The 72,089-nt window shown below is 47.4% G+C and overlaps 3 protein-coding genes across 3 annotated transcripts; 1 reads left to right on the top strand and 2 right to left on the bottom strand.

The window, feature by feature from the left end:
• The first annotated feature begins 16,579 nt into the window (after positions 1 to 16,579).
• Positions 16,580 to 17,326, top strand: LOC123041278 (zinc finger A20 and AN1 domain-containing stress-associated protein 7-like). The gene has a single exon (XM_044463923.1). The coding sequence runs from the start codon at positions 16,720 to 16,722 to the stop codon at positions 17,134 to 17,136; it is 417 nt and encodes a 138-aa protein (XP_044319858.1). The 5' UTR covers positions 16,580 to 16,719; the 3' UTR covers positions 17,137 to 17,326.
• Positions 17,327 to 24,409: 7,083 nt separating this feature from the next.
• On the bottom strand, positions 24,410 to 32,095 carry LOC123045079 (protein NRT1/ PTR FAMILY 4.5). The gene is made up of 5 exons (XM_044468011.1): positions 31,788 to 32,095; positions 31,152 to 31,369; positions 25,716 to 26,153; positions 25,487 to 25,608; positions 24,410 to 25,414 (listed from the first exon to the last, which is right to left on the bottom strand). The coding sequence occupies exons 1-5, from the start codon at positions 31,876 to 31,878 to the stop codon at positions 24,550 to 24,552; spliced, it is 1,734 nt and encodes a 577-aa protein (XP_044323946.1). The 5' UTR covers positions 31,879 to 32,095; the 3' UTR covers positions 24,410 to 24,549.
• A 1,586-nt stretch (positions 32,096 to 33,681) lies between these two features.
• Positions 33,682 to 39,804, bottom strand: LOC123045080 (putative F-box/FBD/LRR-repeat protein At4g03220). The gene is made up of 3 exons (XM_044468012.1): positions 38,655 to 39,804; positions 38,024 to 38,188; positions 33,682 to 34,396 (listed from the first exon to the last, which is right to left on the bottom strand). The coding sequence occupies exons 1-3, from the start codon at positions 39,627 to 39,629 to the stop codon at positions 34,076 to 34,078; spliced, it is 1,461 nt and encodes a 486-aa protein (XP_044323947.1). The 5' UTR covers positions 39,630 to 39,804; the 3' UTR covers positions 33,682 to 34,075.
• Positions 39,805 to 72,089: the final 32,285 nt, after the last annotated feature.

The raw sequence follows: 72,089 nt of genomic DNA on the forward strand, positions 1-72,089 counted from the left end.
TTTGGATTGCAATACAATGTTCTCCCCCTCTCTTGTGGAGATCTATTCGATGTAAACTCTTTTTGCGGTGTGTTTGTCGAGATCCGATGAATTGTGGGTTTATGATCAAGTTTATCTATGAATAATATTTGAATCTTCTCTGAATATTTTTATGTATGATTGAGTTATCTTTGCAAGTCTCTTCGAATTATCAGTTTCGTTTGGCCTACTAGATTGGTCTTTCTTGCCATGGGAGAAGTGCTTCGTTTTGGGTTCAATCTTGCGGTGTCCTTACCCAGTGACAGAAAGGGTTGCAAGGCACGTATTGTATTGTTGCCATGGAGGATAACAAGATGGGGTTTACATTATATTGCATGAGTTTATCTCTCTACATCATGTCATCTTGCTTAATGCGTTACTCTATTCTTATGAACTTAATACTCTAGATGCAGGCAGGAGTCGGTCGATGTGTGGAGTAATAGTAGTAGATGCAGGCAGGAGTCGGTCTACTTATTATGGACGTGATGCCTATATGCATGATCATGCCTAGATAATCTCATAACTATGCGCTTTTCTATCAATTGCTCGACAGTAATTTGTTCACCCACCGTAATACTTATGTTGTCTTGAGAGAAGCCACTAGTGAAACCTATGGCCCCCGGGTCTATCTCTTATCATATTTGCTTTCAATCTACTTTTATTTGCATCTTACTTTTTGCATCTATATCATAAAATACCAAAAATATATTTATCTTCTCATACTATCTTTATTAGATCTCACTTTTGCAAGTGGCCGTGAAGGGATTGACAACCCCTTTATTGCATTGGTTGCGAGTTCTCAGTTTGTTTGTGTAGGTGTGTGGGACTTTTGAGGAGCCTCCTACTGGATTGATACCTTGGTTCTCAAAACTGAGGGAAATACTTACGCTACACTTGCTGCATCACCCTCTCCTGTTCGAGGAAAACCAATGCAAGCTCAAGGCGTAGCACTGTGTACCAGACCTATTGTGTACCTTGCCATGAGTTTGGCAAGGGGGTACAATAGTGATCTAGAAGTAGATCACTAGACAGCGGTCAAAATTATCCTTAGTGAGGACTAATGAAATATTTCTCGGTTATGGGGGTGATAAAGAGTTCGTCGTAAAGAGTTACGTTGATGCAAGCTTATACACTGATCCAGATGACTCTAAGTCTCAATCTGGATACATATTAAAAGTGGGAGCAATTAGCTGGAGTAGCTCGTGCAGAGCATTGTAGACATAGAATATTTGCAAAATACATACGGCTCTGAATGTGACAGGCCCGTTGACTAAACTTCTCTCACAAGCAAAACATGATCACACCTTAGTATTTTTTGGGTGTTAATCACATAGCAATGTGAACTAGCTTATTGACTCTAGTAAACCCTTTGGTTGTTGGTCACATGTCGATGTGAACTATGGGTGTTAATCACATACACATGTGAACTATTGGTGTTAAATCACATGGCGATGTGATCTACATTACTGACTCTAGTGCAAGTGGGAGACTGAAGGAAATATGCCCTAGAGGCAATAATAAAGCTATTATTTATTTCCTTAATTCATGATAAATGTTTATTATTCATGCTAGAATTGTATTAACCAGAAACTTAGTGCATGTGTGAATACATAGACAAAACATATAGTCCCTAGTATGCCTCTACTAGACTAGCTCATTAATCAAAGATGGTTATGTTTCCTAACCATTGACATGTGTTGTCATTTGATTAACAATATCACATCATTAGGAGAATGATGTGCTGGACATGACCCATCCGTTAGCTTAGCATTATGATCATGTCAGTTTCATTGCTACTGCTTTCTTCATGACTTATACAAGTTCCTCAGACTATGAGATTATGCAACTTCCGAATACCAAAGGGACACTTTGTGTGCTACCAAACGTCACAACGTAAATGGATGATTATAAAGGTGCTCTACAGGTGTCTCCGAAGGTGTTTGTTGGGTTGTCATAGATCGAGATTAGGATTTGTCACTCCGTGTTCCGAAGAGGTATCTTTGAGCCCTCTCGATAATACTCATCACTATAAGCCTTGCAAGCATTGTGACTAATGAGTTAGTTGCGGTATGGAGTATTACGGAACGAGTAAAGAGACTTGTCGGTAACGAGATTGAACTAGGTATTGAGATACCGACGATCGAATCTCGGGCAAGTAACATACCGATGACAAAGGGAACAATGTATGTTGTTATGCGGTTTGACCGATAAAGATCTTCATAGAATATGTAGGAACCACTATGAGCATCTAGGTTCCGCTATGGGTTATTGACCGGAGACGTGTCTCTGTCATGTATACATAGTTCTCGAACCCGTAGGGTCCGCACACTTAACATTCGATGACGATTGGTATTATGAGTTTATGTGATATGATGTACTGAAGATTGTTCGGAGTCCCGGATGTGATCATAGACATGATGAGGAGTCTCGAAATGGTCGAGACACAAAGATTGATATATTGGACTACTATATTCGGACACCGGAAGTGTTCCGGAGAAGTTTCGGATAAAACCAGAGTGCCGGAGGGTTACCGGAACCCCCCGGGGGAACTAGTGGGCCTTGATGGGCCTTAGGGGAGAGAGAGGAGGGCCGCATGAGGGCTGGCCGCGCGCCACCCCCTTGAGTCCGAATAGGACAAGGGAAGGGGGCGGCATCCCCCCTCCCCTTCTCCCTTTCTCCTCTCCTTCCTTCCCCCTCTCTTCCCTTGTTGGAAACCTACTAGGAATAGGATTCCTAGTAGGAATCCTACTTGGGGCACGCCCCATGAGGGCCGGCCGGCCTCCCCCCTTGATCCTTTATATACGGGGGCAGGGGGCACCCTAGAACACACAAGTTGACAATTGTTTTAGCCGTGTGTGGTGCCCCCTCCATAGTTACACACCTCGGTCATATTGTCGTAGTGCTTAGGCAAAGCACTACGCCGGTAACTTCATCATCACCGTCACCACGCTGTCGTGCTGACGAAACTCTCCCTCGGCCTCAACTAGATCAAGAGTACGAGGAACGTCATCGAGCTGAACGTGTGCTGAACATGGAGGTGTCGTACGTTCGGTGCTTGGATTGGTTGGATCGCGAAGACGTTCGACTACATCAACCGCGTTAATTAAATGCTTTTGCTTTCGGTCTGCGAGGGTACGTGGACACACTCTCCCCTCTCGTTGCTATGCATCACCTAGATAGATCTTGCGTGACCGTAGGATTTTTTTTGAAATTACTGCGTTCCCCAACACGAAGTGCTTGGTGAAGTCCAGGGGCATGGGGATGCACTCAAGCTTCGGTGCAAGGATGACCTTGCAGAAGTGAGTTGGGCCATCCTCCTCATGGTAGTGGCCGTAGTTGCGACGTTTGTTGCCAGGGGGCTCCTCCATGCGCTCGTCGTCGCCAACCTCAGGCGTCTTCGGTTGTTCCTCGGCGGTGGGCGGCAACACAACCTCGTCGGGCATTGGATGAAGGGGCTGCTTGCCCTTGTTGTCAATGGCCAGGAGCACCTCCGTGCCCATCTCATTGCTCTCCCCGATCTGCACACAATTCATGGAGTCAGGCACAACACAGAGTTCATGGCTTATTGAAGAGCATGTAGTTAAAATGACATGACTGTCACCCTTCCTCCTCTCCATCGCGCCTATATTTACTCACCCTGCCCACCACTACTTACCCACCCCCTCTCTTCTCTCACTATCAACCTTCCTCCTCTCCATCGCCATGAGCTCCAGCTCCAGCTCCAACGCCAACCCCTTCCTTTGGGGTATTGGCTGGAGGGCCTTCTTCCTCGGGTGGCTGGCTGGTGACCGCACCAAGTTCGAGAACACCATGGAGGTGTGCTTGAACTTCGGCTCCATGCCTGAGATGCATAAGGAATCTGATGCAGTGCTCATGAGGGCCACTGCACAAGAGTTGAAGATGGTGATTCCTGACCTAGCGAAGGGCGCGATGGCAGTCGACATCATTCGCTAGGCCATGAATCAGGCTGTCTCCAACAACGCTAAACAGAGGAAGAAGTGGTGCAAGTACAAGAACTACTGGGATCCTAATGACCGCCGTGCTGCAGTGTACTGGGAGAGGGCAATCGTGCCACCGGCGGTCATCGATGGGGAGCCTAAGGAGGAGGAAGAACCGGTGCAGATGCCAGTGAGGGCGCCCTAGCCAGGCCGTCATACCTGGCAGATCGACCTCGATTCCGCCGAGGATGATGACGACGACCCACCGCCCCGCATGACAATGAACAAGAAGATGAAGGCCAGCCACTCGACCTGCCACTCCGTACGCCGGTGACGGCGGCCGCTGTTAGCTAGTGTATGTTTTGTACCCCCAATCCCCCTTCTACTCCATCCGCATCTACCTCTATTCTGATCTTGCATGAACTACTATGAACTCGTATGTACTCGTATGAACTACTATGAACTTCCATGCTTATCTACCTCTATTCCCCATTTCCCTCTCCACCATGGATCAAATCTACCGCCAGATCGAACGCGAAAAAGTAGTGCATGACGAACAGAGAAGTGCTTACCGCCATTGTCACGGGCCAGGTGATGATCCGCTCGCCGTTGATGGAGTCCGGTGGTCTTCTTGCTCTCCTCCTATCCGCCGCCACTGGTGCAGAGTTGGGAGAGTGGGGAAGAGTGGGGAGAGGGAGCGGTGAGGGGCGGTGAGGCTAATAACTGCCGGCGCTTCGGGAAGCAACATGGCTTCTCGAGCGTGGCTGCGCGCGTGTAGCCGCCGCCGCCCACGTGCACCGCTTGGGGCTGGCCCTGGAGAAACTGCCGATTCGGGTGTTCCTAGGGAGCCAGGCCCAGGAGTGCTTTAAGGTTCGTGCCATGCAGGCCGAACAGTAAAAGCACACAACCAATCCGTCCGTTTGCGTCCCGCGCGAGCCAGGCCGGGCCTCATGCGAGCAATCAAACATGCCCCTAGTGGTTGCCCATTTTAGATAAGTTCACATATACAAACCACCCCTTCTGTTGAAAAAGAAAGTTTCATCTCACCCCGTGTTGCCACGTTCTGCAAAAGAAAAGCAAAAATCTTACCTAGCTGATGTTTGCTGGGAGAGTGATGGCAAATTAACCCATTTTGATGATTCTTTTAGTTTTGAGACGAGATCAAACTATGCAGTTTTAAACAAAAAAATTGCCTTCTGTGAGAAAAACTACCATGTCGCTCTGAAGAAACTGTCATCCTTCACAACTAAAACTGTCAGCAAAATCATTCGCAAATGCCACCCCTACGGACGAACATTCGCCAGCTAAGGGGGTAAAAAAAGGGACTCTATTAGAACATTAAATTGTTTGTGTATGAGATGCAGCCATCGGTTTATATTATTTCTTCCTTCCGGATTTATTATTGGACCAGCTAGCGGAATTGCTACGATTTGGGGCATCTACAGTCGGGCGCCTCAAACTGGTCTTAAACGCCCGGGCGGGCGGCCCAGTCACAGACCGATCGAAAAAAATGACCGGCCGGGCTGACCGGCACACGTCATATCCATCCCAAATCTGGCGTAGATATGGGGCGGTCCGGACGCGTCCGCCACGTTGGACTGACGTTCGAGACCCACATGAAATAACTCGGAAATCTAACGGTCCGACGGTCATCTCCTTTGTGAGTGATTAAACGTCATGTGGCGCCACTCTAGCTCGCCTTCCGAGGGTCAAAATTCGGCTATTTAAGTCGGACGACGACCCCTAGCCCTACCACATTCGCTTCCTCCCTTCCCATGCCGCTAGCCCAAGACGCATCCACTTTTCTCCCTCCCGGACTCTCTCTTCGCTCGCCGCCACGACAGCCATGGCCCGGTAGAGGGTGACCACCTATGTTGTGTTGATACCAGAGCGACGCCTCCAGCTGCTCGAGCAGATCCGGGCTAGGCGCGTCACCCGGATCGAACTGGCCTGCCTCCGGGTTCACCGGAGCCAAATGAGGAGGAGGACGGGGAGCAGAAGCTGGAGGCGGACCAGGACCCCCAGCCCATGAAGGGGGTTGATCTGTAGGAGGAGGCAGAGCCAGCTGCAGCCTTCGCCATGGACGACGCCATGGCGGAGTGTGAAGTCGCCAAATAGAGGAGATGGTGGAGCAGTATGTCATTCTGGAGTCCATCCTGGATGAGGCCGCGGTGGAGGCCAACTGGCGCTTCATCCTCCAGCAAAGGCCGGATTGACGAAATCTTCGCCTCTAGTGAGTTCAGCGACGAGCTTGAGTTGTCGCAGGTGCCCATCTACCCGGAGCCCAACGCGGAGATCGTGATGATGAGTAGTCTAGGTAGATAGGATATCTATGTACTACGTTGCCTTTTATTCTACATGGTTTGTATGGATTTGAGTATCAAGTTTGAGGTCCTTGATGCGGCACATGAATTTTAAGGTGTGTCTGGTCGGTGTCCACGCATGCCGCCCGTCTGAGAGCCTGGATTCGATGTCCGTGGCTATAGTCTGCACATGCTCTTAGGCAGAGCACTAATTGTGGCCCTATTTATTGCCGCTAACTGAGACACTAACATGTTTTCATTAAGAAATATGGCATGCATATTTGTTTTTGCAGGAATTTTATATCTATCCATCAAACACCATATAGCATTACAAAGAAGATCGAAGGTCCCTATTCGTTGTCGAAACCTTAACCTTGACGCCATCCTTCATGGGCTCCCCGCAAAGAGAGCTTCTGATGTAGGGTGGAACCCTATAGCGTCGATCTTTCATGTTTGGAGTGGATCCTACGGGGAGACACGAAGAACGAGCGGAAGAACACAAGGAAATCACGGGGAGGAACGAGGGAAAACACTCAACCAACAAGGAATCGGTCACACAAGTGCTAGATCGAAGAACACAAAGAGATACACGAGATCCAAAGTCAACAAAGGTAAGGATACAAAGGTAACCGATCTTCTCCATGAGGAGGCCTTGAATCCACAAAGGGATCTTCCCACGAGGGGGTCTTGAATCCGATAGGATCTACTCCGAAGAGGCCGCGGTCTCTCACGAGGAGGAGATCCGATGGATGAGCGAGGCTCTATCTCTAACTTGAGCTAAATCAACGCTAACCCTCAAAGTGGGGAGTGGGAGGTCTATTTATAGTGCTAAGCCATGAAGGGGTAAGTGAGGGGCGAAGGGGTACACGGGCTTCGGCCCAAGTCACGCACACAGGCGGGGTCCGGATGATCCGGATGGTGGCCCGGATGATCGGGGTGTCGGGGGTCCGGATGATCCGGGTGACTGTCCGGATGATCCGGCTTCATCGAGCAGCTTCGGGTGTCTTCGGGCACGTTAGCCGGATCGTCCGGGTGGTCGTCCGGATCGTCCGGGCTCGGTCCGGATCGTCCGGCTGGGTGTCCGGATGATCCGGGCAAGTCCTGTCTTGCTCCATTTTTCTTCTTCCTTCTACTCTTCCATGCTTCTGCGCACGCTCGGCCTTGGTCCTTGGGTTCTCCATGGTCTCCTCGGGTGTACCTGAGTATGCACAAGGTCCGCGCTTGAAGTAGCAACCATGTCTCATGTGAGGAAAGTGAAGGTTTAGAGAGGATTGAGTTCACCTTGTGTCCAATGGCGTATGCTCGAGGTCTCGTCATATGTCCTCTTGGGGCTCGGAGAGTAGTCGGAGTGTACATGGGGATGAACGTGGGATGCTCCGCATCATCTCCCCCCCCCCCCCTTGTGAAAGATCCGACCTCGGATCGTGATCCTCATCACCATGGAAACGGTTGTCGTGAACGGACTTGTAGTTGGGCGAGGTGGTAGGCATGGCGCAATCCAAGTAGTCCAAGGTGTAGCTGGAGTGGTATACATGCAAAAGAAACAAACACAAACAACACTCGGAAATACCATGGTTAGCGCACACAAAGTGTCCATCATGCAAGAATGAGTCCGTGTGGCAAGATTGGCCGTGACAAAGCGCATGAAGCTTATCAAGATGATCTAGAATGAGATGCAAACCATTCATGGGAGGAAATGCAATCATTGTGCACACAAATGTGTTGTAAATATGATCAATGCAACCACGGTGCAAAATGATGTCATAGTGAGACGGTTTATCAAATGCATGAACATGGCAACGGATGCTCAATATGTGAATATTATCATGCGATTGATGGTGGGCAATATGATCATGATGTATGAATATGCCATCAAGGAAGATCACAACAAATTTGCTAAGGAAGTGAACAAGCTCATATATCATGGATGACATGGTAATACAAGATGCAACAAGGCAATCATAATGTGAGTCAATCCATGCATAGTGTGCAAACTTGTGGTGAGTATGATATGTCCATCGAGCATGACATGTATGAGCACAATCAACAAATATGGAGGTGTTGGTGTACCAAAGCTCGATGTCGAGGCATGGGTGGAAGACCGAAGGTGCATCCAATAAGTGCGAGCGCTCCTCAATGTGAAGGTCCATGTAGCCAATCTCCAATGTCGTTCCTCCGTTCACGAGATGTATCATGTAGACAACAAGAAGGAAACAACAATGAAAGAGTGACCCATCCAATATGCGTAATTGAGGATGGCTCAAAGAGAAGGAGTTCACCTTTAGTAGATTCTCGCAAATGTTGGTGTTGCACATCGTGTATGCCTTCGCATGACCAAGTTGTCGCATAACGGCATCGCCTTGTGAAACCTCCAAAATGAAAGAACATGAGAAACACTCGGAAAAACAAATGAGGTTAGCGGAAATGCAAAACCTATCATTCGAGTGGTAAGATACCCAACAAGTGTATGCATCATGCTCATCATAAGAAAGTACAAGGGAGCGTGTCATAGTATGGAGGCATATGATGCAAGAACATCCAAATACAAGAGGCTCAATCAAACAAGTATGCATCACAAGTAAAGTGTCCAAGTCTCCAAGATCAATAAGCATAGCTAGTTGGCACTCAATACAAGGTGATATGAGAGATGCAACTAATGGAGACAAGAGACAATGATCATGATTTATCATGTGAGAGGCATGAGCATATATGTCATCAACCCAAGAAAGCAAGTAATAGTGGAACATGGGTGATGCAACATAGCAAGCAATCATAGTGATCAAGTCAAGCAAGCTAGTAGTGCGAAGATGCAACATACTAGAAGGAATCATGGCAAGCATGTCATGTGTGCAAATGGTGGGCATGAATAATTCACATGTCATAGCACAAGCATGAAAGCAAGATATGAGTAAAATGTCATCAATGTATTGGCGAGAGACCATATGTAAATAGCAATGGGGCATCATGACTCTCCCAACACAACAATCAACAATAGCATGGGGCACATGATAAACATGGCAAAAGCAACAAGGATCTCCACCAAGCATGCAAATACACATAGAAGTATCATAATGGTGAATCATGGGTAGATGCAAGCAAGGGTCACAATTGCATGGCAAATGCATAGAAGCAAGTATAACATGCAAAGTGAACACGGGAAAATGAGCATAAGGTGACAAGTGGTAAATAGCCCATAGCCGTGTGAGAGCCAAGTAAAAGAGATGCGCATAGTCTATGCGCGAAGGGAACGGTGGTAAGGATTGTCCACGGGATCCCAAGTCATCGTTGCTCTCAAGAGCTCGTTTCGTCAACTCTTGGGATTGAGAGGTTGACGAGTATACATGAGTACCTACACAAAACAAAGACAAAGAGAAAATTGTGTGTGCATGGTATATGTACACATCATCCATCATGATGCGCACATGCTTGTGTCGGTTAGCACAAAATAGCCAATGCTCAAATAAATGAGATGCGTGATATAGAAACATGTCATCCATCATGAGAGGTTTGTTATTATGTATGGCATAATGGAGACTCAAATTGTGTAATGCATCACGAGAAATATCTAGAGCATTGTGATTCATGGAATGCATATGGTGCAAGCAATCATGGAAATCATGCAAAGGATGGGATGAATCAAAATCTCCTAATATGCATGAGGAAGCTATGGGGGTCTCCTCATGAGCATTAATGGAAACATCACATGGAGAATATTGACAGCTTCCAAAACAATGCATATTTGGTTCAATGTGATCATGGCATGGCATAGTAGATGAATTGCACAAATCATGTAAAGGAAGCATGGCAATATCATCACAAGAGAAGCAAAAGCCAATGACCATCATCTCGTCATCTATGCCATAAGTGCAAATGGGATTGATCTTAATGGGGCATGCATAGTTACTATGTTGAGATTGAAATGAAGCAATATGGGAGATCTCACTCATAGCATATGACAAGTTCAATGGATTGTCAAGTATAATGTGACCAACAGAATTTTCACAAGTTATCCTATGGAGCATAGCATCACAACTAGGCAACTCAACATGCTCATCATCATATTCATCATAAATAGGTAAGTCAAGGCATGAAGAAGTTTCACTAGCATGAAGCACGGGAATAGGTGGGTCAACATCATGGGGGTAATCATTGTCAAGAGCGTCCACTAGTGGGACAAGAGAAGCACCATCACCTATGTTACCTTTGGAGCGTCGCTCATGTGTTGTAGGTGAGGTGTTGAAGATCAAGTCATGGTCATCGTCATCTTGATGGAACCATGTGGGGGGTGCATCATCATCCACCATGGCCATCGTCGTGTCCAAAGGGAGGACGTAGTCATCGCAAATCGGCGCGTCATCATATATGGGTCCTAGCACCAAAGAAGAAAACACAAGAGAGGTAGAGATTAAGTTGTTAGAAAGCGAAATGGCCTCATATGCCGTGTCAACTACCTCACTCTCTAAGTGTTGTGGCTCACTCACTCCCTCAAGGATGCTCTCACTCATATGGTTGGTGGAGTCACTCAAATGGCGCTCAACCTCACATAGGATGTGTGGCATGCTCTCATGTGTGGGGCTAGTGGTGGTCACACTCATCCTCTCATAGTAAATGCTCTCAATGTCACGTATGGTGGAGTCACTCATGTCACTCATGGGGTGGTGGCTCTCCTCACATGGCACTTGGGGCATTTCTTCATATGTGGGTGTCGGAGAGATGTTGGTGCAAATGTCTCCATGCGCGGTCGCGTAGCTTGACTCGGAGGAGGAGTCCAATGTGGGCACCGTCTTCATGTTTTTGAAGAGGTTCGCGCTCATAGTCGTGGTCGAAGGGGATGGCCCTTGCTCGACCTTCTTGTCGCCGTCTTGGTGTTGGAGGTCCATATGATGTGGCACCTCATAACTCGTCTCCATGACCGAAGGGAATTTCCCATGCTCGGCCATCTTCCTTGGGGGGCTTCCGAAGATGGAAGTGTCACCCTCACTTGTATGTGGTCGCCTTGGACTTGATGAAGTCGTTGTAGGCGTACTTGTGGGAAGTAGGTGAAGATGTCGTACGTCCATAGGCGAAGATGCCTTGAGAACACTTGGCGAAGATGCCGAAGTGGTTGATGTAGCCGTAGCGCCGTCTTGGTGGTGGTCGTCTCGCGGTCTTCTTTTATGCTCATGAAGCTTCGACTTGGCGTGTTGGGACTTGTGCATTTGTGCTTGTGGAGCATCTTCATGATGATGGTGTCGTTGTCGCGCTTGAGCTCGAAGGCGTTCGTCGTCGTCGTGCACATGATGCTTGGAGGTGACTTGCCCTTCATGACGATGTTGATCACGAACGTGATGGTGGTCGCCATGTAGATGTGGACGAGGACGATTTGCACTTGCATCTTTTTCGCGCTCCGAAGACTTGTGGCTTGAACGTCGTCGTCTTGAGGATGATGAAGTGGAAGAAGACTTGATCAAGGCCCTAATCTCCTCCATCCTTGCATCTTGCTCCTCTTTATGTGCGGCAAGCTTCTTGCCGAAGTAGTCCCTTCTCCTTGCTTCGGAGTGATGAATGTCGATGGAGATGTTCTCGATGCGCTCTCGCAATCTTGATTGTGTGCCTTGCACTTGTCGTTGTAGATCGAAGATAGACAATTTGGTTATGTAGTTGTTCACGCCGTCGTTGTTGTCGAGGACCGGAGAGGAAATGCCTTGCCTATCCATCACAAGACTCGAGCAAATATGAGTGGGAGAAAGAGAAGAACTTATACCAATGTACCTTGACCGATGTTGACAATGAATCAAGTTCACTCAAATGCGGACAATGAAATAGCACTATTGGTACCAATCCTTGTCGGTTCTACACCTACACAAGTAAAGCTTATAGTGGAGCTCGGTGAGGATAGTGGCACAAAAATTTAATGCAAAATGTTAGCAAGAGTCAATAATGTTGAAAGAGATTCACAAATTCGCAAGTGAAACAAGTAGACCAATAGCAATATGGAAGGCACACGGAAACGCACACACGGATAGATAAATGGGGTCATGCAACCAAGGAATGAGCACAAAATGTGGAATCCACGGAAAACGCTCGTGTTGCACAACTCAAGAGAGACGCTAGCACGATTGCTCAATAGGCGGATATGACACTTGTGCAGAACCTATAAGATGCAAAATGGATAAACTTCTATCCCAAGTATGCTATGTATGTATGGTTCCCAGTGTTTCTCTCAAGATGATCCAAGATGATCGGATATGACAATCTTATATGCAATGTGGTATGATGCTATGGCACTTGCTTACAAGCTTCTTTGCTCTCTTTCTCTTTTGCTTAAAAGCTTTACTTCTTTTTTTTCTATGGCCACTTTGCACAATGCACAAACCAAGATAGCAATTGTCTATATGCGGGAACAAACTTGTGACACAAGATATGATAGCAATATATGCACCACGATGATATGGTATGTATGCTATGGGAAGTATGATCACTAATGTGCACAAGTAACGTTGCCGGCAATACTCAAATGGCTAGTCTCGATAGGCAAGCGACGCAAAAGTAAGGCTAGGGGTTAACAATGCAATAGCAAGGGAATATACAATGGAGGGATACCATGATACCAAGATGATATGGAGGTTACCGTCCGACGATGATGAGTAGCGGTGTTCTTGATGTAGATACCAGGATGATGGAGACTCGTCCCTAAGTAGCCGAAACACCTTAGGAAACGGAAAAACCGCGAACTCAAAATCTCACACGTCAAATGTCAAAATGGAGGTAGCGGAAAGCGGTAGTGGTGTTGCACTAGGCAATGCGGAAGTGGAATGATGGGATATACACGAGTCGGAGTTGAAGTTGCCGTCCCTAAGTAGCCGAAACACCTTAGGAGACACAAGCCACAACTCAAACAAGCTCAAATAAAATTGGGTTAGGTTGGGTTGGTGGAAGTGTATGATGGGCAAGGTTATGTGGAAGTGGTGGTGGTGGTTGATGAAGAAGTAATCGTCCCTAAGTAGCCGAAACACCTTAGGAGACTCTAATCACAACTCATACAACCACATATGCAATGGGGAACAAAATGGGTTAGGTTGTGGAAGTCGGTGGTGGCTATGCGGATGATATGGTGGAAGCCCTAGGCAAAGATGCCAAAATCCCGAAATTTTGATGGTGTCAAATGGTGTTGGTGGTATTTTTTTGGGATGGGGGATGTCAATAGCTTCAAAACGAGCTAAAGAACGTCAAAAACGGACTCCGGATGAATTAGTTCTGACCAAAACAAAATTTTAGCCGTGTCAGTTTCAGGGTTAACCGGACATCCGGGAGGAGGTCCGGATGATCCGGGCTAGGTCCGGATGATCCGGGTGTACAGCCGGATGATCCGGGTTCGTCAGCTCCGGTTCTGTTTTCTGGGTGCGTGGGGTATCCGGACGTCCGGGAGAGGGTCCAGCTGATCTGGGAGATGTCCGGATGATCCGGGAGAAGGTCCGGATGATCCGGGCAGGTCAAACTGCTCGGGATTTCCTCTCGGGGACGAATTTTTGGGCGGAAATGGATGATTTTCGGGGCAAAATTTGAGGGATTTCGTGGATGGAAGGTGGGGAAACTTGGGAAAATGCTAGATCCACTTGAAACCAAGCAAATCCATGGATCAAAATCAACAAAACATCATCAAACCAACAAATCACAAAAAAAATTGGGGCTATTTTTGGTGGGGATTTTCGGATTTAGGACGAAAACAATAAAATCAAGCTAGAAAAAGAGGGGTAGGGGCTCCAAAACGTGATCAACGTGGCTCATGATACCATGATGATGTAGGGTGGAACCCTATAGCGTCGATCTTTCACGTTTGGAGTGGATCCTACGGGGAGACACGAAGAACGAGCGGAAGAACACGAGGAAATCACGGGGAGGAACGAGGGAAAACACTCAACCAACAAGGAATCGGTCACACAAGTGCTAGATCGAAGAACACAAAGAGATACACGAGATCCAAAGTCAACAAAGGTAAGGATACAAAGGTAACCGACCTTCTCCGTGAGGAGGCCTTGAATCCACAAAGGGATCTTCCCACGAGGGGGTCTTGAATCCGATAGGATCTACTCCGAAGAGGCCGCGGTCTCTCACGAGGAGGAGATCCGATGGATGAGCGAGGCTCTATCTCTAACTTGAGCTAAATCAACGCTAACCCTCAAAGTGGGGAGTGGGAGGTCTATTTATAGTGCTAAGCCACGAAGGGGTAAGTGAGGGGCGAAGGGGTACACGGGCTTCGGCCCAAGTCACGCACGCAGGCGGGGTCCGGATGATCCGGATGGTGGCCCGAATGATCCGGGTGTCGGGGGTCCGGATGATCCGGGTGACTGTCCGGATGATCCGGCTTCGTCGAGCAGCTTCGGGTGTCTTCGGGCACGTTAGCCGGATCGTCCGGGTGGTCGTCCGGATCGTCCGGGCTCGGTCCGGATCGTCCGGCTGGGTGTCCGGATGATCCGGGCAAGTCCTGTCTTGCTCCATTTTTCTTCTTCCTTCTCCTCTTCCATGCTTCTACGCACGCTCGGCCTTGGTCCTTGGGTTCTCCATGGTCTCCTCGGGTGTACCTGAGTATGCACAAGGTCCGCGCTTGAAGTAGCAACCATGTCTCACGTGAGGAAAGTGAAGGTTTAGAGAGGATCGAGTTCACCTTGTGTTCAATGGCATATGCTCGAGGTCTCGTCATATGTCCTCTTGGGGCTCGGAGAGTAGTCGGAGTGTACATGGGGATGAACGTGGGATGCTCCGCATCAGCTTCCTTCCTGCTGAAATACTTGGGGCTGCCCTTGTCGGTGTGGCAGCTCAGACGTGCCGACTTTCAGCACCTAGAGGATCAGGTTGCAGGAAGGCTTCTACCTTGGGAAGGGAGATACATTGCAACTCCGGGCCAAGTAGTTTTGGTCAAATCGGTCCTGACCTCGCAGGTTGTCTTCACTACTACTGCACTTCCCATCCCTAGGGGCAGCCTGAACAACATCAGCAAGATTGAGCGAGCATTCCTTTGGTCGGCCTCGCACAAGACGACTGGGGCCAAGTGTAAAGTCAATTGGGAGCGCGTCTGTAGACCCAAGGACCTTGGGGGGCTTGGGGGGCTACACCGGGAGAAGTTCCGCCGAGCGCTTCGTTTACGCTGGCTCTGGCTTGAATGGACCGCGCCGACGAGATTGTGGGTTGGCCTGGGTAACATATGTGATGAGGAGGATAAACTCTTTTTTATGCATGCACGACCATCACCATCGGCAATGGCGCCCGTGCCCCCTTCCGGGAGTCCCCTTGGCTAAACGGGTGCAACCCCAAGGACATCGCCCCCTAATCTTTGAGGCATCGTCTCGAAAGCAATGGAAGGTCAGGGAAGCTTTGCATAGTGAAGCATGGATTAGCAAAATCAACCCTACGTCTGCGTTCTCTTTTGACCACCTGAGACAATTCCTGGAGTTGTGGACTTCCATCCACGGCATTAGTCTGGATGAGCATGTCGAGGAGTCCATCATTTGGAAGCATACGGTCTCAGGAGAATACATTGCTTCCTCTGCATACAATGCGCAATTTCTATCCATCATTCGCACAGACATGTGCAAGGTCGTTTGGAAGACTTGGGCGCCCCCAAACGTCAAATTCCTCGCGTGTGCTTTACAAAACAAAATTTGGACAGCTGACCGGTTGGCCAAAAGGGGGTGGCCAAACTGTGGCCCTTGTCCTCTTTGCCACATGGACCTAGAAACTGCCGAGCACCTCTTCTTTGGCCGCCGCTACACGCTGAGACTATGGGGCTTGGTGAAGGGCTGGATTCAACTTGCCAGCTTGGACGTTGCAGTTTTTGGGCGAACTATAGGAGTATCAAGGACCGGTGGTTCGACATGGTCGCCACCTAGAGGATCCATGGAAGGGCGATGTCTTCCCTCACTATGCTAGTGTGCAAGTCGATTTGGGACGAAAGGAACGCAATGGTTTTTCGACGCAACTATGCTCCTCCAACCATCCTTCTTCGCACCATCCAGAAAGCGGCGATTCTTTGGGCGACCGTAGGGGCGAAACATTTGGGTCACATTCTATCGGAAAAGTAGTGCGGGTGTGTTATGCACCCCATGCTTGAGGCTTTTACTTTCTTGTCCTCTGTAACTTTGAAAGACATTTCCCTTTCTTAATTAATGAAACGTGGGTGGCGCTGCCGTCTAGTAGTAGCTCCCTCGCACTCGTCGGATTCCGCGGGCAGCGAATACGAGAGTGAGAAGGTCTGCCCGATCCCAAACATCATCGTCGATGGGCTCGGTAGTATAAAAGGCCACCGATAGACACACGCCCTGTAATCCAAGAGCCAATCCCGGCTTCGCTGCTGGACGATATCTCCAACACACAGAGGCCGTGTTCGGCGAGCAGTTAATCGTCTCGGCGAGAGTGGGTACGTACGTGCGTGAGCGCTAGGCCTGATCGTAAATCGACCGACCTCTTGCTCGACGACCAGGAACATGGACGCGAGGCAGCAGGCCGGCGGTGCGGCCCTGTGCGCCAACGGCTGCGGCTTCTTCGGCGGCGCCGCGACCAGCGATCTCTGCTCCAGATGCTACAAGGAGCAGCAGCTGCTCGACGTCGTGGCCTTTGATGACGCCGTCATGTCCGGCCTCCGATCGCTGGCCATCACGCTGACGAAAGCCGGAGGCGAGGAGGAGGGGACGCCGTCGTCGACGACGAAGAAGAAGCGATGCAGTGCGTGCCAGAGGAAGGTGGGGCTGCTGGGGTTCGTGTGCCGGTGCGGGGCCACCTACTGCGGCGCGCACCGCCACGCCGACGCGCACGGCTGCTTCTTCGACTACAGGGCAGCCGGCCGCGAGCAGATCGCGCGCCAGAACCCGCTCGTCGTCGCGCCCAAGATGGCAAGGGTTTGAATGCTTCCAGTTCCACCCTCCGCATTGTACGCGAGAAGGCTCTACAGATGAGCTGTGAAATTAGTGCTAGTATGTGCTTGCGTGCGTCTCCGTCTGTCCACCCTTGTGATGGAGGGTCTGTGTGTAACAACTAGTAAAACGATGCGCCTGTTTTTTCCTCATTCATTCGAGTTAAATTCGTTCGTCAAGTTATTCGCATGTTGCCATGGTGGTATGCGCCATGCATTTGGATGATAAATTGCAAACTTTGGCTGGTGAATCGGTCCACCACATCTAGATCCAATCAGTTAATCTTGTTCTTTTCCTATCACTAGTTACCACCGCACGGTACATCATACACGTGATTATAAAAAATATATTCAGTAAACATAGTTTAATATCACAAGATTTGGGTCACCTTAACAATAGAATTTTCAAAGAATTCAACTTATATTCAAAAGAACTTTTCCTTGGTCCAGGCGATTATCGCCTATATTTTCGGTATTTTTGTTGTAGTCCAGCAGATTATAGAAGAATTATGAGGCCTAATTATCGACGACTATTTATTTCTGAGCCGGGACATCCGCTCCCGGTAAATGGTAAATTAAAAAAATAATTCTTTTTTGCATACAAGATGTTCAAGTGCGTGATGTCCGTGCTAAATTTCAGCTTGTTCAGACATCTGAGGAGCTCGTGGCAAAAAAATAAATTCAGTCCAAACAATGCGTAAACAGTAAACTTCTCTCACAGACCCTAATTTGTGTTTTTTCGCTGAGAGCTGCTGAAATGTCCAAACTCCACGAAATTTGGCATGGACTTCACAAAAATGAGTATATAGCATCACATAAAAATTAAGATATTTTTGAATAGTTTTGCTAATTAAAACAGTTTTAGTGTTCACCGGAGAGTCAAAACACCGCTTTTCATTATAGACACCTATTAAGAGGTAACTACTTCCATGTTAAACACTAATAAGGCAGCCTACGTCTTTGGATCAACATACTTTGACGGTCAAGATTAGATGGAGACTTTAGCGCTAGATATGTTTGCTGCTAAACATTGAAACCACGTGAGCATCGTAGGATTAGAGATATGTACAAGTAAGATTGATTTGGTTCTTCGCACTTCGTGCTTTTACGAGGATAGTAGATAGAACCCATGTATTTTATAAGGTAGTAGATGCACTTGTCTATGCATCTACAATCAGACAAATCTTTGATTCCGTTTTATATGAGACTAGAGAAAACCTTCATTCCATTTTATTTGGGATTAGGGTACAGCTAAACCTCTGTTAGTGGAGGGCTGTTGCAAAAACACGCCTCCTTTTCCTCGAGTATGCGCAAGGGATAACTTAATATAGCAATTGAACAAATGTTCCAAGATCAAACAATAAGATAGCTATCAACAACATATGAATTTAATAAGTGTAAAAAAGAGCGGTATAAGGTGAGACGGGTCACATCTAGTTAACTTGTTTTCAGAACCTACATAACAAATTGTGACCCCGACTATTTTATTATATACAAAAAAGCCTAATACATGTTAAAAGTAGAGCCTGAAAATTCCCGTAAAAATTTAAAACATTGAACATTTCTTTTGGTGGTCTCATCTTAATCGGACAAAAGATAGCCATTAGATTTATGTAACCGTGTCCTACTGTCAAATGGACCTTACAATCATGCACATACATGACTTTAAAAATTCACGCACACAACATCCGTCACATATATGACTTCAAAATGCATGTAACAACATTCGTCCGATGGACCCTCCCAAAGCAACAAGTGTATCTCCATCTCAATTAGTATTTGCTCAGTTTACAAATATAAGATGTTTTAGATATTTTAATATAAAGTACATGCGGACTTAAATCAATGAGCAAACACACTAAAACATATCTATATATAGAATGGAAAAATTAGGGGATCTTATATTTGTGAACAGAGGAGCACATACTAAACGTGAACAAGAATACCAAGATCCTCTCATACAAGAATATAATACAATTTAATATGTTTCCAAATTTTGTCACCAAGACAGAAACATGTGCTTGGGACAACCTTTTCCTAATCCTATCCGCCACCAAGTCTCCTCCACGTCCTTGGTCCCGCTCCACTCTCCCGTTTGGCGATTCGTCGGCGCCAAAGGAATGGGGACTCGTCCCTTTTAAAAGAAATCTTATTTATACAAAATGAGCTCATAACCATGTTAGAGTTTAAGGTGGTCTCAGATTCTTGGCCAAACCCTACGGTTGCTCGTGTGCTCCAAGCGGATTGGACAATTCCCGCAAGGAATAAACATAAAAAAATCAAAAGAAATGTAACAAATAAATAAAGTTTTGGACAGTATGCTCAAGGCGTGACAGGTGGTAGCATCAAAGTGTTCCCCTCTTGTTCATGTATGCAAGAAGCAACCTGCCAGGTAGTCCCGACTATCTGCTACAAAAAGATTTGCTCGGCTCCGGTGAGGAAGGGGCAATGACAACGACGCGTCTTCGGCTCGCTCCAATGATTCTAGTCTTTGCTAGATGGTCCATAGACCTGGTTGTAATTTTTATTACCTCTAGTGTTTTCTGTACTGCCAAGATTGATGAATAGATTGAAAATTTCTCTAAAAAAACCCATGCTAGATAGTAGGTACATACCTTCTAAGTTGTGACTAGTCAATGGAATTTCCTATTCCATGCTCGTTGCGTGGAACAGTGCGTATAAAACACGGACCCAGTGAACAACTTGGGCCAGCACATTTCAGTTGCTTTTTTTCCGTTCACTAGTTTTTTTGTGATGTTTTTCTCGTCCGTTGTGCTAGCTTTTGCACTGGTTTTCTGTCCCTTTTTTTGTTCATTCCTTTTGTAAAAGAAAATGTGTTGTTTTTTACTGTTTTTATTCTTTTTTGGCATTTAATTATCCTTCTTCTATTATTCATTTTATATTACATGGACATCTTTTAAATCCGTGGTCAATTTTAAAAATTCATGTTTCTTAATTCAAGCTTATTTTATAAATTCATGAACATTTTAAAAATCCATAAACAATTTTATAAATTTGAAACTTTTTTTAAAATTGACAATCTTTATTCTAAATCTGTGTTTAAAACTACAACAAACATTTTTTAGATTCTTGAATATTATTTTCAAATTCATGAACTAGTACAGTAAATTCTAGAAATTTGCAAGAGAAATTCATATTTTTGGAGATAAACATTGGTGAGTGTGAAGAATAGACCTGGCACGATGGTGAAGTATTTTCGACTTGTGCCAAAAGGCCTCAATTCTACGCGGACTCTTTGCATTGCACTACACAAAGGGAAGGCATGCCTCATATAATCATTCCTCGGATCATGTCTTGGTTGGTAGTTTCTAGCACTGAGTTTGTCATTCAAGTATTATCGAGTGCTCCCTATGTATACTTTTTTGTGAACAGACGACATTCGTGATACTTATATGGATAAAGAAACATGTTGGGACACCATCAAGCCAGACATCATGCTTGCCATCAACCATTTCTCTGATCTCCATGCTGCTCACTTTCATTGGTTGAACTCTGCCGACATTGCTCTCATTCCGATGAAGGAGGGTGCCGAGGACATCGTCGACTTCGACCCATCAGTCTTATCCATGCCATCGCTAAGTTAATTGCCAAGATGATGTCCAACCGGTTTGCCCCACACATGAATGATCTTGTCTCGCACGCCCAAAGTGCGTTCATTAAAAGAAGATGCATCCACGACAACTTCATGTATGTGTGCAACCTCGCGAGACGCTTTCACCGTAGGAAAACACCGGCATTGCTCTTCAAACTTGACATCAAAAAAGCCTTCGACTCGGTGCGGTGGGACTTCCTCCTCGACCTGCTTCGACACCTTGGTTTCCCGCCCCGCTTCAGAGGTTGGGTTTCCACACTGTTGACGTCGGCTTCGTCGCGTGTTCTTCTCAATGGTGTGCCCGGTGACCCCATCAAGCTTGGTCGTGGGTTAAGGCAGGGCGACCCTCTATCACCCTTGTTATTTGTGCTTGCCATCGACCCACTGCACCATATCCTTACGAAGAGCACAACTCAAGGAAATCTTCATCCGCTAGGTGGAAATGCTATGCCTATCCGTGCTTCGCTTTACGCAGATGACGCCGCTGTTTTTCTTGCACCTATTAAGGAGGGCGTCCAGTTTTTCGCCAACACTCTCAAGCACTTTGGGGAAGTCACCGGTCTGGTCACAAACTGCTCCAAAAGCTTTGTCGCCCCAATCCGTTGTGAAAATGTGGATCTCCCGGATATCCTCCAATCCTTCCCGGCCATGCGATGCTCCTTTCCGATGAAATACCTTGGGTTGCCTTTGTCTGTCAAGAGACTGAAGAGAATTCACTACCAGCCCCTCGAGGACAAGGTTGCGGGCCAACTCACTCCTTGGGTGGGGAGGCATGTTGCCTCAGCGGGTCGCGTTGTCTTGGTAAAGTCGGTCCTCACAGCAATTGCTATCTACTACATGACGGCGTTAGATTTACCAGTGGAGGTCAAGAAGAAAATTGATGCCCTCGGACGTGCTTTCCTTTGGGCAGGTTGTGATAAGGTCACTGGTGGAAAATGCAAGATAAATTGGGAGCAAGTGTGCAAGTCCAAGCTGCATGGAGGTCTTGGAATCCTAAACCATGACAAATTTGCCACTGCCCTTCGCCTTCGGTGGCTGTGGGACGAGTGGCTTCACCCAGACAAGCCGTGGGTTGGCTTGGGAACCCCTTGTGATGACAATGATCGAGATATCTTTGTCGGGGCTACCAAGGTCCAAGTTGGGAATGGCACGTGTGCCAAGTTTTGGGAGTCTCCTTGGCTTGATGGGATTGGGCCCAAGGACATAGCTCCCAAAATCTATGACTTGTCGAAGAAGAAGAATTGCTCGGTTCGATTGGCTCTACACGATAACTTCTGGACTTCCCAGGTGGACATTCTTCAGGGAATCACTGTTGAACACCTCTCTGAGTTTGTCTCCCTTTGGGAGAGGGTCTCACATGTCCACCTTGACGTCAACACGCCCGACACTATCACTTGGAAGTTCACTACTAACGGCCACTACTCGGCGGCGTCGGCCTATAAAGCGCAATTCTATGGCCATACTGACACGGCCATGATTTCGACCATTTGGAAGATTTTGGGCGCCTCCTAAATGCAAGTTCTTCGCATGGCTGGCAATCAACAATAGCATTTGGACGGCAGATAGGCTTCAGCATCGTGGGTGGCCAAACTGTAACCTTTGTCCACTATGCAAGCAAGTTCAGGAGTCGGCGGCCCACCTTCTATTCCAATGCCGATACACTTTCAGAGTTTGGCGTATGATCAAAGATTGGCTTGGTCTCCATGATGTGCATCCTTCCGATTGGAGTGACGCGACTTCCGTTAAAGAGTGGTGGAGCCACAATGCTAACAAGAAGACCTAATCGCGAAGGCTGCTTGCTTCCTTGATGTTGCTAATCTCTTGGGAGGTATGGAAAGAGAGGAATGCACGAATCTTTCGTAATAATGTCGTTCCGGTGGGAGTCGTCGTTGCTAGGATTAAAGAGGAGACCTTACTTTGGAGCATTGCGGGAGCAAGGCACTTGAATAACATAATGCCGCGAGATTGATTGTTGTAATTTGGCCTTTGGCCTTAACCTCTAAAACTTCTCTCTTAATCAATAAAAATGGCAAATCTTTTGCCTAGTTTCAAAAAAAAAACATGCACCCCCAAAATGCTTCAAAAATTGCCTTCTGTGAGTACCATTTTTTTTCTTATGTATGCTTTTTCTTTTTCCTTGAGCACACCAAATGTTTTTTCTTTTTTGATAATTTACACGATAGTGAATCACTCAAAAAATTCATATGCATCCCGGCGCATTCATGTTCTTATGTCTGCTTTTTCTTTTACCTAGGGCACATCAAATGTTATTTTTGTTCCGATAATTTACACGGTAGTGAAACACTAAAAAAAAGACATATGACATCCCGGCTCATCCACATTGGTCCAGTCCAAACACTGAGTGGTAGTTGTACGTCACCAGATCCCATCCCGTACGTCTCCCTCCCTCGCCGCCCCCCGCGTGGGCGACCGGAAGGCCCCAGATTCCATCGCCGCCGAACCTCCCCCACTCCTCCTCCTCCTCCCTCGTCGCCGCCCAAGGGCGCGGCCAGGCTAAGCCTAGCCGTCGCCGGCGGCGGCGGGGACTCGGGCCCTCTCGCTCGTGTGGGGCTGGCGCGGGCCGGCGCCGCTGGGCCGGAGCGTGGCGGCGGGCCGGTCGCCACGGCGGGTGGTGGCGGCGCCTCGGCGACGTCGATTCCCCGCGGCAGGATGCCTTGCGATCTGGTGCGTTGCGGCCGCCAGGGACGGCGGTGGCGTGAACGGATCAGTTCGCGGCGGCGCGGCCGGATTGATCGCTGGTCGGCCGTCGGCACGATGGTGGGTGCGACTCGTTGGCAGCTGGGCAGATCCGCGGGATTCTACCCTTGTCTGGCCCTTGACAGCGCGGGCAACTACGGGGGAAACCCTAGATCTCCTTGGGATCAAGCGATGGCGGCGCTTTTGCGTCGTAGTCCCTCTTTAGGGCATTGTTTTGGAGTTTGCTCCGGTTGAAGGGACCAGCGACGTCGGCGGCGCACGTCTGGTGGAGCAACTGCCGATGAAAATCGCGCCGACTACGGTCATGGCGAACGATGGCGGCGTCTTGGATGTCGTTCCCTTGTCGAGGCATCGTCGTTGCAGTCTGCGTCCTCAGGCTCGGGATGCTCCGGGGGAAACTCTAGATCTGGGTCTTCCGGATCGGACGATGATGGCGTTTTATCGCTTTCCCTCCTGGGGGCATCGTTTTGGAGTAAGTGTTGGCTGGGGGGGGGTGGTGGTGGAGTGGTACTTCATCTCACACATCGATGGCGGCGGATATCAGCAGCATGGCGCTGTGGAGGCTCGGAGTCCGATGCACGGAGATGGACTCGCGCAGGAGGAGGTTGTTGTCTGGCGTCATGGTGACGTCGATGGCAGAGTGTCCAGACAAGGTAGAAGCCTCAATATGATCTGAAGACGGACCCGTGGAAGATGGCGGCGACAACACACGAGTGCGTCTGACCGGATTGTGCTCCAGACCCGGTATGTGGCTCGGCTGGGGCTCCCGAATATGTTTCGGCTTCCGGCTTTTGATGTTAGGCTTAGGTAAGTGGTTTGGGTAGTGGCCCAGTTAGCACCCCTTCATCATTTTGGATAGGAGTAGCGGCATGTGTTGCCAAGATGGTGGATTCAGACACATTGTTGTAATACTTTGTAAGGTCCTCGAGAATAATCAATAAAGTGGCCGTATGCATCTCCCAGATGCATAAGCCGGGGGTCATCCTCCTTTTCTAAAATAATAAAAAAAAAGTTGTACGTCACAATTGAAGTTTGCATTTTATAGTTTGGTCGTGTATCATCATCTAGTCTAGTCTAGATCATGACATCACCAAAGGTGGCACCTTCCACTGGAACCTTGGTGTCCACAACCCTTTGCTCATTCCTATACACATACCTCCTGGCGAAGATGGTGTAGACGAAGAGTGCCACCAGCTCAAGCACAGCAAGCAGCCAGTAAAAGTTATCAAGCTTGCCCATGTTCAAGTTGGTCCCGTCCAGCCATCCTCCCGTCCCATCGGCGCGCCTGGTGACCTGGTTGACCACCTGGATGAGCAGGCTCCCCAGCCAAGCCGACACCCCGAGGATGCAGTAGAAGATGGAGCTGCCAACGGACTTCATCCCCGTCGACGCCTCGCTGTAGAAGAACTCGAGGAGCCCCACGAAGGAGGTGACGTCCACCACCCCGAGGAGGAAGAACTGCACCGTCAGCCAGAAGACGGACATGGGGATCCCGGTGGTGGCTTCCATGAGGCCCTTGTCCTCCGCGACCCTCTTCCTCTTGGCCTCCACCAGGGCGGCCACGCCGGTGGCCACGGTGGCCGAGAGGAACCCGATCCCGATGCGCTGCAGATGCGTGACGCCGCCCACGTATCCCGTGATCCTGCGCAGGGACGGGACGATGAACCGGTCGTAGAGGATGAGGATCAGCATCTGGGAGACGGTGGGGATGACGAAGAGCGTGGCCGGGGAAATGTGGACGCTGCCTAGCTTGGTGTCCATGGTGTTCCCCTGCTGCACGGTGAAGTTGAGGATGAGCGGCACCGGGATGTATCCTAGGACGGAGCTGAGGAAGATGGGCACCATCCGGAGGACGATCTTGGTCTCCTCCACCTGCGTCATGGTGCAGAGCGACCATGGCCCTGTCTCCCCGGTCTCTACCGCGGATTTCTCGAGACACCTGTAGGAAGCTTTAGCTTCAGCCAAGTGTATATTTCAGGTCTGTTCTTCAGATTTGGCGGGAGCTACTTACAGAAAGCCATCTGTCCGCTGCAGCTCTTCAAGGACATTGTGATCATCTTGGTTCAGTTGCTTGAGTTCACTTGCGTTGTCAGGCAATTGAACATTTCTTTTCTTGAATGCCACCACAAGAACCTGTTTGATGCCAAGTATTTGGTCGAATTGCCAGTACTATTACTAGGACCGGATTGTAATATCTTGAATCTGAATAAACAAACACGCGGCGGATAATAAATATATACCTGCAAGATTCTTGTGATGGAGCTTCCACCGGGCAGCTGGTTCCTGTAGAAAGGGAAGCTGGCCATCCATATGAGCATCCCCAGCAGCACGCACAGAGCGCACACGGTGAAGCCGATGTCCCATCCTCTCCTGTTCTCCACCCACACGACGAGCACCAGGCCGACGAAGCCGCCCGAGGACACGGCGAAGGTGTACCAGTTGAAGAAGCTCGTCTCCTGCCGCTGCTCCACGGGGTCGGCCGTGTCGAACTGGTCGCCCCCCAGCGCCGGCAGGCACGCGCGCGCCGCGCCGTCGCCGATGGGGATCAGGTAGAGGCCCAGGAGGAGCAGGCTCAGGTTGGAGCCACGGACCGTCTCGCAGGTCTGCGCGCCAGTGGGACTGCAGGGCGGCGGGTGCAGAGATGGGACGTGCGCTTGCACTGCCAGTAGGATGTAGCCCTGCAAATGCAAACGCGATGAATGACAAGTGCTCTGAATGTGAGATTAGGCTTGCACAGCGACTAGATTAGTAGTACTACTCCTTACTTAGGTGTCAAACCCAAATTGCAATGACCTGGTGGCATGTTTTGGCGCGTCAAGAGACCAGAGCAAAGTAGAGTTAAATGTGAATGATTATTTTGGGATCATAAAATCCCATCATATTATTGTTTTATGGAATTCACATGTTTTTCTGCAACATCCAAAACTATTTTTTTAACACAATCACAAGCTATTTAAATTAGTAACAAACACGTGCAGTTGCATAGGCTAGTGTATACATGGCATGCAAATGTCGCATTTGTTAAGACTTTAGAGTTGAAGAGCACGACATGTGAAGGCAACATATGGCGACTCTCGTTAGGTGGTGCTCTTTGAGCCCTAGATCTTGAGTTCTAGGGTGAAAATCTAGGTCCGACCTTCGTTGATTGAACTTGACAATAATGGTATTCACGCATTGTTCCCTTGTTAAAACCAGAGTTTGCTGAGGCTTCCGTTTAGGTTGAAACCCATAATCTATCATCATCGCTTGAATCCGACGACAACGGTGCTCCTGCTTTGTTCCTTTTCTGGGAGCGCCGTTGTCGGAGGATCTCTCCTGTTATCATAGGGTTGTCAACGTTGTTGGTTGGTGTTGACGTCATTTGAACATTTTTAATGGGAGAGGATTTGTGTCGCGTAGGTGTGGGAGCAGGCAGATTCCTAGCCGCCCAATTGCCTCGTGATTCAGAAATTGGTTTGATCTTTACATGTGCCTTAGTCATTAATTACCTTAAATGGGTCCATGCATCCAACTTTTGACAGCTCCACCCATCCCACTTTCCATTATTTTTCTTTGACTTTCAAATTTGAATCCATTATATCTTTTGAATCGAAAGTTTAATATATGTTCGCTTTGCATATCCGTCTTCGTTGGGACAAGGGCTCTTGAGCAAGACCATTTGTCAATACGTTTTGACAAGTTTAAAAACTCCAGCAAGTTTCAACTACTAAAACTTGATAGGGGCGAATGATAAGTTCACCAAGTTTCAAAACTAAAACTTAAACACTAAGCCCAAGACCCTAATCCCTAAATCCGAAAACAAATGAAACTTGGTAAAAAATTATATTGCGACTATTAGGTTTTAAATATTTGACACTTGGTAAAATTTAACTGTTCTCAAAATGTATTCAAGAATGGCCTAGTTCAAAAGTTTTTGTCGCAACAAACACAAATATACAAATAAAACTCAATTTGGACTTTCGGTTCAAAAAATCTTAATAGATTGTAATTTGTGGATGAAATGAAAAAGCATGGGGGTGGGATTGGAGAAGCATGCAACTGTGTTAAAAGCATGCACACACAAAGTAATTGAGGGGTTTCTGTCCAAACAAGTTCGTCAAACCCAAAGCGAATCTTTGGTCGCACCCATGTATACTCCCACACCTGCTGTGTGCCCATGCGGATTTTTGCATTTTTTATGCGTAACACGAATTTTGATTTTGTATTTTTTTTCCAACTTTTGTAACTTCCAAAAAAAATCAAATAACACAAGTGTTGACAATTTTTAGGGACCACAATAATTAAATGCCCAACTCCTATTTGACGCCTTCCGTGTCCGTTAGTGTGTTATATCCGCAAATCAGTGCACACACCCCCTTCATGCTGGGCCTGCCCATTTACCAATATTCTTTTCTGTTGACCTGTGCAAAAAGGTCCCCGCGACATGAATCAGACTCACGAACCTCCTCATCAGTATAAACTGCAATAACCTACAAAGACACTTCACACGACGTGAGTACATCCTTTTTCTTCTTTCTTCTGTTCGTGAAAACCAACGAGAATGGAAATGGTTGACCAGTCAACGATCGCCCGATCAACTATCGACTTTCAACCTTTTTCTGAGACGTTGTCGACTGTCAACCGTGAACGAGCGAAGGACAACGAGGAGCGAGCGCGAAGGAAGGAAGCGGCAGCGCCCAGCGTGTTTCTATGGGCCGGCCCAAATGAAGCGGCTGCGTGAGCGCCAGTTGAGCGATCGGGCACCTGAACCGCCGATTAGGAGGAGCTCATTGATGCCACGTCAGCCCAATGGAACAGACAGAGGGTCTCGGAAGTTTTCATGCCAATGGATGTTCAGGTAATAATGGCTATCCCTTTGTGCACCATGAACGTTCCGGATTTCTAGAGCTGGCATTACGAAAAGAATGGAAATTTCTCTGTTAAATCAGCCTATCGCATGCTGGTGGCGACAAGAGCTAGAAGAGAGGCATGGTTGGAAAGCACGACCGGATCTTCCAGCACGTCCAGAGAGGAGGGAGCATGGAAAAAGCTTTGGAAAACTCAAGTGCTGGGCAAGGTGAGGATGTTTCTCTGGCGTTTGTCAAAACACTCGATCCCTACCAACGACGTGAGGGCACACAGACATATGAGTGACTCAAGTGCTTGCGGCATCTGTGGCGCGCAAGACTCATGGAGACACTCCCTAATAGAGTGTTCAATGTCCAGGTGTATATGGTCAGTTATGGACCAGGAGATCACGAAAAATCTTGCAGCTACAACTGAACCAAACGCCAAACAATGGTTGTTCACATTGATGGAGTCGATGCCACACGAGCTTTTGTGAGGCTCTCGGTTATGTTGTGGGCGATCAATCTGGGAAGCGCGACGAAAGGCAATTCATGAAGGGATTTTTCAAAGCCCTCACGCTACATATGGCTTCATCACCAGTTTTATTGATGAGCTAGATATACTGAAGGTCAAACCACACCAGGTGACTACAGCTGGAGCAACAAGCAGGAGCGGAAGGCCGAAAGCCCCTCCTCAAGACCATGCAAAGATCAATGTGGATGCTGGTGTCCGCAAGGGTAGTAGGGGGTCAGCAGCGGCGGTTTGCAGAGACGAAACCGGCGCGTATCTTGGCAGTTCATCTCTGGTGATTGCAGGACTGGACGACCCTGAAACTCTGAAAGCAATAGCTTGCCGCGAGGGTTTGGCACTTGCGGCAGATCTCCATCTACAGAATTTTGTGATCTCCTCCTATTCCAAGCAAGTTATCAATAATATCAATAAGGGTTGTAGGGGCAGCACTGGAGCTGTCATTAGTGAAATACAAATTCCAGCAAACTCTTTTCAATGTAGTTTCATTTTCGAGTCTCGTGCATCCAACATGGAGGCACATAGTTTAGCCAAGTCATCGCTTTCACTGGGTCCGGGGCGTCACGTCTGGTTTGGCCAACCTCTTGATCCAAGATGTATCCCACAATTTGTGGTTTTTGATAAATAAAACTTGGTATTCCCCTCAAAAAAAAAGAGGATCTCCCAATTAGTTGGGATGTCTACTGCAAACTGAAAAAAGAAGTGTTGAAAGGGCGGCTGCCATGTCACACGAGAAGGCCCACTTTGGTGAGACGTTTTGCCAAACTTTTTTTTTTTGCGGATGAATAATGTATTACTCAACTCAAGAAGTTCATACAATCAGTTGTAGCAAGCTCCATAGCGAGGGCCACTCTGCTGGTTTTTTTAGGGGACACTGCTGTTTTTGTGTCGATGGCGAAACACAACGATAGGGACCGTAGGAGCTGCAGATGGGGCACCAGCCCCATTGACCAAACCAAAAACAAGATAATTTTGCTAACGACAAATTGTTTGGAAATCTAACTAGTGCACATGCCCCGGTTAGTATTTTCATGCAGCACATGCTATTATGAAATTTAACAAGAGATGTCGTGTGTTATGCATGTTACAACAAGTAAGAGAAGATACCAGGCCACAGAAATAAGATCAAAAGCAATGCAAGACTTACATGGACGAGAGGTAACTCAACTAAGCTTAATTCAAAGTTGCGACATTTGTTTTAAATCGGCAAGAGTAGTAAGCAAGTGACTATAACCTGATAACAAAGTGACTACACATCCACAACCTGGTAAAGAACTATAGCTATGCACTGACACTCAATGACAAGAAAAATAAATGTAGAACATCAAATCCATGCGTGAAGGGCGGCCAATCAGCTATGCCATATGGGGCAAGCTGGTTGGCCACGGTAAAATATTTTTTGGGATATTATTTTTAGATGGAGGTGAGGAATTTTTTTAATGTGATTTTCCTTATGGAGGTCATGACCCACAATTTTTTTTAAATGGAGGGCTACGAAAGTGGCGCTCGCTGGTAGGTTGCATTGAAGTTTTTTCTTCTTTTCCTTTTTACTCTTTTTCTAAATGGAGGTGAGGATTTTTTTTAAATGTTTTTCTAGATGAAGGCGATGAGTCCATGTATTTTTGTAAATGAAAACGTGCGTCCAACTCCCTCTCAAGCGCGCACCCTAACTACTAGTATGTTTCAAAGATCTAGTGCAAAAGCCAACGACAAAAACGGACCATCAACCGGGTAATCTACACGGTTTTGAGTGATCATTTTGTAATTTTATACTTAAAAAGAAGAAGCGTGCAGCTGAAACTAACTGAAAAGCCAATATAAATGGTCCCAGCCTCCCAGGGCTTCTAGAAACTTGTTGATATTTTGGTTCCCGCGAGAAAGAAAGCGGGTCATCCAGCTCTGACAGTCACACCAACTACTCCCCGTTGTGTCGACCCCACCCATGCTATGTATGTATGCCACTTTGATCGTCTCGTCGCTCCTCCTTTTTCCGCTCCTGTTGATGCGCCGATGGCACCCACCCATGCCACCTTTGTCTAGCGCTTGGTGGAAAAATCCAGCACCTTTGCTAGCTAGCTAGTCGTATTCGTACGTAGCATTAAACTCAAGGTGTGCTATCAGGCTAAAACGTTGACTAGATTCCTTGGTTGGGAAATACTGACTATTACTGAATGAAATGCATAATGGAGCAATCATGCATGAGGCTTGATGTATGTAGATTAAAAATAATAAAAGCCCCTTCCACTTCCATGGATAAGTAAGTTGTACCAAAAACAAAATCCATCGCGTAAAAACATGGGGCATGGAGCAGTAGATAGTACCAGAATCTCGATCGGGCCGAAGATGAGGACGGTGTAAAAGCGCTTGATGTAGGAGTCGGCGAGGAAGGCTGCCGGGATGGAGAACATCTGCAGCGCCGCGAAGAAGTTGCTGGCCGTCGTTGAGGCCTCCGCCACCCCCATGTGCATGGTGCCGCGAAGGTAGGTCACCAGGTTCATGATGTTGGCGATGTTGGCAGCGTTGCTCAGCAGCACCAGAGCTGCATGCACAAGAACAGATTAGAAGAAAAAAAAGTGAAGCGTGCGTTCCATTAACATCTCTAAGCTTGGCCAAAAAGATTAAGCTTTCTACCGAGTATGGTTTGTGGAAACACACGACCGATAGCAAAAGTGGGAGTGAGAGTGACCTGCTACTGCTAGCTAGTCAGCATAGCAGGGGGAAAGCATGCAAGAAACCTGCTTGCTAGCTAGCTAAAGGGAGAAAAAGTGTGTGCGAGAAAAATCCAAATAGATCAATTGTTTGCACATACGTACGTATGTACTAACTCAAGGAAAGAAGGTTATCATTGTTGACAGAAATGGGATTGGCAAGACTACTGGAGCGAGCAAATCAAAGGAACTTAGGAAGACATGAAGGATGCAGTATGCAGGTGTTGCCTTCCAATTCCAATTCCATACCGTGAATGAAGATGGAAGCTCTTACTCCTCCATGCTTCTTGGGGTTAACCGGCCTTCCCCTCCAGTCGACGAGCCCTGATGAGCTGCCCATGCCTTCCTCCCTCCCTCCCTCTGATCCGCACTGCTTCTGCTTGCAGGTTGCTGCTGCTGCGTCTCTCAAGCTGTGTCGGTCTGATGTGATGATATAGCTAATAAAGGAGCGAGAGGCCTTGGTGGTGGCACTGTCCAAGTGAGCACCAAGGGACGGAGCTAAGGAACGGGATGAATGACACAGCGAAAGGAGGTCCCAATGGACAGTGAAACGCCACCAACCAGCTACAAATAACGGCTGCAGTGCGGTCAGCTATAGCTAAATGGCCAGTCCCGGCTCCCAATGTTTCACATCGTGCTGCGCCAGTGCTATCCTGACCCATTCCCATTGCTTGGAAGGATGGTTTTCTTTGTGGTGGGGCTCAAGGTGTTGCATGCGCTTCTACGGGTTTTTAAGTTATGATGAAGAAAATTCATCGACTTGTTCAAATTTTTAATAAAAAATATTCTTTCTTCTACATTTGAGACTTCAAAAAGGAGACTTGTTCAAATATATGTCTATCGCTGATACTCGGTGAAGAAACCACAATCCGTCTTAACGCTCAGGGCCGCTCCTTTACCTATTCTCAGCCTAGGAACAAAAAATTCTCACGACATGTCAGAGGTGCCGTGCCGCCACCATCACCAATGGTGCAAGCCAAACAGATACTGTATCACTCCCTTGATGATAGAACTTGACAATCTGGAATCATATGTTGTCTCTCCACAAGGAGACTTTTGACACGGTGACATCAACCACCATGTCCATATTCCTCCCAGCGAGCCCTGTTATTTGAGGAGGAAGTGACCCCATCCAGACTATATACATTTCACAATCAACAATATCAGCTGGTTTACCAATAAGATACTACCACTTTAGCTGTGGATTCATCGTCACGTGAATACTTTGTGTCCGTTTTGATGAAGGACACTTTTATTAACACAAAATATAATATGCTCCAATCGCGTACACACCATTGTCAACACCGGTTGGTGCTCCATTCGGAGTAGTGTAAACCTCGTATGAAGCCAATTCGTCCAACAGTAGATAACAGAGATGAACTTTCACATTGAAAATCATATCATTTCTACGGTCTAAGCGCCCATAGTAAGGCAGATGCATCCACCCTTATTAGCATACAAAATTTATTTGGTATGTCATCGAACAATGACCGTACAAACTGGTAACACTTCTTGGCGGATACAAATTGAACATTATTTAGATGGCTGACTACATAGAATGCACAAACTTGTACTAAAAGAAGAGGTGTTTAATTGTCTTGCCATGGGCACAAAAACAATGCTTCTTGCTTCCTTGCCAGTTGCAGTGAACAAGATTGTCCTTTGTCAGCACAACTTCCTCAGCAAAGATACCACATAAAAGTCTTTCTTTTACTGATATCTTCAACTTTCATATTTATTTTACTACTGTCCACTGGAGTCTTCAAGTGCGAAACCACGGTACCTATAGAGTCGACGCCCATTTTTGTTAGATTTCAGCAAAACTCATCCACAGCCTTGACAACATCAACCCATCAATCATACATAATTAACCAAGGGTGACCTACCAACAAGAATAAAAGTATAAGCAGGAAGACTAGTTATTGCCTCAGGCTAGGAGTCTTGTTCTCGCAACCTTGTTTGGAACATTTGCCCTCTGCAGTAGATTCGTAAGTGCACGTCACATGATAAATACCACCAGCTTTGATTAGTAGTTAATGCTTTGGATATTAATCTCCCATCTAAACAGCTTATCTTAATTCACCCAACATGAAAGACCATTGGACATATAGCTTCATGACATGAATCCATATATGAGACCAAGTTACTTAATTTCAGTCTCACAATTCATGAAAGAATCATACCCTTACACAAACTCCAACAAAAGATATCAAAAGGGTGACCTTCCAGTCCCGGGTACCATTACAATAACAGAAATTCATACTAGCAGAAATCACCATGAGACTACTAAATAGCAGTGCACCCCACTTAACAAATGCTCTCAGCATCAATAGAAGTCAGGGTAAGCTGCTAATATTCTAGCAAATTAATTAGCATCCATAGTTGCATACCGATTACAGAGATAAACACGCATCCCAGAAAAGACAATCCCAACAGCATTGACATATTCTGGCAACATGAATTCGTCACCACTCCTGAGCATGCCAACATTAGGACCAAGCAAACCAGAAGCTTGTGAGAATTGGCAAATCAGTGTGTTAATCTTCAGGAACATACAGAACTTTCCCCACCAAACAGCGGTGCACATAAAATTCCATATGCAGTTCCGATTTGGAGAAGCTTCGTAACATCTGGCACAACCCCTTGGCCTTGCTTTCCGTAATTGAGTGATGAAAAGATACTGTCATCTTTTTTAAGGCCGTTGCCCAACTGAATAACCGTTGCACAAAATCACGTTCATGTTCAGTTCCTGATAGTTCACTAATTTCTACTTCTTGGAGGCGATCAAGCACAAGTTTCTCGGTTTTCCAGTGTGTTGGCTGATCACAAATGCAACTCGATGGGCATGGAGTCTGCGCCTGAAGTGAGGAGCATATCAACTTCGTAAGATTAACCGATATGTTTCATGATGAAAAAGAGACGAAATTATAATGTATCAGACTGCCCGAGTACTTCGAGATGCATCAGCACATTTACAAAAGAACAACAGCAGGAAGTAGTTTGAAGCCGGCATACTGCAGAAAATATGTATGTTCTTTGTACAAAGAGAAACTGGTACGACAAACACTATTATAGAAGTTACACGAATTCTTAAGCATGATGATGTTCAGTTTGACCTTTGGACTCATTGTCAATGAAATATCTTAGAAAAGCATATCGTAAGAAAATAATATCCCCAAGTACTTGCTTTAAGTGTGTTATCAAGATTGAGCGTGTGACTGAGCCTGCCAGGCAATAAAGCGCAATATACCGTGGATGACGATTTGTGGCTCTCGGGTGCCACACACCCCTATATGAATATAGAATTAAAAAAATACCAGGAAATTTCAAAAAAATCTGGAATTTCGGGATATCAAACCTGGGTGCCCATTGTACACCCGTGTTCAGTTTCGTGGAGAAAGGGTGCCCATGGTAATCTCGGTAAAAAAGTCAAAGAATTCCTATGTATAGAAAAAACTATTTGGATGGATCGTCTGTCGGACCGTATTTCCTTCGCCACGGATACCATGGGCACTCATTCCAAACGAAACTGAGCACGGGTGGACAATGGGCACCCAGGTTTGATATCCGAAAATTTCAGAATTTTTTGAAATTTCCTGGTAATTGTTTTTAATACTATATTCATATAGGGGGGGTGGCACCTGGGATCCCCATTTCCCAATATATTGTCACATACATTAGAAAATAGTGCGCCGCTTTGCTAAACTTGAAGATGAAAGTATTAGCACTTACAAGAGCCATATAATTTCCTGGTAGAACCAGGGATCCTACCGGACCTGCTGGGTAGGCTGTAGGGGAAGGATGGAGCGGGGCTAGGCGATGAGCGGGTGCGCCGGCGGCTGGGCACCGTCGCGTCGGAGGAAGATGGCGGCGGCGGCTAGGGTTAGAGGCGGCTAGGGTTCTGGCTCCTCTGGGAGCCGGGCAACAGGAATAATAATATTCTTATTGCTTAATCTCAAAAAGAGTGAAGGGGAGCCTTGGCGCAGTGGTAAAGCTGCTGCCTTGTGACCATGAGGTCATGGGTTCAAGTCCTGGAAATAGCCTCTTACAGAAATGTAGGGAAAGGCTGCGTACTATAGACCCAAAGTGGTCGGACCCTTCCCTGAACCCTGCGCAAGCGGGAGCTACATGCACCAGGTTGCCCTTTTTTTAATCTCAAAAAGAGTCTTACAGCATATATTTATAACCTAGATAACTTGCATACGAATTAACCTAAGATAACTTGTGGGCTAAAATTGCCCGATGGGCCTTTTACGGCCATAGGCTAAACCGGTCATAACACTTCTCCCCGCCTGCACAAACAGCTCGTCCTCGAGCTGTAAGGTGGGGAAGCGCTTGCTGAACTTCTCGAGGTGATCAACCAGCGTCAAACACCTTCGCGACAGCTGGGGCGGCCAGGTCGGCGGCGACGGCGTCCTCCGGAATGTAGTCTGTAACCTCCAGGTAGAAGAGTCGTGGGCAGGCATGGCCGGGCGTGTAGGGCTCGTCGCAGTTGAAGCACAACCCTTGACGGCGACGCTCGAGTAGCTCGGCTGAGGTGAGCCGACGGAACGGGCGCGCCGCGGTCGCGCCAGGGGTGCCGCGGAAGCCTGCGCAGGCCGACCCTGCACGGAATCCGGCCCGGATAGCGACCCAGCGGTCCGAGACGGTGATGCTTGCTGGATGGCCACCGCGCGGCGTTCGAACGCGCGGGCGTAGTACATGGCCGACTGGAGATCCTGGGGTCCCCAAAGTTCCACGTCCACGCGGATGTGATCCGGAAGTCCACCGACGAAGAGGTCGGCCCGCTGCTGCGCCGTCACGCCCGACGCGTGGCACGCCAGGGCCTGGAAGCGGTCGGCGAAGTCCTGCACCGTGGAGGTGAAGGGAAGGCGACCGAGCTCCGCCAAGCGGCTTCCGCGGACCGGGGGCCCAAAGCGAAGGAGGCAGAGCTCGCGGAAGCGCTCCCAAGGGGGCATGCCGCCCTCGTCCTGCTCGAGGGCGTAATACCATGTTTGTGCCGCGCCGCGGAGGTGGTAGGAGGCGAGCCAGGTACGCTCCGATGCGAGGGTGCGCTGCCCGCGAAAGAATTGGTCGCACTGGTTGAGCCAGTTGAGGGGGTCCTCCGTGCCGCCATAGGTGGCGAAGTCGATTTTGGCGAACCACGGCGGTGTCTGCGCCGAAGCGCCGTGTCGAACTGGCTCGGAGGAGCGGAGCAGGGCGGCCGGTGGCGCCTGGTCGGAGTACTCCGGGTGGCGACCTGCAGTGCCGGATGGCCCGTCAAACTGCGGGAATGGGGTCGGCTGTTCGGAAGCCGCGGTGTAGACCGGCAATGGAGAAGACCCAGCCGCCAACGCTGGTATTGGCGATGGAGAGGGCGGGAACCGGACCTGGTTGATGGGCAAGCCGGCCGGAGCGGCGGACGACAGTCCGGCGCTGGGCAGAGGTGGCGCCTGGAGCTGCAGCGGCTGTTGCATCTGCTGTGAGTAGCGGCCAGACGCAACGGAAACCGGTGTAGAAGTCGGCAGCCACGGCGGCCAGAGCCGGCCCGCAGCTGGGGACTGCTGGAGATGCAGCAGCAGCGGAGGCCCGCTGGTGTAGCCCGCCTGGAACGGCAGCAGGGTCGGTCCGCTCGGGCCAGACGCGGCCTGGAGCGGCCAGTGCGTCACCGGGTGGCTGTAGGCAGGGGGCGCAGCCGGCGGGGTGGTGTACGGGCTGGCCAGGTACAGGGAGATGCCCTGGACGGCCGTCACGAGGTCCGGCAGGATGCTGGTCATCTCCTCCGGCGTGAATACTGAGGTTGTCGGCGGTGGCGCGGGGGAGACGGGAGCCGGCGGCGTTGGGGTCCCCACTGTGGCGCTCGGCCCCGGCAGCGTCGGAGCTCCGTTGGTGGTCATCGGGGGGACAGACAGCGAGGCGGTGGTGCCGGAGGGCAGCGGCAGCGTGGGTGATGGAGAAGACATGGTCGAACCCGAGTCTCTGGATACTAAATTGGTAGAACCAGGGATCCTACCGGACCTGCTGCGTAGGCTGTAGGGGAAGGATGGAGCGGGGCTAGGCGATGAGCGGGCACGCCGGCGGCTGGGCACCGTCGCGTCGGAGGAAGATGGCGGCGGCGGCTAGGGTTAGAGGCGGCTAGGGTTCCGGCTCCTCTGGGAGCCGGGCAACATGAATAATAATATTCTTATTGCTTAATCTCAAAAAGAGTCTTACAGCATATATTTATAACCTAGATAACTTGCATACGAATTAACCTAAGATAACTTGTGGGCTAAGATTGCCCGGTGGGCCTTTTACGGCCGTAGGCTAAACCGGTCATAACATTTCCACTGTTAAAGTTTGGAGACAAGGTATTAGTATCAAACCAACACCTAGAGTAGGCCAACTGGCAATCTAGTCTAGGTATGACCGAAAGTGCAAATGCGTATTGTTTTATGTGACTAACCTGATAACTCGAGCATTATACATGTTTAAAAGAGTTATAAAGAAATTAAGGATAGTTTTACCTCAAAGTAGTTGAGTGCCAACTTTCTTACACCAGTACACAGTCCGAGAATGTGGAATGAGCTGGCACCAAAGCAATGTCCGTTTGACATCACAGTCAGGGACAAGCATGTAACGTCAGGGAGCCTTGTCATGTCTTCCATCAAGTATCGATTGTTACCTATATCCTGCAGGTTCAGATGACGTCACAAAAAAGGATTATATGTAATGTCCGGGAGCCTTGGCATGTCATCCGTCAAGGTTTGTAGGTAAATCACAAAGGAGAGTAATGTATCTCAGTCGAAAAGTTCATTATCCTCTTGGATAACGAATATTCTAGTCAGAAAAAAACAATACAATGTAAGAGGTGAACATCAGCCGCGCTCAGGCTCAACACATGTCTATTACAGAGATTTGAGCAAATAGAAGTATAGAACAAGCGAGAAATTTGCATGGCTATTCTAGAATGTGATATTGTCCCATTGACACATTCCTTCAGTTAAACTACATGTTTGTCTCATTATCAATTGATCACGTTGTCCCAATGACACATTCCTTCAGTTAAACTACATGTTTGTCTCGTTATCTATTGACTTATCTGCTTGACACAAACTTGCCATGACGACATAACTTCACATATAAGATTGAACTCACCGGATTATAGAGCAGTAGGAGGGTTAGACTGTGCATGACCTTGAAGTCCTGCAAGATCCTCAGGCAATCGCGATTGGGTGTAAAATCAACTGGTCCATATACGAGAAAAATGCCAGCGTGCAGACATTGTAGATGTGCCATCTCGCCAAGTTGGACAGAGCATGGATCATAAGCATCATTCCACTGGAGCGACACCAGCTCAGGCGCTGAGACGCTAGCAATAGGTTGATTCGGAGCAAAGCAAAGGATCACACTTAGCTCTTTGAGTGTCGGCGCCACGACAGTGAGCTGCTGCAGGCCATCTAGATCCTTGAGCTTCAACTGCAGGAGAGACTCTGAGCAGATGGTGAATTTGTCGATGCCTCGGGCATCGTTGATGGTGAGCCTTTGCAAGCATGGGGACCACGCCGAGGATACAACGTCGCCGAGCAGGCACGGACCCTGTACCTGGAAGCTATACAGGCGAAGATCGGTGAGCCGAGAGGATATGGCGGAGGCTGGCACTGCAATGCCAAGAAACCCTAAGTGGAGCGAGATCGAGGTGGCGTTCTCGAAGCATGGCAGTTCAAAGGCGCCTCTGTCCCCGGCCTCGTCGTCCGGCGACACAGTGTTGATGAAGAATAGATCGCCGGAGAGGCGGCGGGCGGCGATGGGGAGCCACGCGGCCATGAAATCGGCAGAGGCGTCCCTGGCGAGGACGCGAAGAGAGCGGAGGGCGGGCGCTTGGTGGGCGGCGAGGACGGCGGGTATGCTGTATGGGTTGGTGTCGGGGAGAAAGTCCAGGCCCGGGAGGAGGGCCCAGAGGCGGCGCCAGCGGCTGGAGAGGACGCTGGTCCGAGCGGCGACGGCGGTGTTGCGGAGCCTGAGAAGGATGTGAATGAGAACGTCGTCGGATAGCGCGCTGAGGAGGTCCTCGCTGCCGCTGGAGGAGAGCTTGGCTCGCTTAGCGGCGGTCTCGCCGTCACTATGCTCCATGGCGGAGGGATTTCGCGCGCCTCACATCGGGTTCACGCTCACTAGTTGGGGATGGGGATGGGAAAGCGCCGGCGGCGGGGGATGGGGATGGGTCGGCGTCGAGTTGCGGGAGAAGGGCGGCGCCGTCGCCACTGCGGCGAAGGGACGGACGTCAAGCGAACGCCCAGGCCCAGGAAGCTCATTTGGAACAATTTCAGCCCAGCAGTACAACCTTGAGTTTTTCTTTTCTGTTTTTTGCCAGTCCCGGCATTTAAAATACAACGTTCAAAACAGCGTGTTTAAATCGTTTGAATCACTGTGATGGTAAAAACCAGTTTATCATCATGTTCTCTGCGATAACAACTTCAAAGGATGATCATAATTGTGTACACTGGACCATCAAAGCTTTTGGGATTTGGCCGCTACACATCAGCCGGATGATTTCTCTCCGCCTAGCTAGCCGTCCGATGCAACGGATGATGGCCCTTCGATGGCAGAAAACGAAGCTGACATCTTCTCTCTTTGTTCTTCCATCCTGCACCCCGTGGCGTCTGCAGCAAAAAAAAGCTTCAGCACAGCAGCTTCCATGGCAACACGGTGTGTGTCGCGAAGCACCAACGGCGCCCGACGGCGCTCCATTGCAGCCTCGACGAAGCTTCAACGCCCCCCGATGTGCTTCACTGCAGCTCCGATGCGCTTCATTGCAGCTCCGGCGCGCTTCATTGCAGCCCCGCCAGAGCTCCATTGCAACACTTGTCGCCCTCGAGGAGCTTCATCGCAACATCGGCGGCCTCCCAGCGAAGCTCCAACGGTGGCAACAGGTGCTACGACGCCGCTAGGCGGCCATGGCGAAAGCTATGGCGCAGTGGATGGCGACACCGGCGGAAGCTAAGATGCAGCACCGGTGGCCATGGAGGATGTCGTGATGTTTCATGCTATTATATTATCAATCTTGAATGCTTTATATGCTTTAATAAGCAATTTTATATCATTTCTTGGGACTAACCTATTAACTCAATGCCCAGCGCCAGTTGCTTTTTTTGCTTGTTTCTGGCTTTTCATAAAATCATACCAACGAAGTCCAAACACAATGAAACTTTACGGTGATTTTTTCTGGACCAGAAAGGGCCTTACAAGGTTCGGGAGGAGGGCAGAAGACCTACGGGAAAGCAACGAGCTCACCAGGCGTGCCCCTGAGCTCTTGGGTCCCACACAACTCCGTTTGACCTAATTCCACCTCTATAAATTCCCAAATATTCTCAAACCAACAGAGAGCCACCCGAAACACTTTTTCCACCGCCGCAAGCTTCTTTTCTTCCGTGATACCATTTGGAGGCCTTTTTCCGGTACACTGCCCGAGGGGCAATTGATCACGGGGGGCTCTACATCAACCTTGCTGCCCTACCGATGATGCGTGGGTAGTTCACCACAGACATACAGGTCCATAGCTAGTAGCTAGATGGCTTCTTTCTCTATCTTTGATCTTCAATACCATGTTCTCCTTGATCTTCTTGGAGTCCTATCCGATGTAATATTCTTTTGCGTGGTGTTTGTTGGGAGCCAATGAATTGTGGGTTTATAACTCTGCAAACACACCGCAAAAAGGATGAATCGGATCCCAACAAACACATCACAAAAGAAGATTACATCAGATAGAACTCCAAGAACATCAAGGAGAACATTATATTGAAGATCAAAGAGAGAGAAGAAGCCATCTAGCTACTAGCTATGGACCCGTAGGTCTGTGGTTAACTACTCACGCATCACCGGAAGGCAACAAGGATGATGTAGAAGCCCTCTGTGATCGATTTCCCCTCTGGCAGAATACCAGAGAAGGCCTCCAGATGGGATTGCAGAAGAACGGAAGCTTGCGGCGGGCGAAAAAGTGTTTCGGGTGGCTCTCGGGTGGTTTCCCAATATTTGAGAATTTATAGAAGCGAAATTAGGTCAGGTAGAGCCACGAGGATCCCACAAGGCAACATGGCGCGGCCCCCTCGTTTGTTGTCTGCTCTCCTCCCGAAGCTTCTAGATTCTCTCTTGTCCAGAAAAAAATCATCAAAAAGTTTCATAGCGTTTGGATCCCTTTGTTGCTGATTTTTTGGAAAACCAAAAACAAGCAGAAAACAACAACTGGCACTAGGCACTGGGTTAATAGGTTAGTCCCAAAAACGATAAAAATAGCACAAAAAGGCATATAAAATATCCAAGATTGATAATACAATAGCATGAAACAATAAAAAATTATAGATACGTTGGAGACGTATCAAAATCCCCAAGCTTAATTCTTGCTCGTCCTCAAGTAGGTAAATGATAAAAACAGAATTTTGGTGTGAAATGCTACTTAACATGTGTATCATATAATCTCTTTTACGGTATGAATATTTCGATCTGAGTGATTCAAAGCAAGTCTATAATTTGATATAAAGACATCAATACTCAGGCATACCAACAAACAATCATGCCTTTTCAAAATAAAAATGCTAAAGAACGCTATCCCTACAAAATCATATAGCCTTGTCATGGTTGGTCTTCCTAACATAAAGTATTAATCTTGAACTATCCCGATAAAAAGCCAAGCAATTGGATCATACTTTCTAACGCGCTTCAGCATTTTCAACATCACGCAATACATGAGCGTGATCAATGGACATAGCACTATGGGTGGAATATAATGTGGTGGTAGAGATTAATAAGGATAAGTCAAAAAGGAAGATAGTCTCGCATCAACATGTCTAATCAACGGGCTATGGAGATGCCCATCAATTAATGTCGATGCAAGGGGATTGTCATGCAATGGATGCACTAAAAGCTATAAGTGTATGAAAGGTCAATGGAAACTAAGTGGGTGTGCATCCAACTTGCTTACCCATGAAGACCTCGGGCATTTGAGGAAGCCCATCATCGAAATATACAAGCCAAGTTCTATAACATAAATTCCCACTAGTATATGAAAGTGACAACATAGAAGACCCTCTATATGAAAAACATGGTGCTACTCTGAAGCACAAGTGTGGAAAAGGATAGTAACATTTCCCCTTCTATATTTTTCTCTCATTTTTTTGTTAGGCTTTTTTTTGCCTCTTTTCTCTGTCTCTTTTTATTTGTTTTTTGTCTCGATTCTCATCCCGACTTGTGGGGAAATCATAGTCTCCATCATCCTTTCCTCACTGGGACAGATCGTCACACTTTTATTTACTTACAACTCAATAACTAGGGCAATATGACCCTATATATATGCCTCTCGCAGTGTACTAGGATGTGCAATGATGCTAGCATAACATGTATAATGATGATGAACGGTGGCTGAGCCATAAATACTATGTCAGTTATATGATCATGCAAAGCAATATGACAATGAATGTGTATGTCATGAAAATGGAACGATGGAAGTTGCATGACAATATATCTCGAAATGACTATGGAAATGCCATAATAGGCAGGTATGGTGGTTGTTTTAAGGAAGATATAAGGAGGCTTATGTGTGATAGAGCATATCATATCATGGGGTTTGGATGCGCCAGCAAATTTTGCACCAACTCTCGAGGCGAGAAAGGGCAATGAACGGTATCGAAGAGGCAAGCAAATGGCGAAAAGGTAAGAGTGTGTATGATCCATGGACTCACATTAGTCATAAAGTCACATACTTATTGTGAAAGTTTATTAGCCCTCGAAACAAAGTGCCACTCTCATGCTCCTAGGGGGTAGATTGGTAGGAAAAGACCATCACCCGTCCCCGGCCGCCACTCATAAGGTAGACACTCAATAATAAACCATGCTCCAACTTCATCGCATAACCAGAGACTATACATGCATGCTTAGGGAATCACAAACATTAACATCAATATTCTTACTAAACCACAGTCATTCACTAGTACCCCACATATTACCATCTTAATATCGCAAAACTATTGCAAGGAATCAAACATATCGTATTAAGTGATCTACATGAACGTTTTTATTATATCCCTCTTGAATGCCTATCATATCAGGACCAATTTCATGACACATGCATATTGACATTATTATTTATTAGACTCTAAAAAATATTTAAGTGAATCGTGAGAGTGCAACTATTTATTTAAAATATAATCACCATCATGCTCTAAAAGATATAAGTGTTGGGAAACGTAGCATGCAATTTCAAAAAAAAAATCCTACACTCACGCAAGATCTATCCAAGGGGGAGAGTGTGTGCCTATGTACCCTCGTAGACCGTAAGCAAAAGCGTTCGACAACGTGGTTGATGTAGTTGAACTTCTTCTAGCTCTGGCTGATCAAGTACCGAACGTATGGCACCTCCGAGTTCTGCACACGTTCAGCTCGATGACGTCCCTCGTCCTCTTGATCCAGCAAGATGTCGAGGAAGTAGATGAGTTTCGCCAGCACGATGTCGTGATGACGGTGATGGTGAAGTGATCCGTGCAGGGCTTCGCCTAAGCACTATGAAGATATGACCGGAGGCGTAAACTGTGGAGGGGGCGCTGCACACGACTAACAATTGATGTTGTGTGTTCTAGGTGCCCCCCTCCCCACATATATATAGGTGGGAGGGGAGCAGAGGTAGCCAAGGGGCGCCCCAAGTAGGTCGAATCCTACTTGGGGTCTTCCCCAATTCGGCCTCCCCCCCTTCCATAATTGTCAGAGGGGGGAAAGGGAAGAGGAAGGAGAGAAGGAAAGGGGGGGCGAACCCCCTCTTTCCCTTCTCCCACTCGGCCTCCTTCCTTGGGGGGGGGGGGGCGCCACCCCTTGTAGGCTGGTGTGCTCCCCTCTTATGGCCCATATGGCCCATATCTTTCCCTCGGGAGTTCCGGTAACCCCTCCGGTACTCCGGTCAATACCCGATACACTCCGAAACACTTGTAGTGTCCGAATACCATCGTCCTATATATCAATCTTTACCTCTCGACTATTTTGAGACTCCTCACCATGTCAGTGATCTCATCCGAGACTCCGAACAACATTCGATCACCAAATCACATAACTCATAGGGTTTTTTACATCTGTGTCGCTGGTTCCTTAGCTCTACTCATTCATCCTCGCGCTCTTAACTTTTGCTCAATTTTCCCCACTCCCTTTCCAGAACCCTCAAAACTGGTCACAACGAATGTTTCTGTCGGGTCAAAGGCTTGACCATTAACTCTGACAAGTGGGGCCATGCTCGACTATCTCATTCGTTGGACCTGACAAGTGGGGTCGCGTTGGGTGGTGTCGTTGTTCGACCGTTGGGCCGTGGTTTCGTTGGGTCGTCCCTTGCATTAAATGCATGCGCACGCTGCCAGGACAGAAGCCTATTATGCATGCACCCAACAAAGCCTGCATGCATGCGTCGATCGAGCCTGCATGCGCTGATGCCACGATGACATGATGCACCGATTGAGCCTGCATGCGCCAATTCGTCTGCCATGATGCACTGACCGAACAACTTTCTTGCATGCTAGTCGCCACGGATGCAGCGACGATTACTGCCATTGGTTCCTCTCTTCTAGCTAGGTGGCTACATATTTGTGGCTTGTGTAAAAAAAGAGATGTGTTCATTGTGGCTACATGCACTAGGTGGTTACTAACAAGGGAACCCTACTAACAAAGCAAGCTCTCTAAGAAAACAATCAACAAATATGTAGTCCCAATATGTAGACAGGGCCAACAAGCCCATAGCACGATCACATAGTTCAAACTAGGAAGAACTTGATAATAGAATAGATAGAAAACTTAATAATAGAACTTAAGAAAAGGGCCAACAAGCCCATAGCAACTCCAACATAGTTCAATTACAACTTAACATAACATAGACTAAAAAAGATAGAGGGTTTACAACCCTAGCCGCCGCCTTCTCCACCTCGCTCCTCCTCCGGCCACCCTTTTCACTACTCCTCCGGGGCATTGTCGATGGGGTACAGAAGATGTGCAGGCGCGTCGCGGTGGGGAAGATGTTGTTGTACTCCATGAACATGTTGTGGGTGGTGAAAGCGATGAACTTGGAGCCACACCAAAACACCCAGCCGAGGAGGTAGAAGGCGTCGAATGTGTTGGTGAAGTGGGCAAGGAGAGCAACCACCACCCGGTTTTGGATGACCTCCTCGACACGGAACATCGTTGGAGATCCCCATGGGAGGTGGTGGTAGCCGCACGCAAGGAAGAACTCGGTGAAGTTCCTTGCGGTCCTCAACCTTGATATCACCCACAAACGTAGTGTGTGATCAACGTACACGCCGGTAGGGTAGAGCATCTTCGGCACGATGGGTGGGAAGCAGTAGGTTGGTCCGGTGTACTGCATGGCTAAGGGATGTGCAGAAGAAGGAGAAGGGGTCGAAGAGCAAGAAGGGTAGATGGCAGAGGATGGGAGATGGATGAGGGATAGCACAGGCAAAGGGTGGCTTAAATAGTCGTAGTGCTACGTGTTATTTGGCCGTGGCAATAACGGGGTCAAATGTGAAGTAGCCCGTTTTCAAACCCACCGCGGCATCGGGAGTGTACAAGCGTGGGAAATGGTGGTTTGAAAAGAAGAAGAAGAAAAAGAAGCCAATTGCACGCGTGGGAGTCCGTGGTCATATATATTATATGAAAAAAGAATTCTACACAATGTCAATTGTTGTGTAATTTCAAACGATGCAAAAAAACAGAGCCAGCACGTTCACAGAAAATAGTGCAAACGATGCAAAAAAAAGATGCAATTCGACGGTCCAACCAGAGCTTGGTTTCCTTTTGGGCCCAATAACAACATTTTTTTCACAGAGTCAATGGTGGACGAGCAGCCGAGCACAACCAACAGGATCGCCTCTAGCGGATCGCCCCACGATCCAATGATGCGGAGCCGTCCTTGTGATCCAACGGCGTGGAGTTTGCGCGCAGCTTGCCCACCGAATTCCTTCTAGAAGACCACATTTGAGGGTCGTCGCTTGGCGCCATGGTATGATCGGACGACTGGCGTTCGGAGCTAGGGTTAGGCGAAACCCTACGGGGTTTAGAGGGGTTTTGAGCTAGTCAACGGGGTTTCGAAGGCTTTGACTGAGCATAACTAATTTAAAAAATTGGAAAATATGAAACCTTCGTCGTTCGTCGTTTTATAAGACACACTAACGAGGAAAAATAATAAACTTGGTCTATGGTCATTTTCATGAAAAAACCCTAGCTGGCACGATCGAGGTCAAATGAGCACCATTAATTTAAAAAATAAAAAAAATATAAACCTGCGCACAATGTTGTCTTATGTGACATGTTACCAACCAAAAATCATAAAATTTGGTCTATGGTCATGTTCATGAGAAAGCCTTCACACATATGAGCTATCACGTACAAGATTTCATAGAGTTCAACGAGAGGAGGTAGGGTTACCTTCTGTTTTTGAAAATTTTAAAAAAATCAAAAAAATCACCAAAGCTTTATTTCAAAGTGAATAAGAAGGATCTGAACTTAGTTTTCCATTTTCACACTTTAAACGTGTTTTTAATAGTTTTTATATTAAAGCATATTTTTTCAAAAGAAAAATGTAAAAATATGAAGATTAATTCAAAAAATAGTGAGACTTAGAGTCTACACTATATAGATTCAATAGGTGTTAATTAAAAACATTTGGCTCATTTAGAGTAGGTCCAAAAAAACTTGATTACAAATGGGTTGTTTACCCCTAGCCTGCGAGCTCATTTGGAGCACATTTCTCAAATTCAAATTTCTTTGACCTCCTCTAAATCACCTCAAATTTTGCACACATGATCTCCTACACAAACATAGATAGTTTGCCAAGATTTTATTTTTTGCATTTTCTTGAATTTATACTGCCCTGTAGAATGTCAGTTCAAAACATCGGATAATGAAACATGCTGGTGGGAAAAAGTATGTATTTGATTTGATTAATAAACATGAGACAAATAATTAGGATAATACTCCTTTATGATCAATGAAAAAGTAGCATGTCTGATCAGTGAAGCAACACTGAAACAACATGTGTGATCAGTGAAGCAACACTAAAACAACATGTGTGATGAGTGAAGCAACACTGAAACAACATGTCTGATCAGTGAAGCAACACTGAAACAACATGTGTGATCATCATAGTTCACAACATCTAAACAGAACTAACAATACACCACAGGCAAATTTAAGGGCAGACAAATATAGATAGCATAATACATTACTAGCATCACCATAGATTCAGTTCAACACACCATAAACAGCCACATTCGGTTTACCAAAAGTAACCCAAAAGATAAAGATTCAGATTCAGTTCATCACAGCATCACATCATCACATCACGCCGGAGTCAGGGCCTACGCGAGGGCAGCATGCTGCCCCCTGATCATGTAGTCCTCCTCGCGAATCGCTACATCCTCTGCATGAGATAGCAGGTGATCGAAGTAGCCATCCTTTGGCTTTGGCTTGGTGGTGCAGTAGGGGCAGTGCCACTTCTTGATCTTGCGGTTGTAGAAGGAAGCAACTCCCTTGGCCTTGATCTTCTCCACCTCCTTGGCTGTGAAGGACGTGACGTTGCCCTTGTACACATCTTCTCCAGAATCATACTGCACACATGAATAAGTTACATTAATACATTATACATTATAGATTCATATACACCATGTCAAAGGAACTAAATGAACAATCTAAATTTCAAGTAGGCTTACCTCATATTCTTCATCGTCACTAAACTCTGGATCGTACGGGTCGTACTGGGCCAGCTTCCTCTCCCCCCAACCATCATCCTCCTGAATATACAATTGCATCCATCACTAGTAAATATAGAAGCCAATTGAAAAATTAGATATGTACCCATGACACATTGATCATAAGGCAAATATACTCCCAATATACTATGATCCTATTTGCATTTTCCATTGTCATGCACACACATTGAACAACAGAGCTAATATAACTACATATTGTGGACAAATTTATATACTAATGAATCAAATAACTTCTTAATCAATGGATTCCATTTGGGCATATGACATTCAAAACCCCGATCTGAGTAGCATTCAAAAACAAATCTAATAGGGACCTAATCTAATAAGCATACATGTCTGTAGCATTAAAAACCCAATCTATGAGCATTACAAACAAATCTAATAAGCATACATCTGTGTAGCATTGAAGCACAGAGATCCCTATCTCTCATACAGATCTATCTAGCATTTTTGCGAAGAATTTATCCAACAAACCCTAGTACAAAACCCCCATCCCCCCAATATAGAAAACCCCGGCCCATCCGTCAAACGAACAACTCTAACCATCTGAACTACCGTATGAATCACAATCTAACCAATGCAACTAACTCTATAAGCTATATCCTAAAGCAAGTGCAAATACCTCCTGCTCCCTGCCAGACTACGCATCGAGGGTATCGGGATGGACTGCGCCGCTCGATGCCGTCACCTTCTACAGTGATGAGGCAGATCCCGCCACCTCCTTCTCCACATCTGCAGCGGTTGCGAGTTTCCCCGCACTGTCGTGGACGCCGCTGACATCCGCGGTTACCTCGCCCTGCAGCTCCACCACATCTCCGGGCGCTGCGCCGGCGTCGCCACGAGCTTCGGCCATCGGACAGATGGAGGCGATGAAGGTGAGGAAGAGGATGCAGTGGGGGAGAGTGAGATGGTGCGGTGGAGGCAGTGGAGCAGAGCGAGACGACACCGGTGGGGGAGAGGAAGATGATGAGGCAGGGAGGGGATTTGGGGGAAATGGTAGGGGTGATGGAGGTGGTTGCCCCTCTTTATACGATGGGACGTTTCGGGCATGTCCCATGGACACATTCCACCCCACGACCGTGGTTAGTTGCATGCGCCCACGTATACGGATACCATTGTATGGTCAGCATACGAAACCACTATACGGGTAAACGGTCAAAGGTGGACTCGGCCCTATGCGGCCCCAGACGTCAGAGTTAACGGTCAAAGGCATTGACCTGACGACAACGTCCGTTGTAACCTGTTCTGAGGGTTTCGGGCAAGGGAGTAAGGAAAAGCGAGCAAAAGTTAAGATCGTGGGGGTGAATGAGTACAACTAATGAACCAGGGGCACAGAAATAAAAATCCCTAACTCATATAATACTAAATCGTCATCGAACGTTAAACGTGCTGGCCCTACGGGTTTGAGAACCATGTAGACATGACCGAGACACCTCTTCGGTCAATAACCAATAGCGGAACATGGATGCTCATATTGCTTCCTACATATTCTACGAAGATCTTTATCGGTCGAACCGTTATGACAACATACGTTATTCCATTTGTCCATCAGTATGTTACTTGCCCGAGATTCGATCGTTGGTATCTTCATACCTAGTTCAATCTCGTTACTGGCTGTTGTTGCAGCTCTCTCTCTCTCTCTCTCTCTCTCTCATAGCTAGAGGTAGAAGAAGGAGGAGCACACAGTACACTGGGGTTTCACCCGGCTTCACAACCCCGTTACTATTACCAAAACCACGACTCACTGGATTACAAAGACAGCTTTGTAGCCCTTGGCAACAAATGCAGCGCCCACGCATCCGTCGTGCTGCATGCACGGACATGATCTGCATGCCCACGACGCACATAACCCGACCGTGGCCACTAATCCATGCACTACCAAACTGACTTGACCGGCCCATGCAAGTAGCTAGCTTATCCATCCGATGCATGCACTGACGCATGACGCGGACAGCTCCACTCCACCGGCCACACCTAACAGACTGACTCCTACCACCAGTACACACTCATGCTACTGCCACGAGCGCGCACACACACACACTACACACGCACGCCACGCTGCTGCGTCCCACACATCGACACGCCCGACGAACCCGACGAGCCCGACGACACCAGTGTGTCCCACCCGTCCCGCGCGCACCCGCGCGCCCAACGAGCCCGACCACACACGCCGTGGCTTATTCCAACACACACACCCTAAGCCATGGCCTAGAGGAGTCCGTTATCATTGACGTTAGCACCGGCCAAGGGAGCATGCTCTGCCGCCAGTCCTTTCCGCAGCTGCGGGCACTCGTGCTGGAAGTGCCTGGGCTCCCCGCACTTGTAGCAGTGCATGCGCCTATTGCCGCCGCTCCCCGACGCCACGCTGCGCCCGTCATCGTCCTCCCGTGCTCCGCCTTGCTGCCGCTCCCGCGCTCGCCACTGTGCCACCGTGAACAACAGCTGTCCGTCTGCCCGCTCGCTGCTATCCTGCTGTCGACGCCAAACTCGCTCGTCGAACGCTGATACGTCTCCAACGTATCTATAATTTATGAAGCATTCATGCTATTTTATTATTTGTTTTGAATGATTACGGGCTTTATTATACACTTTTATATTACTTTTGGGACTAACCTATTAACCGGAGGCCCAACCCATATTGCTGTTTTATTGCTTGTTTCAGTATTTCGAAGAAAAGAAATATCAAACGGAGTCCAAACGGAATGAAACCTTCGGGAGCGTTATTTTTGGAACGAACATGATCCGGGAGACTTGGAGTACAAGCCAGGGAACCTTCGAGGAGGCCAGGAAATAGGAGGGCGCGCCCACCCCCCTAGGCGCGCCCCCCTGTCTCGTGGGCCCCTCGTGGCTCCCCCGACCGACTTCTTTCGCCTATATATTCCCATATACCATAAAACCATCGAATACGAAGATAGATCAGGAGTTCCGCCACCGCAAGCCTCTGTAGCCACCAAAAACCTTGGGAGCCCATTCCGGCACCCTGCCGGAGGGGGAACCCATCACCGGTGGCCATCTTCATCATCCCGGTGCTATCCATGACAAGGAGGGAGTAGTTCACCCTCGGGGCTGAGGGTATGTACCAGTAGCTATGTGTTTGATCTCTCTCTCTCGTGTTCTCTCTATTGCACGATCTTGATGTATCGTGAGCTTTGCTATTATAGTCGGATCTTATGATGTTTCTCCCCCTCTACTCTCTTGTGATGAATTGAGTTTTCCCTCTTGAAGTTATCTTATCGGATTGAGTCTTTAAGGATTTGAGAACACTTGACGTATGTCTTGCCGTGCTTATCTGTGGTGACAATGGGATATCACGTGATCCACTTGGTGTATGTTTTGGTGATCAACTTGCGGGTTCCGCCCATGAACCTATGCATAAGGGTTGGCACACGTTTTCGTCTTGACTCTCCAGTAGAAACTTTGGGGCACTCTTTGAAGTACTTTGTGTTGGTTGAATAGATGAATCTGAGATTGTGTGATGCATATCGTATAATCATGCCCACGGATACTTGAGGTGACAATGGAGTATCTAGGTGACATTAGGGTTTTGGTTGATTTGTGTCTTAAGGTGTTATTCTAGTATGAACTCTATGATAGATTGAACGGAAAGAATAGCTTCATGTTATTTTACTACGGACTCTTGAATAGATAGAATAGAAAGGATAACTTTGAGGTGGTTTCGTACCCTACCATAATCTCTTTGTTTGTTCTATGCTATTAGTGGCTTTGGAGTGACTCTTTGTTGCATGTTGAGGGATAGTTATATGATCCAAGTATGTTATTATTGTTGAGAGAACTTGCACTAGTGAAAGTATGAACCTTAGGCCTTGTTTCCTAGCATTGCAATACCGTTTGTGCTCACTTTTATCATTAGTTACCTTGCTGTTTTTATATTTTCAGATTAAAAAACCTATATCTACCATCCATATTGCACTTGTATCACCATCTCTTCGCCGAACTAGTGCACCTATACAATTTACCATTGTATTGGGTGTGTTGGGGACACAAGAGACTCTTTGTTTGGTTGCAGGGTTGTTTGAGAGACACCATCTTCATCCTACGCCTCCCACGGATTGATAAACCTTAGGTCATCCACTTGAGGGAAATTTGCTACTGTCCTACAAACCTCTGCACTTGGAGGCCCAACAACGTCTACAAGAAGAAGGTTGCGTAGTAGATGATGAAGTCATGTACCTAGGGTAGGGTCATGAACCAGACACTCGACCATGAAGACTCACTCGACCACCAGGAGTTCAAGATCTACTATGTATCCAAACGGTCTGTAATTAAGTAGTCTTTATGGTCATGATGACACTTTATGTAAGGCGTTACCAGTAACGCCAGACCTTAATGTACTTTAACCCTCCGCTACGTGGGCTGGCTGGGGTCTTGGTGTCCTCTATATAAGCCACCCCCTCCACTGGTAGAAGGGTTCGTACCCCTGTAACTCTCACACACATAATCCAGTCGACCGCCTCCGGGCTCCGAGACGTAGGGCTGTTACTTCCTCCGAGAAGGGCCTGAACTCGTAAAACACTTGTGTGCACAACTGCTCCATAGCTAGGATCTTGCCTCTCCATACCTACCCCCTATTCTACTGTCAGACTTAAAACCACGACAGTTGGCGCCCACCATGGGGCAGGTGTCTTAGCGACTTGTTGGAGAAGTTGCAATCTTTTCAATTCCCATCATCATGGTTTCAGGTGGAGTTTTGGTTGAGGGCCGCGAGATCCGTCTTGGCGCGCTCACATTCGTCGCCGACGACTCTGCCTGGCTGCAGGAGGCTCCGCTCGACGTGGATGCGCTCCCAGTCCGCGGAGCTACGCACTTTCGAGCATGCGTCCGCGACGTCCTTCTGCGGCAACCGTCGACTCAGTATCGGCCGGTTTTTGTGTCATCCTCCCTCCCAACTTCCCGCCGGTGTAAGCGCTCCGGTCGGTCGAGGCTTCAGCGGTGGGTGAGGCACGCAGTGGCCCGCCAGTCGACCACTGCCCAAGTCGCGGCAATCGAGCCTGACGAATCTCTCTACGGCCTGTTCGACTTGTCGACTGGCTCCATAGAGACTGCATCTGAGTGCGACAGCAGTGATCCGGCGGCGGAGGTCCTGATGGTCAATGGGCCACACGTTCCCCCCGGCTTTCCTGGCACCGAGGGAGGCAATGGCGGAGGCGATCCGTCGCACGACCATGAGGAGTACCGCCCTGAACCCCTCGACTCGCAGCAGAGGGAAGAGCTTCACCGCCGGAACATGGATGCGCTTCATACTCCGATTGTTGGAGAAACCCTTGAGGCTCGCGCCTTAGAGGACGCGCGCTTGGCCAACCTAGCTGAGCGCACTCGACTGGAGAACCTTCAGCGGGCACTCGACGAGCGCGCGCGGCAACAGACTCCAAACTCCAGTCGACGCCAACTATTTAAACCTCCGACTCAGGTATACCGCACTCCGATCCAGAATTTGGCAGCTGCAACCCGTATAGCAGAGTCGATTCAGCCTTCCCAGTCAGAGGCTGGCAGAGGCTTGATGCAGATCAGGGATTTGCTCCGGGCAGCAGGAGATTAGAATTCGGCTGTGTCGCAGTCGCGGAACAGGATTCATAGCAGATCCGTGGCGGCGAATATGGTCCAGTCGGCTCATAGCCCCAGATCACCCCCGAGGCGTGAAGGGCATGGCGACCGGCACGATCAGTACAGGAACTATGAGCAGTATGATCACCGATTCGATCGCAACAATTGACGTCGAGTGCCCACTCCTCCCCCGAGGGGTGGATCATATATGCCTCGAGAGCAGGATGACAGACGCCAGCACAGTGGCAGGCGAAGAATTCCAGTCGACCCCAGGGAACCAGGCTTTGATGCGAGATCCATCATCGTTCAAGGTCTGGTCGACCGGAATAGAGCCCACAGAGAGGGTAATGATAGAGATGTACCCACCAGCAGCCGAGTGCACGTCTCCGGACCAGAGTGTTTCAGCAGAGCCATCAGAGCCGTGGTGATTCCTCCCAACTTTAGGTTGGCGACTGGAGTCAGCAAGTTCAACGGTGAGTCCAAGCCTAATACTTGGCTTGAGGACTACCGAGTGGCTGTTCAGATCGGCGGTGGAAATGACGAGGTGGCCATGAAACATCTGCCTCTCATGTTGGAAGGGTCAGCCAGGGCATGGCTGAACCAGTTGACACCCAGCAGCATCTACACGTGGGAGGACCTCTCCCGAGTATTTGTCAGGACGTTCGAAGGAACGTGCAAGCGACCGGCGGGACTGACAGAGCTGCAATCTTGTGTGCAGAAGTCGAATGAGACTCTGAGGGATTACATCCAGAGATGGATCACACTGCATCACATAGTAGAGAATGTATCTGATCACCAGGCAGTTTGTGCCTTCAAGGAGGGCGTAAAGTACAGAGAGCTAAGCCTGAAATTCGGTTGAACCGGAGACATGTCTCTGAGTCGAATGATGGAAATAGCAACCAAATACGCCAATGGTGAGGAAGAGGATCGGCTCCGGAGCGGCAAGCACAAGTCAGTCGCCCAGGACACCGGAGGCGGAAATTCCAGTCGGAAGCAAAAGCGTAAAGCCGAGCCAGCTGCTCCTGGAGAAGCCTTGGCCCTGAATCAAGGAAAGTTCAAAGGGAAAACCAATGAGCCTTGGAACCCCAAGAAAGTAAAAGATAAAGAAGGAAATAACGTGATGGATTTACCATGTCACATCCACACCAAGAAAGATGAAGAGGGTAATTTCATTTACCCAAAGCATACCACTCAACAGTGTCGACTCCTGATACAGCAGTTCCAAGGGAAGCAACCCAAGGACAAAGAAAAAGAGACGGACAAGGTTCAAGACAAGGAGGATAGTGACGAGGAATATCCGCAGGTCAATTCCACCTTGATGATTTTTGCCGATGTTGAGAGCAAAAACCGACTGAAAGTTATAAACCGAGAGGTGAATATGGCTGCTCCGTCAACACCCAATTACCTGAAGTTGTCTCAAACTGCCATTACGTTCGACCAATCTGATCACCCCACGCACATAGCCACCCCTGGGAGGCAAGCGTTGGTGGTCGACCCAGTCGTCGAAGGCACTCGACTGACCAAAGTGTTGATGGATGACGGCAACAGTTTGAATATACTGTTCGTTGAGACGCTGAAAGGGATGGGCATTCCGATGTCCAGACTGAGCACAAGCAACATGAGTTTCTATGGAGTCATCCCTGGCAAGAAGGCCGCATCACTCGGTCAGATTGCTCTTGACGTAGTTTTTGGTGATTCAAAGAATTTCCGCAAAGAGAAGCTGACATTTGAGGTTGTGGATTTCTAGAGTGCCTATCATGCAATTTTGGGCAGGCGAGCTTATGCACGTTTTATGGCTCGACCATGTTACGTGTACCTCAAACTAAAGATGCCTGGCCCTAAAGGCGTGATCACCGTCACTAGTAACCGCAAGAAGGCAGAAGAGTGCTTCCAGAAAGGCTCAAAGATCGCCGATGCTCAGATGGTGGCAGAAGAGTGGCAGGAACACCAAAGGAATGCAGACCCAAGTGATTTGTTGCGAGCCAAAAAGCCTGCTACGGAATCAGCGTTCCAGTCGTTCGGTGAGACAAAACCCGTTCACATCCACCCGACCGACCCTAACGCTGCTCCGACTCATATCTCCACAACACTCGACCCCAAATAGGAAGAAGCGCTCATCCAGTTCCTTCGTGAGAACTGGGACATCTTTGCATGGAAACCTTCTGACATGCTGGGTGTACCCAGGGGACTGGCTGAGCATCGTCTATGAATCGATTCAAAGGCAAAACCTGTGAAGGAACATCTGCGACGGTCCGCCGTCCAGAAAAGGAAGGCCATTGGCGAGGAAGTGGCTTGGCTCCTAGCAGCAGAGTTTATTCGAGAGATTTACCACTCCGAGTGGCTCGCCAATGTCGTCATGGTCCCCAAAAAGGACAATTCGCTTCGCATGTGCATCGATTTTAAGCATATCAATCGGGCATGCCCGAAAGATCATTTTCCTCTTCCCTGCATCGACCAAATAGTCGACTCGACTGCGAGATGTGAGCGACTGTCTTTCTTGGACGCTTATTCCGGGTACCATCAGATCCGTCTGTTTGGACCCGATGAGATCAAAACGGCTTTCATCACCCCATTCGGGTGCTTCTGTTATGTCACCATGCCATTCGGCCTCAAGAATGCCGGAGCCATGTTCATGAGGATGATTCAGAAGTGTTTGCTCACTCAAATCAGTCGGAATGTGGAAGCGTACATGGATGACATTGTGGTTAAGTCACGGAAAGGTTCCGACCTGCTGACTGACCTCGCTGAAACATTTGCCAACCTCAGGAGGTACGATATCAAGCTTAACCCATCCAAGTGCACATTCGGAGTTCCTGGTGGAAAGTTACTCGATTTTCTCATTTCCGAACGAGGAATCGATGCAAACCCAGAGAAAGTAGGCACAATACTCCGAATGAAACGACCTGTGCATGTGCACGATGTTCAGAAGCTTACTGGTTGCTTGGCCGCTTTAAGTCGATTCATCTCTCGTCTCGGTGAGAAGGCATTGCCTCTTTACCGACTGATGAAGAAGTCAGACAAGTTCGAGTGGACTCCTGAAGCTGACGCAGCGTTTGCAGAGTTAAAAACCCTGATTTCCACCCAGCCGGTGCTTGCTGCTCCAATCAGCAAAGAGCCTTTGCTGCTTTATATTGCAACCACAGGACAAGTCGTCAGTACTGTACTTACGGTCGAGCGGGAAGAAGAAGGGAAAGCCTTCAGAGTTCAGCGCCCAGTATATTACATTTCTGAAGTCCTGACCCCATCCAAGCAACGATACCCTCATTATCAGAAGCTTGTATATGGGATTTATATGACCATGAAGAAAGTTGCTCACTACTTCTCTGACCATATCATCACAGTCGTCACCGACGCCCCCTTATCAGAGATTCTGCACAATAGAGACGCAACCGGTCGAGTGGCAAAATGGGCGATTGAACTTCTTCCCCTAGATATCAGATTTGAGGCAAAGAAAGCTATCAAGTCCCAAGCAATAGCAGATTTCCTCGCCGAGTGGATTGAACGGCAGTTACCGACCCAAGTTCACTCGAAGCACTGGACTATGTTCTTCGATGGCTCCAAAATGCTGAATGGTTCCGGTGCCGGAGTGGTCTTGGTTTCCCCCCGAGGAGATAAGCTCAGATATGTACTCTAGATTCACTTTGATTCCTCCAACAATGAAGCAGAATACGAAGCACTCTTGTACGGGTTGCGTATGGCCATTTCACTCGGCGTCCGTCGCCTCATGGTCTACGGTGACTCGGACTTAGTGGTCAACCAAGTGGTGAAGGAGTGGGACGTCAGAAGCCCAGCCATGACTGGTTACTGCAATGCAGTCAGAAAGCTGGAGAAGAAATTTGAGGGATTAGAGCTCCATCACGTTCCCCGACTGAAAAATCAAGCAGCCAATGACTTGGCCAAGATAGGTTCCAAGAGGGAAGCCATTCCGAGTGGCGTGTTTTTGGAGCATGTTCACACGCCGTTGGTTCAAGAAGATCCTTTCACTGAGGAAGCCCCGCAGCCAAAAAGCGCCACAGATCCGACTGAAGTCGAGGTCCCGGCTGTGGTCGACTTAATCATGGAAGTTCTGGTCATCACTCCCGACTGGACAATGCCCTATATTGCCTATATTCTGAGGAAAGAGCTCCCCGAGAATGAAGAAGAGGCTCGAGAGATCGTCCACCGATCCAAAGCCTTCACCGTCATGAGGGGACAATTGTATAGAGAAAGTGCGACTGGAGTAAGCCAGAAATGCATAACATCGGAAGAAGGTCGAATGATTCTCAACGACATCCACTCGGGGACCTGTGGCCAGCATGCGTCCTCTCGGACCATCGTGGCTAAAGCATACCGAGTGGGTTTTTACTGGCCCGGAGCAAATGAGATGGCGAAAGAAATAGTCGACAAGTGTGAAGGATGTCAATTCTACTCCAATATGTTGCACAAACCCGCCTCAGCCTTGAAGACCATTCCACTCGTCTGGCCTTTCGCTGTATGGGGGTTGGATATGGTTGGACCACTGAGAACAGGCAGAAACGGCTACACCCATGTATTGGTAGCAGTCGACAAGTTCACTAAGTGGATTGAGGCTAAACCCATCAAGAACCTGGATGCCGGCACCGCCGTCAACTTCATTAGGGAGTTGGTATTCAGATATGGAGTTCCCCATAGCATCATCACAAATAATGGGTCAAATTTCGACTCCGAAGAATTCAGAGCATTCTGCGCATCTTAGGGTACACGAGTCGACTATGCTTTAGTCGCTCACCCTCAGTCGAATGGACAAGCAGAATGAGCAAATGGCTTAATTCTCAAAGGGTTGAAACCCCGACTGATGCGCGACCTCAAGCACGCAGCTGGTGCATGGGTCGACAAACTTCCGTCGGTGCTTTGGGGATTAAGGACCACGCCAAACCGGTCGACTGGGAGGACTCCATTCTTCTTGGTCTACGGAGCTGAAGCAGTCTTGCCGAGTGACCTGCTTCACAACGCGCCCCGAGTCGAACTCTACACCGAAGCTGAAGTAGAGCAAGCCCGACACGACGCGGTCTACCTTCTAGAAGAAGAAAGAGAGATGGCCTTGATCCGATCGACCATTTACCAGCAGGACTTGCATCGCTTCCATGCCAGAAACGTGAAGAGTCGAGCTTTCCAGGAGGGAGATTTAGTTCTCCGAGTGGATCAGCAGAAACCACACAAGCTTGCTCCTACTTGGGAAGGTCCCTTCATCGTCACCAAGGTTCTCCACAATGGGGCATACCGCCTTTACAATGTCGAGCACCAGATTGACGAGCCCCGAGCATGGAACGCGGACCTGCTCCACCCTTTTTATACTTAAGTTTTTCACTCGGATGAGTTGTAATAAAAGTACTCCTGTAGTGTATTCATCAAATACAAGAGTTTCATAATTTTCTCAGTAATTGTTATTACTTTTGTTCTCATAAATCTGTCCCCCAGTGGGTGGCTTAGCTGCGAACCCGTTTTGCCTAAGCTTGTAAAAAATCCTACTAAGTGGAAAGTCAGCCTTCCACTCGGAGGCTTAGCTGCGAATCCGCTTCGCCTAAGTTAAACAAAATCCTCCGAGTGGTGAGCCAGCCTTCCAGTCGGAGGCTTAGCTGCAGTCTAAGTGCTCGCCTAAGTAAATAAAATCCTACCGAGTGGTAAGCCAGTCTTCCACTCGGAGGCTTAGCTGTAGCCCAGTGCTCGCCTAAGTTTTTGAAAATCCTACCGAGTGGTAAGCCAGCCTCCCACTCGGAGGCTTAGCTGCAGCCCAGTGCTCGCCTAAGTAAATAAAATCCTACCGAGTGGTAAGCCAGCCTTCCACTCGGAGGCTTAGCTGCAGCCCAGTGCTCGCCTAAGTTTTTGAAAATCCTACCGAGTGATAAGCCAGTCTTCCACTCGGAGGCTTAGCTGCAACCTAGTGTTCGCCTAAGAATAAAAGACACCGTACGCTTCACAAGGAGGACGAGGTGCAGGTCGACCCCTGCTTCCTTCTCCTCCAAAACCGTGCCACGAAAATCCTACCGAGTGGAGAGCAAACCTCCCACTCGGGGGCTTAGCTGCAGCCCAGTGCTCACCTAAGTTTCTAAAATCCTACCGAGTGGAGAGCAAGCCTCCCAGTCGGGGGCTTAGCTGCAGCCAGTGCTCGCCTAAGTTTCTAAATCCGGTCGAGTGGAGAACAAGTTTCTCACTCGGAGGCTTGGTTGCAGCCCAGCACTCGCCCAAACATGCTGAGCACAAGTCGATTGCAATCTATGCTTCACTCCTACCTGCAAAAGAGCATTACAGATACTAGTATATATTCCAACCCAAAGAAGATGGTTGTCCAAAAGAAGCAAACGTATTTCAACGGCAAATCAAGTTCGGATAACGTCCTACGGGCCCAGAAGTGCTCAGGCATCAAGCCTGTTAAGGTTTGTCGGTTACAAAAATCACTCGGCATTCCGAGGCAAATTCAAATCATCGAGCATAGAAGTTTTTTACCCCTCCCGCGGAGGGCTGGAAGGCGCAACAAACTCGTCCAGGTCGATCCCATCTGCGATCCGAGTGGCAGCCGCGATGAAGGTCTCCATGAAAGAACGGAAGTCATGCTTCCTAGTGTTGGCCACCTTGAGAGACACCAGCTTGTCTTCTCTCGCTTCCTTGCAGTGGACGCGGACTAAGGACAGAGCGACGTCAGCTCCACACCTGGCAGAAGACTTCTTCCATTCTTGCACTCGACTTGGGACTTCGTTCAGTCGAGTCATCAGCGACTCAAGGTCGTTCTGAAGCATTTCTTCTGGCCAGAGCGATGTGTCGATGCGCGACGTTGCATCTTTCAGTCTTGCAAGGTAGTCGATCACTGTAGCAACGCGAGATCCGAGGCGGAGCACGTTCATAGCGATTTCATCGTTCACCGGAGAGTTGATGGGATCCAAGCCAGTCTCCACTCGACCAGTCTCCTCTTCAAAGTTTTGGCAGAATTCTGTGGACACGATTCAAGGATAAGCTAATGGTCCTACAACAAGTCAGTAATTACCAGTCGGATATAAGAGGTTACCTTCAAGCATGAGGAGTAGCTTCTTGGCGAGTCCTCCCAGATAAACCTCCAAGTCATTCTTCTTTCCCGCCAGTTCGCCAGCTTTGTCGCTCAGGACCATATTGGCATTCTTCAGTCGGGTGACTTCCTGATTGGCCACGTCGAGAGCAGCTTTCAGATTAGTGTTTTCCTCTTCAAGTTTGCTAACAGAAGCCAACTTCTCTTCTACAAGTTTTGTCTTGTCCGAAGCCACTTTCTGCGCCTCGACGAGGTCAAGGTCTTTCTTCTTCAGAGCATCCTTCAGTTTTTCTGCAAAAATCACAATAAGATTAGACTCAGAGACAGGCAAGAAGCAAAGACAGTCGTCAAGATTCTCACCAAACATACCTTTTGCCTCCTCCTTCGACTTCGTGAAGTTCTCTTGGACAAGCTTCAGGTCAAGTTCAAGCTGGATATGCTTGTTCTCCAGCTCGGTATAACGAGAAACAAGGTCACAAGATTTCTGCGAAAGTTCAATCGGCAGACATCAAAGACAGATCACTTCCGGGTGACTAAGAGAAAAATCATAGTGTTTCTAAGACTACAGCTGAATTCAAACATTCAACTGTAGTCTCGGGGACTACACCCAGTGGGTGCACTCAGCGTGCCCCCACTAGTTCTATCATCTAGACTCAGAGTCGATCAGTCGACCGGAAGCAGTTAACTGTTAGCAGTAAAAAAACGAAGAATTATTCAGACCATAGCCGACTGCCAGTAGTCGACCACGGTCTCGGGGACTACAACCAGTGGGTGCACTCAGCGTGCCCCCCACCGGTTCCATGATCCCACTCGACCAGTTCGAGTGAAACAAGTAAAAGTGAGAAATCTCAAGACACAAAGACTACAGTCGACTGCCAGCAGTCCACCGTAGTCTCGGGGACTACACCCAGTGGGTGCACTCAGCGTGCCCCCACTAATCCTGACATTCCGATCGACACACCCACCCAGTGGGTGCATGACAAACATCAAGATTTCCAGTCGGTGTTTAACTAACCTGGACATTACTCTAGAGAGCTGAACTCGCGTCATAAGTTGCTTGGCTGGCGGTTCGGATCGCCTTCACCTGCTCCATCATAATCTTGGCTTGGCGTATGGCTTCCTTGGCAGCGCTTGCTTGGTCCTCCGGGACGTGGTAGGTGGAGAAGAGAGAAGGTGGGTCAGCACTCGACGACGAAGGATGGGCAACCGTCAACGGCTCCGCGAAGGACACGGTAGCCCGAGCAACGTTGCTTCCCTCTGGAACCAGTGGTTCAGGTGATGACACGACCTGAGCAGCCTTGCCAACTATGGCTAGATTCTTTTTTATATGGATTGGTACACAAATTTCTTAGGACTTCCTAATTTGGTAGGATTTTTGGAGTTCCATAAGTACACGTTTGATACATATTACTACAGACTGTTCTGTTTTTGACAGATTCTGTTTTTTCATGTGTTGTTTGCTTATTTTGATGCATCTATGGCTAGTATTAAGTGGTATGAACCATAGAGAAGTTGGAATACAGTAGATATTACACCAATATGAATTTAGAATGAGTTCACTACAATACCTAAGTGGTGGTTTTATTTTCTTATACTAACGGAGCTTACGAGTTTTCTGTTGAGTTTTGTGTTGTGGAGTTTTCATGTTTTGGGTAAAGATTCAATGGACTATGGAATAAGGAGTGGTAAGAGCCTAAGCTTGGGGATGCCCAAGGCACCCCAAGGTAATATTCAAGGACAACCAATAGCCTAAGCTTGGGGATTCCCCGGAAGGCATCCCCTCTTTGGTCTTCGTTCATCGGTTACTTTACTTGGAGCTATATTTTTATTCACCACATGATATGTGTTTTTCTTGGAGCATCATTTTCTTTTGTTAGTATTTGATTGCTGCTATTTAGAATAATGTTTTGCATCTTTATTTTCAATAAAAGTGTCAAGGATAGCCTTTGCCATGCTTATTTTGCTAGTATACATATTTCTGTTTGAAAACAGAAAGTTTACCGCTGTTGCAAAAATTCCCTAGAAAAGTCAGAGAATGATATAATGTTGAAACCTTTTGCATAATGATATCTGATAAATATTCTACAGTGAGGTATTTTTCTCATAATTTTTGGAGTTAGGGAAGTATGATGAATCTTGCATTCTTTACAGACTGTACTGTTTTGACAGATTGCTGTTATGTTTGCATTGTTTGCAAATGTTTGCTTGTTTAATGATTCTATTTGAGGATAGGAGTATTAAATATGCAGAGGCATTTAGTATGAAATGTTGAATAATAATTTTAGTGATTTGTTACAGTAGAAAATGATAAGGTTTTGCATTGGTTTATACTAACCTATCTCACGAGTTCTTGTTGAGTTTGGTGTGGATGAAGCTTTTGATAAAAAGAGAAACCATGATATGAGAGGAATTAAGCAGAGACAAAAGTTCAAGCTTGGGGATGACCAAGGTACCCCAAGATAATATTTCAAGATGTCTCAAGCATCTAAGCTTGGGGATGCCCCAGTAGGCATCCCACCTTTCTTCTTCAACAATTATCGGTTAGTATCGGTTGAGCCTAAGTTTTTGCTTCTTCACATGAGTTGTGCTATCCTTGCAATGTCATTTTGTTTTGCTTTGCTTGCTGTTTGAATAAAATACCAAGATATGAAATTCTTTAATGAGAGAGAGTCTTCACATAGTTACGTAATTATTTAGCTACTCATTGATCTTCACTTATATCTTTTTGGAGTAGTTTGTCATTTACTCGTGTGCTTCACTTATATCCTATGAGTAAATTGTTGAATGAGTTGATTGTCATAAATCTGAATTTATTTATGTTTCATTTGCTTATCCCATGGGGAGTAATGACTTCACATCTAAGAAGTAGAGGGTGTAAATTTATTGAAGGTTAGCAAGCATTGTATTGGTCATTTGAGCAATTCATGAAAGAATATTGAAGGAAGAGAGATTACACATATAAATATACTATCCTAGACATCTTTTATAGTTGGGATCACTCATTAAGTATGACATGCTAAAGAGTTGATGTTGGACAAGCAAGACAACATAATGGGTTATGTTTTCTCACATCTCAGTTAAAGTATATTGTCATGGATCATTCAAACATTGTTGAGCTTGCCTTTCCCCCTCATGCTAGCCAAATTCCTTGCACCAAGTAGAGATACTACTTGTGCTTCCAAATATCCTTAAACCCAGTTTTGCCATGAGAGTCCACCATACCTACCTATGGATTGAGTAAGATCCTTCAAGTAAGTTGTCATCGGTGCAAGCAATAAAAAATGCTCTCTAAATATGTATGATTTATTAGTGCGGAGAAAATAAGCTTTATACGATCTTGTTATGGAAGCAATAAAAGCGACGGACTGCATAATGAAGGTCCATATACAAGTGGCAATATAAAGTGACGTTCTTTTGCATTAAGATTTTGTGCATCCAACCCTAAAAGCGCATGACAACGTCTTCTTCCCTCTGTGAAGGGCCTATCTTTTACTTTATGTCTTTTACTTTATGCAAGAGTCAAGGTGATCTTCACCTTTCCCTTTTTCATTTTATCCTTTGGCAAGCACCTCGTGTTGGAAAGATCCTAATATATATGTCCAATTGGATGTAAGTTAGCATGAACTATTATTGTTGACATCACCCAAAGGTGAATACGTTGGGAGGCAACACTATAAGCCCCTATCTTTCTTAGTGTCGGATTAAAACTCCATAACCATTAGTATTGCGTGTGTGTTAGCAATTGTAGAAGACTATATGATAGTAGAGTATGTGGAGTTTGCTAAATCAAAGGTCTGACATAGACCCTTCCTTAAAATAAGATGAACCGCAATTGTTTGATGACTGAGAATGGAGTTTTCTAGTTTATGGTCTATGCTTTAACATGTGAATTGCTTGTTACTTGTTCGTGAGAAGTCTTATGAGATGAACTACTGTTATGACATATAATCATGCTAGAAAAGGTGATTGAAATTATCATTGATCAAACTTGTGCACCTTCTAGCATTCACACTTCATAAATTCTTTCTTTTATCATTTACCTACTCGAGGACGAGCAGGAATTAAGCTTGGGGATGCTGATATGTCTCCAATGTATCTATAATTTATGAAGCATTCATGCTATTTTATTATCTGTTTTGAATGATTACGGGCTTTATTATACACTTTTATATTACTTTTGGGACTAACCTATTAACCGGAGGCCCAACCCATATTGTTGTTTTATTGCCTGTTTCAATATTTCAAAGAAAAGAAATACCAAACGGAGTCCAAACGGAATGAAACCTTCGGGAGCGTTATTTTTGGAACGAACATGATCCGGGAGACTTGCAGTACAAGCCAAGGAACCTTCAAGGAGGCCAAGAGATAAGAGGGCGCGCCCAGCCCCCTGGGCGCGCCCCCCTGTCTTGTGGGCCCCTCGTGGCTCCCTCGACCGACTTCTTTCGCCTATATATTTCCATATACCCTAAAACCATCGAATACGAAGATAGATCGGGAGTTCCGCCGCCGCAAGCCTCTGTAGCCACCAAAAACCTCTCGAGAGCCCGTTTCGTCACCCTACCGGAGGGGGAACCCATCACCGGTGGCCATCTTCATCATCCTGGCGCTATCCATGACGAGGAGGGAGTAGTTCACCCTCGGGGCTGAGGGTATGTACCAATAGCTATGTGTTTGATCTCTCTCCCTCTCGTGTTCTCTCTATGGCACGATCTTGATGTATCGCGAGCTTTGCTATTATAGTTGGATCTTATGATGTTTCTCCCCCTCTACTCTCTTGTGATGAATTGAGTTTTCCCTCTTGAAGTTATCTTATCGGATTGAGTCTTTAAGGATTTGAGAACACTTGACGTATGTCTTGCCGTGCTTATCTGTGGTGACAATGGGATATCACGTGATCCACTTGGTGTATGTTTTGGTGATCAACTTGCGGGTTCCGCCCATGAACCTATGCATAAGGGTTGGCACACGTTTTCGTCTTGACTCTCCGGTAGAAACTTTGGGGCACTCTTTGAAGTACTTTGTGTTGGTTGAATAGATGAATCTGAGATTGTGTGATGCATATCGTATAATCATGCCCACGGATACTTGAGGTGACAATGGAGTATCTAGGTGACATTAGGGTTTTGGTTGATTTGTGTCTTAAGGTGTTATTCTAGTATGAACTCTATGATAGATTGAACGGAAAGAATAGCTTCATGTTATTTTACTACGGACTCTTGAATAGAAAGAATAGAAAGGATAACTTTGAGGTGGTTTCGTACCCTACCATAATCTCTTCGTTTGTTCTATGCTATTAGTGGCTTTGGAGTGACTCTTTGTTGCATGTTGAGGGATAGTTATATGATCCAAGTATGTTATTATTGTTGAGAGAACTTGCACTAGTGAAAGTATGAACCTTAAGCCTTGTTTCCTAGCATTGCAATACCGTTTGTGCTCACTTTTATCATTAGTTACCTTGCTGTTTTTATATTTTCAGATTAAAAAACCTATATCTACCATCCATATTGCACTTGTATCACCATCTCTTCGCCGAACTAGTGCACCTATACAATTTACCATTGTATTGGGTGTGTTGGGGACACAAGAGACTCTTTGTTTGGTTGCAGGGTTGTTTGAGAGAGACCATCTTCATCCTACGCCTCCCACGGATTGATAAACCTTAGGTCATCCACTTGAGGGAAATTTGCTACTGTCCTACAAACCTCTGCACTTGGAGGCCCAACAACGTCTACAAGAAGAAGGTTGCGTAGTATACATCAAACGCGCGCAACCACCCGAGTGCTTCGTCGAAGGCCATCACCGTCACATCATGGAACTGCTCGATGCCGGCGACAACGGGGAAGAGCCGATCCGGCACCGTACCCAGCATCTTATTGACGAGCCCCGCGTCGCCCAGCGTATCCCCGAGGTTGGCATACCTCGTCGCCATCACCGCGAGCCTCCCGCCGTACACGTCAAGCTCCTCACCGTCCGCCATCTTCAGGCGGTCAAATTCACCGCACAGCGTCGCAAGCCTCGCCGCATAGACCCGACCGGCGCTGACGAACCTCACCTTCAAGGAGTCCTATACCTCCCTGGCGGTGAGCTTCGTCGACACCTGCAGCAGCACATCCTCCGGCAACGCCCCGAGAAGCAACACACGCACCATCTTGTCCTTCCGTGCATTCACTGCCGCATCGCCCGGCGCCACCACCTCCCATACGGTGTGGACGTTGAGGATCGCTTGCGCCTTGATGGCCCAGATCATGTAGTTGTCGGCGGTTAGCATCGCCATCGCCATCATCGCTGATCTGCCCGCGCTGCCGCCGTGTGGGACGAGCGCTGGTCGCCGGTGATCGCCCGAACCGAAGCTCTGTATACTAATTGTTGTTGCAGCTCTCTCTCTTTCTCTCTCGTAGCTAGAGGTAGAAGAAGGAGGAACACACAGTACACTGGGGTTTCACCCGGCTTCACAACCCTGTTACTATTCCCAGAACCACGACTCACTGGATTACAAAGACGGCTTTGTAGCCCTTGGCAACAAACACAACACCCACACATCCGTCGTGCTGCATGCACGGACATGATCTGCATGCCCACGACGCACATGACCCGGTCGTGGCCACTAATCCATGCACTACCAAACTGACTTGACCGGCCCATGCAAGTAGCTAGCTTATCCATCCGCCGCATGCACTGACGCACAACGCGGACAGCTCCACTCCACTGTCCACACCTAACAGACTGACTACTACCACCAATACACACTCATGCTACTGCCACGAGCGCGCACACACACAAACTACACATGCACGCCACGATGCTGCGTCCCACACGTCCCGCCCGTCCCGCGCGCCACCGACAGGCCCGACGAACCCAATGAGCCTGACAGCACCAGTGTGTCCCGCCCATCCCGCGCGCACTCGCGCGCCCGACGAGCCCGACCACACACGCCGTGGCTTATTCCAACACTGGCAAGTCTCTTTACTCGTTTCGTAATACATCATCTTGCAACTAACTCATTAGTCACTTTGCTTGCAAGGCTTCTTATGATGTGTATTACCGAGAGGGCCCAGAGATACCTCTCGGATAGTTGGAGCGACAAATCCTAATCTTGATCTATGCCAACTCAACAAACACCTTCGGAGATACCTGTAGAGCATCTTTATAATCACCAACTATGTTGTGACGTTTGATAGCACACAAGGCATTCCTCCGGTATCCGGGAGTTGCATAATCTCATAGTCGAATGAATATGTATTTGACATGAAAGCAATAGCAATAAAACTGAACGATCATAATGCTAAGCTAACGAATGGGTCTTGTCCATCACATCATTCTCCTAATGATGTGATCCCATTATCAAATGACAACTCATGTCATGGTTAGGAAACCTTAACCATGTTTGATCAATGAGCTAGTCAAGTTGAGGCTCACTAGGGACACATTATTTGTCTATGTATTCACACATGTATTTAGGTTTCCGGTCAATAGAATTCTAGCATGAATAATAAACATTAATCATGAATAAGGAAATATAAAATAACAACTGTAAGGGCATATTTATCCCTTAGTAGTTTTGGTGATTGATGACAATGCTTTTGCGGACTAATCGTGTGCATTGAGCTTTTCAGATATATCACGACTAAACACAAGACGATTTGATTCCCCTCGAAGATTATTGAAGACGGGGTTTCTCTACATTTCTTTTCGGTGGATTTGAGTTGTAGGAAAGCCGTACTATTAAGAGGGGGTCCGCGTCTCACATTGTGTGAGGGCGTGAGGAGAATAGGGTGGCCCTAGTGGCTTCTTGGGGAGCATTGTGCCTCCACACCGCTCCAACGGAGGCGTACTTCCCCTCAAAGGGAAGGAACTTCGGTAACACATCCTCGTCTTCATCGGTTCCACTCTTGGTTATCTCTTACCTTTACTTGTGCAAGATATATTGTGGTATATCCCTTGCTTGCTTGTGTGCTTATTGTTGTTGCATCATATAGGTTGCTCACCTAGTTGCATATCTAGACAACCTACTTTGATGCAAATTATAATTTGGTAAAGAAAAGCTAAAAATTGTTAGTTGCCTATTCACCCCCCTCTAGTCGACTATATCGATCCTTTCAACAACTTTATTATTGCCTCTAGGGCATATTTCCTTCAGCCTCCCACTTGCACTAGAGTCAATAATCTATATTACATTGTAATGATTCTAACACCCATGGAGTCTTGGTGATGATCATGCTTTGCTCGTGGAAGAGGCCTAGTCAATGGGTCTGCTACATTCAGATCTGTATGTATTTTGCAAATCTCTATGTCTCCCTCCTTGACTTGATCACAGATGGAGTTGAAGCGTCTCTTGATGTGTTTGGTTCTTTTGTGAAATCTGGATTCCTTCAACAAGGAAATTGCTCCAGTATTGTCACAAAAGATTTTCATTGGACCCGATGCACTAGGTATTACACCTAGATCGGATATGAACTCCTTCATCCAGACTCCTTCATTTGCTGCTTTCGAAACAACTATGTACTCTGCTTCACACGTAGATCCTGCCACGACGCTCTGCTTGGAACTGCACCAACTAACAGCTTCGAAGCATCGACATAACCATTTACAACGAGCTCTTTGTCTCCTCCATAAATGAGAAACATATCCTTGGTCCTTTTCAGGTACTTTAGGATGTTCTTGACCGCTGTCCAGTGATCCACTCATGGATTACTTTGGTACCTCCTTGCCAGACTTATGTCAAGGCACACATCAGGTCTGGTACACAGCATAGCATACATGATAGAACCTATGGCTGAGGCATAGGGAATTACTATCATTTTCTCTCTATCTTCTGCAGTGGTCGGGCATTGAGTCTGACTCAATTTCACACCTTGTAACACATGCAAGAACTCTTTCTTTGTCTGATCCATTTTGAACTTCTTCAAAACTTTATCAAGGTATGTGTTTTGCGAAAGTCCTATTAAGCGTCTTGATCTATCTCTATAGATCTTGATGCCCGATATATAAGCAGCTTCACCGAGGTCTTTCATTGAAAAACTTTTATTCATGTATCCTTTTATGTTATCCAGAAATTCTACATCATTTCCAATCAACAATATGTCATCCACATATAATATTAGAAATGCTATAGAGCTCCCACTCACTTTCTTGTAAATACAGGCTTCTCCGAAAGTCTGTATAAAACCGTATGCTTTGATCACCTCATCAAAGCGTACATTCCAACTCTGAGATGCTTGCACCAGTCCATAGATGGATCGTTGGAGCTTGCACACTTTGTTAGCACCTTTAGGATTGACAAAACCTTATGGTTGCATCATATACAACTCTTCTTTAAGAAATCCATTAAGGAATGTAGTTTTGACGTCCATTTGCCAGATTTCCTAATCATAAAATGCGGCAATTGCTAACATGATTCAGACATACTTAAGCATCGCTACGGGTGATAAAGTCTCATCGTAGTCAATTCCTAGAACTTGTCGAAAGCCTTTTGCGATAAGTCGAGCTTTGTAGATAGTAACATTACCATCAGTGCAAGTCTTCTTTTTGAAGATCCATTTATTCTCTATGGCTTTCCGGTCATCGGGCAAGTCCACCAAAGTCCACACTTTCTTCTCATACATGGATCCTATCTCAGATTTCATGGTCTCAAGCCATTTATCGGAATCTAGGCTCATCGTAGCTTCTTCATAGTTCATAGGTTTGCCATGGTCTAGTAACATGACTTCCATAACAGGATTGTCATACCACTCTAGTGTGAATCGTGATTTGGTTGACCTACGAGGTTCAGTAGTAACTTGATCTAAAGTTTCATGATCATTGTCATTAGCTTCCTCTCTAGTTGGTGTAGGCATCACTGAAACAATTTTCTGTGATGAGCTACTTTCCAAATTGAGAGAAGGTACAATTACCTCATCAAGTTCCACTTTCCTCCCACTCACTTCTTTCGAGAGAAACTCCTTCTCTAGAAATGTTCCATTCTTGGCAACAAAAATCTTGCCTTCAGATCTGCGGTAGAAGGTGTCCCCAATTGTTTCCTTAGGGTATCGTATGAAGACACACTTCTCCGATTTGGGTTCAAGCTTATCAGGTTGAAGCCTTTTGACATAAGTGTCGCAACCCCAAACTTTAAGAAACGACGACTTAGGTTTCTTGCAAAACCACAACTCATACTATCGTCTTGATGGATATAGATGGTTCCCTATTTAACATGAATGCAACTGTCTCTAATGCATAACCCCAAAACAATAGTGGTAAGAGACATCATAGATCGCACCATATCTAAAAAAGTGCGGTTACGACATTCGGACACACAATTATGCTATGGTGTTCTAGGTGGTGTGAGTTGTGAAACTATTCCACATTGTTTTAAATGAAGGCCAAACTCGTAACTCAAATATTCGCCTCTGCGATCAGATCGTAGAAACTTTATTTTATTGTTATGATGATTCTCCACTTCACTATGAAATTCTTTGAACTTTTCAAATGTTTCAGACTTGTGTTTCATTAAGTAGATATACCCATATCTGCTTAAATCATCTGTGAAGGTCAGAAAATAATCATACCCGCCGCGAGCCTCAACACTCATCGGACCACCTACATCGGTATGTATTATTTCCAATAAGTCATTGGCTCGCTCCATTGTTTCGGAGAATGGAGTTTTAGTCATCTTGCCCATGAGGCATGGTTCGCAAGTATCAAATGATTCGTAATCAAGTGATTCCAAAAGTCCATCCACATGGAGTTTCTTCATGCGCTTTACACCAATATGACTTAAACGGAAGTGCCACAAATATGTTGCACTATCATTATCAACTTTGCATCTTTTGGCATCAATATATTATGAATATGTGTATCAGCACAATCAAGATTCAACAAAAATAGACCACTATCAGATTTCGGGATCCGACAACCCTTGAGAGGTTCGAACTCTGGGGTGCGTGCGGAGATCTCAGCCTGCCTAGCCTGCCTACTCGTGATCCTCCCTAGCCTAGCGTGTTGAGATCAAAGAGGCACAAAGACACAAAGATTTATACTGGTTCGGGCCACCGTTGTGGTGTAATACCCTAATCCAGTGTGGTGTGGTGGATTGCCTCGAGGGGCTATGGATGAACCGGTACAAGGATGGACAAGCCTCATGAGGTGAGGTTTTCTTGAGCTGGTGTGGCGCTCTGCTTGTTCTGATTTCCCTCCTCTCTCTATGGTGGTGGCTAAGTCCTATATATAGTGGCCTTGGTCCTCTTCCCAAAT

Source organism: Triticum aestivum, chromosome 2B, assembly GCF_018294505.1.
Source record: "Triticum aestivum cultivar Chinese Spring chromosome 2B, IWGSC CS RefSeq v2.1, whole genome shotgun sequence".
In the NCBI taxonomy this organism is placed as follows: Eukaryota; Viridiplantae; Streptophyta; class Magnoliopsida; order Poales; family Poaceae; genus Triticum; species Triticum aestivum.

What these genes read in the sequence shown, in the direction of transcription:
- LOC123041278 (XM_044463923.1), top strand. Translation starts at nt 16,720, where the DNA reads ATGGACGCGAGGCAGCAGGCCGGCGGTGCGGCCCTGTGCGCCAACGGC.
- LOC123045079 (XM_044468011.1), bottom strand. Translation starts at nt 31,878, where the DNA reads ATGGGCAGCTCATCAGGGCTCGTCGACTGGAGGGGAAGGCCGGTTAAC. An exon ending in AGCTTCCATCTTCATTCACG is followed by an intron (nt 31,370 to 31,787) that starts GTATGGAATTGG and finishes TTGTGCATGCAG; the next exon opens with CTCTGGTGCTGCTGAGCAAC. An exon ending in CAGCGGACAGATGGCTTTCT is followed by an intron (nt 25,415 to 25,486) that starts GTAAGTAGCTCC and finishes AGCTTCCTACAG; the next exon opens with GTGTCTCGAGAAATCCGCGG.
- LOC123045080 (XM_044468012.1), bottom strand. Translation starts at nt 39,629, where the DNA reads ATGGAGCATAGTGACGGCGAGACCGCCGCTAAGCGAGCCAAGCTCTCC. An exon ending in TCCTACTGCTCTATAATCCG is followed by an intron (nt 38,189 to 38,654) that starts GTGAGTTCAATC and finishes CTGAACCTGCAG; the next exon opens with GATATAGGTAACAATCGATA. An exon ending in TGGCACTCAACTACTTTGAG is followed by an intron (nt 34,397 to 38,023) that starts GTAAAACTATCC and finishes TCCTCACTTCAG; the next exon opens with GCGCAGACTCCATGCCCATC.